Genomic DNA, 70921 nt, shown 5'->3' with positions numbered 1-70921 from the left:
TCCTACAGATGAGAGGGGGGTTTAGAGGGGGAAGGAGAACAAAGCAAATACGTTACACATACACTGGGGCACAAACTGGCATCACACTGATTCTCACCGGATAACAAACATCTTGGCTTCCAGAGTGCAGTCCTCCAGAAAACCCTGGCTTCTGTTGGGTGGAACTTCCTTGGAAAAGGAGATTGATGTGATTGGGTCCAGGTTGAATTCACTGTACCAGCTGATGAGCTTGAAGTTCTCATCATAGAATTTCACATGGCCCAGAGTGTCACCAGTCACAATGAAGCTACGGAATCAAAGACCATGGGGATATGCAAGGAGAGCAACAGTTAGAGAACAACAGCTACACATACCAGGCTGCAATACAAATAACAATACTTCAATAGTGGTAAGGGAGTTGAACTCCGAGCAGAAAGATAAAGCTCCTGTTTCAGCATTGTTTGAAACCTTGAATGTTGCATGTTCACCTGTCAGTCAGAGTGAGCACGGTAATGCCGTCCTTCTGGAGGGGGATGAGCTTGATGGCTCTCCTAACAAGGGGTCTTGAGGTAGAGGAGGCCCTAACCATGTCCCACAGCACCAAGTTGCCTACGGAGGTGGCCGAGAGGGCCTGAAGCCCCCTCCAGTGGAACACAGACTGGCTCAGCATGCCCACAACCTTGTTGAAAGTCTTTGAAAAGATGGTAAAACCACCAGAGTGAAAGGTGAGATTATTACACGATTATTACAATGACATGATTACAGGTTCTATAAACAACTAAACAGGTCCTTACCTTGTCCAAGAGCTCTGGGGCAATATAATCAAGGTGCTGTTTGTCCTGAAATATATAACTGACAATCATATACTGTAACGCTAGCTAATAACTGTAGCAGTGTTAAACCCAGAGCAAAATAAAACTGTGGTACTTGCCCTGGTGTAAAATAAGACTTGGCTCTCACTGTTGCTGAGCAGCTGAGTAATGTCGTTGGGATTAAAAATGATATGATTCTGAAAATAAATTTAAATCAGAACATGTTGTAAAGTCATACATTATTGCAGATATTATCATATGAATGTATTCAATTATATACACTATCTTAAATATAGTGAGACCATAAAAGCTTACCTGAAAACCATACTCCGGGTTGAGGTCAGTTACACACAATGGATCCTCTGTCTCATTTGTCCAGTCCCATATACAAACTCGCTGTGAACAGATCAGAAAGTCCTGTCCACTGTTTGTGTGTTTAAGTTCAATTAACAACATACACCTAAACTAGAGGTCGACCGATTATGATTTTTCAATGCTGATACCGATTATTGGTGGACCAAAAAAAGCTGATACCGATTAAATCGGACAAGTTTTATATATATATTTGTAATAATTACAATTACAACAATACTGAATGAACACTTTTATTTTAACTTAATATAATACATAAATAAAATCAATTTAGTTTCAAATAAATTATGAAAAATGTTCAATTTGGTTGAAATAATGCAAAAACACAGTGTTGGAGAAGAAAGTAAAAGTGAAATATGTGCCATGTAAAAAAGCTAACGTTTAAGTTCTTTGCTCAGAACATGAGAACGTATGAAAGCTGGTGGTTCCTTTTAACATGAATCTTCAATATTCCCAGTTAAGAAGGTTTAGGTTGTAGTTATTATAATAATTATAGGACTATTTCTCTATATACCATTTGTATTTCATATACCTTTGACTATTGGATGTTCTTATAGGCACTATAGTATTGCCAGCCTAATCTCGGGAGTTGATAGGCTTGAAGTCATAAACAGCGCTGTGCTTCAAGTATTGCGATGAGCTGCTGGAAAACGCAGGAAAGGGCTGTTTGAATGAATGCTTACGAGCCTGCTGCTGCCCACCACCGCTCAGTCAGACTGCTCTATCAAATATCAAATCATTGACTTAATTATAATATAATAAACACACAGAAATACGAGCATTAGGTCATTAATATAGTCAAATCCATAAACTATAATTTCGAAAAACAAAACATTAATTTGTTAAATATGGAACCGTTACCTATTTTATCAAACGGGTGGCAACCCTAAGTCTAAATATTGCTGTTACATTGCACAACCTTCAATGTTAAGTCATAATTATGTAAAATTCTGGCAAATTAATTAGGTCTTTGTTAGGAAGAAATGGTCTTCACACAGTTCGCAATGAGCCAGGTGACACAAACTGCTGCATATACCCTGACTCTGCTTGCACTGAACGCAAGAGAAGTGACACAATTTCCCCAGTTAATATTGCCTGCTAACATAAATTAATTTTAATTCGCAACGAGCCAGGCGGCACAAGCTGCTGCATATACCCTGACTCTGCTTGCACTGAACGCAAGAGAAGTGACACCATTTCCCTAGTTAATATTGCCTGCTAACACATTTCTTTTAACTAAATATGCAGGTTTAAAAAAATATATACTTGTGTATTGATTTTAAGAAAGGCATTGATGTTTATGGTTAGGTACATTGGTGCAACGATTGTGCTTTTTTTCGCAAATGCGCTTTTGTTAAATCATCACCCGTTTGGCAAAGTAGGCTGTGATTCGATGATAAATTACAGTGCCTTGCGAAAGTATTCGGCCCCCTTGAACTTTGCGACCTTTTGCCACATTTCAGGCTTCAAACATAAAGATATAAACCTTATTTTTTTGTGAAGAATCAACAACAAGTGGGACACAATCATGAAGTGGAACGACATTTATTGGATATTTCAAACTTTTTTAACAAATCAAAAACTGAAAAATTGGGCGTGCAAAATTATTCAGCCCCTTTACTTTCAGTGCAGCAAACTCTCTCCAGAAGTTCAGTGAGGATCTCTGAATGATCCAATGTTGACCTAAATGACTAATGATGATAAATACAATCCACCTGTGTGTAATCAAGTCTCCGTATAAATGCACCTGCACTGTGATAGTCTCAGAGGTCCGTTAAAAGCGCAGAGAGCATCATGAAGAACAAGGAACACACCAGGCAGGTCCGAGATACTGTTGTGAAGAAGTTTAAAGCCGGATTTGGATACAAAAAGATTTCCCAAGCTTTAAACATCCCAAGGAGCACTGTGCAAGCGATAATATTGAAATGGAAGGAGTATCAGACCACTGCAAATCTACCAAGACCTGGCCGTCCCAATGGAATGGTTCAAAAATAAACATATCCAGGTGTTAGAATGGCCAAGTCAAAGTCCAGACCTGAATCCAATCGAGAATCTGTGGAAAGAACTGAAAACTGCTGTTCACAAATGCTCTCCATCCCAACCTCACTGAGCTCGAGCTGTTTTGCAAGGAGGAATGGGAAAAAATTTCAGTCTCTCGATGTGCAAAACTGATAGAGACATACCCCAAGCGACTTACAGCTGTAATCGCAGCAAAAGGTGGCGCTACAAAGTATTAACTTAAGGGGGCTGAATAATTTTGCACGCCCAATTTTTCAGTTTTTGATTTGTTAAAAAAGTTTGAAATATCCAATAAATGTCGTTCCACTTCATGATTGTGTCCCACTTGTTGTTGATTCTTCACAAAAAAATACAGTTTTATATCTTTATGTTTGAAGCCTGAAATGTGGCAAAAGGTCGCAAAGTTCAAGGGGGCCGAATACTTCGCAGGGCACTGTATAAAGGCACAGCATTGATGTGCTGTGATTCGTTGATAAAGGCACTGCATTGATTATATGCAATGCTGGAAAAGCTAGTTAAATTAGTAATATCATCAACCATGTGTAGTTAACTAGTGATTATGTAAAGTTTGATTGCAATGTAATCGGCCATAATCGTCATCCAAAAATGCAGATTACCGATTGTTATGAAAACTTGAAATCGGGCCCTAATTAATCGGCCATGCCGATGAATCGGTCGGCCTCTAACCTAAACATTACAAACTGGAAGACACACTCATCCAAACATTCAAAAAACCACTGGTATATTTCACAATTTATGTTTCCCCTCAACTTTAACATGGGCCTTAAAAAAAAAGAGCAGCTCGGCTGGTTCAGCTGAATTACACATTATTCGATCTAACTACACCCCCACATGCCATGTCTGGAAATATGCAGACAGATGGATTAAAAGTAAGTTTACATTGTAATACTTCTGACAGCCCAATTTCTAGCTCCGCCTACAACTTCTGGACTTTATAGCATTCCCAAAAAGCATGGATTATTGAGTCATTATTAGTTTTACACTTGAGACATGACTGCCCTTGTGCTGTAGAATTTGTGAATTTTGTCTCTTATATAATACATTCTATATATTAGTTTGTAGTGGATTATGCATACATTTTTGTTAACTGTAATTTTGTTAGTTATGCTCCAACTTTCCCTCCATCCTGTGTCAACATCATCTCTTTTTATAACTTGGTTCCAGTAGTTTTGTAACGGTTTTCTTCCTCTTCTGACGAGGAGTATGACGGATCGGACCAATGCGCAGCGTGGTAAGTGTTCATGTTATTTTATTTAAACTGAACACAAAACAAAATAACAAAGAGAATGAACGAAAACAAAACAGTCCTGTCAGGTGCAGAAACACAAAACAGAAAACAACTACCCACACCCCATAGTGGGAAAACAGGCTGCCTAAGTATGGTTCTCAATCAGAGACAACGATTGACAGCTGCCTCTGATTGGGAACCATACCAGGTCAAACACCTAGACATATAACACACAGAACAAAACATAGAATGCCCACCCCAAACTAAAATAGAGACATAGAAAAGGAACTAAGGTCAGGACGTGACAAGTTTATATTGTTTTCTAAGAGATTGTTAGTTGGATATGCAATCTGCAAAGGTCTGGTATATATTCCCTATCACATGAACATCCTTTTCTGACTCAAATAAGATTCCCTGAAGGTTGTTCTGATGTCCAAAATATTTCAAATCGACATTTCGTGATATGTAACTTTTAAGTTGTGTGTATCTAATACTATCTACATTGGTCAGTCCAAAATGTATTTTTAATTCTGTCATGGAAATACATGTATTTCCTGTTACCAAGTCATTGACAGTTTCTATGACTTTAGTTTTCCATGTAGCCCAATTCATCGATTAATTCTGAAAAGCTATCCATAAAGGTGTGTTTTAGGGTGGGATATTGTATTTTGTAGAATCCATTTTGTTTTCTTCCATACTTTTATAGTGTTGTGAAGTTATGAAGTTATGAAGTTGTTAATGTTTTTAGCTTTATCCTTTGAAAATAGACATGTAAAAAGATTCTGGGGATGAGCATGTGCATCTTCAATATGTACCCATTGTTGCTCTTTAGTACATTTAACTATATGTCACAAGTAAAAGCCTTGGGTAGTGAGTTGATACAATTCCAAGTCTGGAAGGTTAAAACCACTCTCAGATTTAGGAAAATGTAAAACCTAACTTTTTATTCTATGAAATGTATTTGCCCATATAAAGTCTGTTATGACTGAGTATACGTTGTTAAGGAATGTCTTCGGTGAGGTAATTGGTATTACTAAAAAGAAATACTAACTTTGGCAGGCATGCTATTTTAAAGAGGTTTTAGATTTAGATATGATACTTTTTCACAGAGTAGTTTGGATGTAGTGAACTACTTTTTAAAAGTAATGTTAGTTAAGTAAACTATATTTTTCTTTAGGGTAGCGTTTGTGTAGCTCAACTTCTTCCAGTGTGAAGTAATTGGTAGTTTGGTAAACTATATTTCCATTGTAGCTTCCCCAACACTGAGCTTACCTGAACATCTCCAGCTCCAACTGTTACCAGGTATTTTGAGTCCTTTGACAGTGCCAAAGCTGCAACACCGCCCTCAGGGTGACTGTCAAATAATGTCCGCACAGGAATCCTGAAACATAAGCCAAACAACCACTGTTTCAGAATAACAAATTGAAACAGATACATCAAAAATATAAATGTACTGTTAGAATATAGTTCTACCCTGAAAAGGAGTCCCAAATGATCACCAGACTTTCCTGTCCTCGGTCTGCTGTCACCAGCCAGCGCCTGTCCTCACTCACACACAAACACGAAATGGGGCTGCTGTGACCCTGTGGAAGGTGACCTTCAAGTTTATGTCATTACTATTTGCCTTGAACAGTTATTATTGGCTTTACCTTTGCCATTGAACACTGGCATTCCTAACAGCATAGACATAGCACTCACTCCCTATACCCACAGGCTTTTGCCTACTTCTGACCTTTGTGAGTACATTTAGGCAACTGCTGGGCCTTACCTGAAGGACATGTTGTGAATTTGATGTTTGGTCGTACATGACGGCTACATTGGTGCCACCATACAGGATCACCAGTTGATCCTGGTCCTGAAGGCTGAAGACAGGAAGAGCCCTGTTCATCCCAAAGGCCCACTCCAGTGTCTGTCAACAAACACATTACATTTTTCAGATATTGTGCTTTTTTTCTTAGATATATATAGTTGAATAAAAAATGGTATGATAAAAAGCTAATTTAATTTACCAGTGCATGGGTTTTTACATGAGGGGACTTGGGTAACAGTGTCATTTTAGTGGCTGTGCAGACTTGAGAGACAGTTGGACTCTGATCATCTGTCTTGGGTTCCCCATTCTGTCCACTGACACAGTCACTCATTTCACCCTCCCCTTTACTATCCTTCTCTTTTCTCTGATGCAGATCCTCTTCACCCTTGTCGAGGCCCGTTGTGGCCTGCTGCTCCTCTGGAGGGCTAGGCAAGGGGTCATTGCTCTCGGTTCCAACACCTGACATGACTCAACTCATCACAGGCCTGGTGTATTTTCAGAGAATAGACAAATGCAATTTGAAATGAATGGGTACCATGAGGGCAGTAGCTAGCAACAAAAAAAACGATTGGAGCACAATGTGCTTAGTTGTCAGTTTGTTGATGAAAAATATCTAAATGTAATACGCCCACAATCTAGCTATGTTTAATAGCTATTTTCTGTAAGTCTAATTTGAAACCTACTTAGGTTCCTACTTCTACTAACGTTAGCATGGTATGACAGTGTTCAATAATAAATTGGCTAGCTAGCTAGCGTAAACTAACTAGCAGGCTATTAGCAAGTGGACTGTTTCTTTAAAGGGGTTCAGCAAGTTGTTTCACGACGAAGAAATAAGACGAATAAACAATGTAAACTATAAATGCCCTGTTTTAGCTAAATATTTAATCGACAGTTGTAGTTGATCAGCAAAATACTCACTTCAGAAACGCATGAACCTACAGCACTGTCTTGTATGAAAGCATCTTGTTGCCTGGATACGCTTGCTGTACAGAGAATGGAGTGGCCAGAGCAAACACGTGCCAAACAGATGTCTGGGCTTCTCACTTTTTTCATATTTTGGCAATTAATTTGTTGTAACATGTTTCTTCAGGTGAAGAGTTTGGCAAAGGGGAATGTCATCTGAAGAAAACCATTTTCACAATGAAAGCAAATGTAAACTCACACAGAAAATAACCTTAAACAATACTTTTATTAGAACATGAAATTAACATTAAATCAGTTGAAAATGGCAGTCTTCTAATCTATGGGCTCAAACATGTAATTAACTCACAGCCACCCAGTGGCATACCAAAGCAGAGCTAGTGGTAAGGTTGACCCGAAGATCTTTATGATCCTGATCCTGCTGGTCACATTGTTCTTATAATTTTTGGATGGGCACAATGTTGCATCTGTTGGGGAAAAAAATAATAAGCCGTCAATAGTCAATCTCTCTTAGATATATATGCATCTTGGCATGGCATGTATTTTAACATCCATGCTATCAAATGTGAACTACAGTAAAATTAGATAAAATAGAAATCAGTCTAACATCCAGCTCAATAGGTAGGAAACTCACCCCAGTAAACCTCTCCCTGACCACTGCTGTGGGGTAAGGCACATTTGGGTTTTCTGGCCATTTCGAATCACTGTAACGCTTAATGGTTTCTACGGAGAAAATGGAAAGACAACATGTCATGCCTGGTAAGTTATCACTGTTACAGACTGCATTTCATTGCTTTCATCATGATACGTGAAATGATCATGATAATGATGAGGTCATTTGGCATATGAACAATAAAATAAAAGTGGTTATAACAACATTATTCTGATCAGACTAACATACCCCTTCACTATGCTGAACCACCAAGGCAATATTCTGCAGGTTCTGGAAGGTCCTTGTGTTGACGGATCCAAACGCTATGATTTCATCATTAACTCTCAGGCCCTATGGGGAAGAAACATACATTTCTCACAACTGAAAACAAAACCACCCTTAAATACCCCAAACAAACACTAAGTAAATACCCATGCCAGTGTTGTAAAAAAAATCTATTTATGTTTTAGGTCAATCTAGGAACTGTAAACACTCACAGCCTGACAGGCAGGGGAGCCTTGTGAGACAGCATCCACACGGGCGAAGGGAGAGGGCAGGGTGACCTCCTGCTCCATGGACTCTGCCTGGTCCTGGTCCCGCTTTGCCTTCTCTCGAGCATGCAGCCTGTGCAGGGCCTCCTCAATTTCCACCATGATGGCTTTGTGATCATTCTGTAGACCTGCCACGTTGACAAGGTTGTCATAGTAAGCAGAGAAAATCCAGTAGGCAGTAGCATGTGAGCAAGGGAACCCTTTACACATGGCAGAAGCAACGTACTGCATCACTGTAAATTGGTTGTCTAACTGTTGTCAAGTAATGTGTCAGTCAAAACATTTTATATTGAACAGCAGTGCTCCAAGCTCTCTTACAAGAAATACTGTGCCTTGCTGTTCTGATCTGGTACACATTAACATCTGCGCGAGGGAAGCCCTCTGCATCAACTAGAGGACCTTCCATTCCAACGCCTTGCTAAAAGGGAACACACAAATTATAAATGAAGGGAAAACATATTTCTTGCAGAATAGATGTTTTTTAACCTTGACTTAATTTGGCACGTCAGTTAAGAACACATTTCTATTTACAATAACAGCCTACCAAAAGGCCTCCTACGGGGACAGGGGCTGGGATTAAAATTAAAATCTAAATATAGGACAAAACACACATCACGACAAGACACCACAACACTACATAAAGAGAGACCTAAGACAACAACATAGCAGCAAAAATATTATAACCCCACAACACGCATGCACGCTGTTTCTAACGTTAGATAAGCAGTGATGTAAAGTAACTAAGCAAAAATACTTTGATGTACTACTTAAGTCATGTTTTCGGTATACAGTGGGGCAAAAAAGTATTTAGTCAGCCACCAATTGTGCAAGTTCTCCCACTTAAAAAGATGAGGCCTGTAATTTTCATCATTGGTACGCTTCAACTATGACAGACAAAATGATGGGAAAAAAATCCAGAAAACCACACTGTAGGATTTTTAATGAATTTATTTGCAAATTATGGTGGAAAATAAGTATTTGGTCAATAACAAAAGTTTATCTCAATACTTTGTTACGTTTTCTGTAAGTCTTCACAAGGTTTTCACACACTGTTGCTGGTATTTTGGCCCATTCCTCCATGCAGATCTCCTCTAGAGCAGTGATGTTTTGGGACTGTTGCTGGGCAACACAGACTTTCAACTCCCTCCAAAGATTTTCTATGGGGTTGAGATCTGGAGACTGGCTAGGCCACTCCAGGACCTTGAAATGCTTCTTACGAAGCTACTCATTCGTTGCCTGGGGTGTGTGTTTGGGATCAATGTCATGCTGAAAGACCCAGCCACGTTTCATCTTCAATGCCCTTGCTGATGGAAGGAGGTTTTCACTCAAAATCTCACGATACATGGCCCCATTCATTCTTTCCTTTACACGGATCAGTCGTCCTGGTCCCTTTGCAGAAAAACAGCCCCAAAGCATGATGTTTCCACCCCCATGCTTCACAGTAGGTATGGTGTTCTTTGGATGCAACTCAGCATTCTTTGTCCTCCAAACACGACGAGTTGAGTTTTTACCAAAAAGTTATATTTTGGTTTCATCTGACATTCTCCCAATCTTCTTCTGGATCATCCAAATGCTCTCTAGCAAACTTCAGACGGGCCTGGACATGTACTGGCTTAAGCAGGGGGACACGTCTGGCACTGCAGGATTTGAGTCCCTGGCGGCGTAGTGTGTTACTGATGGTAGGCTTTGTTACTTTGGTCCCAGCTCTCTGCAGGTCATTCACTTAGGTCCCCCCGTGTGGTTCTGGGATTTTTGCTCACCGTTCTTGTGATCATTTTGACCTCATGGGGTGAGATCTTGCGTGGAGCCCCAGATCGAGGGAGATTATCAGTGGTCTTGTATGTCTTCCATTTCCTAATAATTGCTCCCACAGTTGATTTCTTCAAACCAAGCTGCTTACCTATTGCAGATTCAGTCTTCCCAGCCTGGTGCAGGTATACAATTTTCTTTCTGGTGTCCTTTGACAGCTCTTTGGTCTTGGCCATAGTGGAGTTTGGATTGTGACTGTTTGAGGTTGTGGACAGGTGTCTTCTAGAAATACTATCTATACTGATAACAAGTTCAAACAGGTGCCATTAATACAGGTAACGAGTGGAGTACAGAGGAGCCACTTAAAGAAGTTACAGGTCTGTGAGAGCCAGAAATCTTGCTTGTTTGTAGGTGACCAAATACTTATTTTCCACCATAATTTGCAAATAAATTCATTAAAAATCCTACAATGTGATTTTCTGGATTTTTTCTCTCATTTTGTCTGTCATAGTTGAAGTGTACCTATGATGAAAATTACAGGCCTCTCATCTTTTTAAGTGGGAGAACTTGCACAATTGGTGGCTGACTAAATACTTTTTTGCCCCACTGTATGTATTTCACAAATTATATTTTTGACAACTTTTACTCCACTACCTTTCTAAAGAAAATATGTACCATTTATTCCCATACATTTTCACTGACACCAAAAAGTACTCGTTAAATTTGTTTAATGCCCAGGCAGGAGAGCAATATGGTTCAATTCACACACCTACCAATATCATCCTACTGGCTCTGATCTGGCGGACTCATTAAGCAAAAATACTGTGTTTGGAAATGATGTCCGAACGTTGGAGTGTGCTCCTAGCTGACCGTACATTTTAAAAACAATACCATGTGGTCTGGTTTGCTTAATATAAGTAATTACTTTACTTTGTCAAGTATGACAATTGAGTCATTTTTCCACCGCTGTACCTACATTTAAAACCAGATACTTTTACTCTAGTATTTTACTGCGTGACTTTCACTTGAGCCATTTTCTCATAAAGTATCTTTACTTGAGTATGACAACTTAGTACTTTTCCCCACTACTGCTGACAGTGGTGTAAAGTACTTAAGTAGTTTTTTGTGGTATCTGTACTTTACCATTTATATTTTTGACAACTTTTACTTCACTACATTCCTCAAGAAAATGATGTACTTCTTACTCCATAAATTTTACCAGACACCCAATAGTACTTGTTACATTCTGAATCCTTAGCAGGACAGGAAAATGGTCCAATTCACACACTTACCAAGATAACACATGGTCATCCCTTTTGCCTCTGATCACAAATATATATTTTATCAATTATGTCTGGGCGTTGGAGTGTGCCCCTGGCTATCCATACATTATAAAAACAATTCAATGGTGCTGCCTGCTTTGCTTAATATAACGAATTTGAAATAATTTATACTTTTGATACTGAAGTATATTTTGCCAATTACATTTACTTTTGATACTTAAGTATATTTCAAACGAAATACTTTGACTTTTACTCAAGTAGTATTTCACTGGGTGACGTTTACTTGAGTAATTTTCCATTAGGGTATCTATACTTTTACTCAAGTACGACAATTTGGTACTTTTTTCCACCACTGACTGTTGATAAGACAGACTGAATAAAAGCAGACTGACATACAACATATTGGAAAAAATAACCTAGTTTGAGCTCGCTAACGATAGCTGGTCCACAATGTAAACGTACCAACTTACATCTTCCAAAACGTCGTAGTAAGCTTTAATTTGTTCTTCCATGTTGTCTTTTTTTTTTTATAAGACTTTGGACCGCTTCCATTGTCGAATTTCCATTGTTTTCCTCAGTCATCTTTATGATCCTCTGGTCCGGAAAGAACTACAACTACGAGTCGGCGAACAGCAAATACGTCCCAGAAAGCGCGAAGTAAAACTTAGGTGCAGTCACTATTTCCGGTTTCTATGTGTTGCAAACCGTCGTAAAAAAAAAAAAGTAATACTGTTTTCAATGCGAGACAGTGTGCAGAGCTAAATTGCCTATAAAACATCAAAACGTACTTACAAGAAAATCTGCTTCTTGGTTAAAGCAAAATATTTCAATGGATACAGAACAAAAATAAAGTCGACTTTCCTTATGTTTTTTTCTTTAATTAGAGGTTCTGCTGTACATTCACTAACAGTATTTCTTCATGATCTTCAGAAACTTTATTTAAAACATGTAAACAAGGTTCTTCACAAAAGTTAGTGCTATTAATGAGTAGAATGATTACATGGAATAGAATCAGCTTTTAAAACAAGAACAGGTATATGCAAGGGATTGTAACTGTACCTTCAACAGTCTAATATTGGAAAGTAAGACGTAATCCATAATCACAAACATTCAAATAAAGTATTCTACTTTGACTGAGCCACCTCTACTTTACAGGGTTCTACAATAACAGGTTTCACATTTTATTCACAATCTTCATTACTAGTTTTTGCAAAGGCACTTGGGTTTATCTTAATTGAGTAATCTAAGAAATATGATAGCAGCAATCAATAGTAAGTCTGCTCACTACCCAAGTAAGTGCTAAATTACAAAAATAATTGTCCAACTGTCCTGATATTTAAACTTCAGGGTGCAAGACATAGCTTTTCTCTGACAGCATATAAGAGCACATTTCTTGTAGATAAGAGAGTAACGTACAAACAAATAAGAGAACCTTAGAAACGTTAAACAAGGTCAAGAATGTAAACAGATGACAGCACTTTGTGACCCGTTAAACCAAATAGCAAAAATAATTGCTTGTGTTAACAATGGTTTCAAGATCGGCATTTGTCATCAGGTTGTGCTTTTGGTGTGCAAAGTTGGCATCAAGGAATGTTGAGGTCTGTTTCTCTTTGAGGATCCCACCGAACCAAAAAAGTATGCCCTTATTTGGTACCTCCTGTTATCAATTAAGCTACTTCCTATAGTCCTACATATACTTATTTTAGCCGATCACCTGCAACTCACTAATATTTACCCCACAAAGCTCACACAAGCATGAAGAACCAGGGTAAAAAGGTTTCCCACTGTACCCCAGTCTTAATTTCGCTAACACTCTGTTAGACAAGTGTTGTTGTTGGACTCTTGACCATCTAGCAACAACACTGACTGGTCTTTGACATCATCTGCCTGTGTTAGAGTAGAGACAGAATGGCTTTGCAAAAACCCTGACTGGGCTTTAATTTCTTCTTGTGTCAGAGCAGACTGGGATGTTACCTCATCTATCTGTGCCTTGACAGACTGTACCCAATGCTGTAGCTGCTCTTTGAGGGCATTTATTCCTTGGTCCACCTTCTCTTGTCGACCCTTCAGGTCCTCTAGTTGGTCTTGCGTCTCCCTGGCCATCTTTTGCCTCTCACTGCCCCTCTTTGAGGGAGCACGGCGACCCTGCATGTAGCCCTCAAACTCCACTGGGCTTAGGTTGAGTGCTGGCCCATCCAGCTTCTCAATGAAGGCCACTGCACAACACTACATTAAAACAAAACGATAACATTACCAAAAACAGACTGTAGTAATCTCAGCACAAGTCATTCAAGACTATTTACAATCAACTAATGTTAGCTCACCAAATTGGTGAAGTAGTAGCCACTCTCTCCTGCCATCAGGCTGTGAGGGAGGCCGAAGCGGATCACATACTGCATGTTGGAGTGAAGCCGGGGTGGGTTGGCCTTTAGTACTACGTAAATCAGGCCAGACAGGTAGTCGTCAGCATTTGCTGGCTCACTATTGGAAGTGGAGAGAGCCTGGAAGACATTCTGACTGCACTTACATACGCATGTAAGCTTGTCCTGTGGCGCGCGCTTGGCATCCATCTCGATTATGGCTGGGGATTGTGAGTGTAACAGTTAGTACACAGGTGGAATTTGAAAAGGTCTGGAAATGTTTTAGTCAAACTAATTTAGTCATTTGGCTTTCTTCATAATGAGATTTCAGTGCTGCTGGTGTCATCTTTTAGCCAAATAAAGGAACACGGTCTTCCTTTAAAATAAGTCACCTGTTATAGCAGGCAGAAAGGGATCACTGACAACCTCAGCACTCTCGTCAGGGAAAGGCACCATCAGCATGTGGGGGGTGACCCAGTTTAAGGACCTGTCGAAGTTCAATTCAAATTAAAAACTATGTTGAACTAAGTTTAATCACAATACTAGTCATTAACATTGCTAATATAGTCTATCTAGCATCACCGAGACCTATGGTACGGGGAATGGGTTTGGTAATGTTAGAAAAGGTTATGCATGGCAGTCTGACCGTATCCTCCTCTGGAGTGCCAAGTCTTTCACTTCATCGTCACAGCTGTCATGGCAGAACACCCACTTGTGCAGACGCGTCATGATCAGCTTCTCCATGTGCTCCATCATCTGAGAGACCTGAATCTCTGAAAGACCTATCAATACAGCAGACACAGTGAACAAGTATGTGAAGGCGGGGAATAGGATAGAGTGAAGTGTTCAGTGCAATATGTTGTGTAATGAGACTGATATTCAAGGATGAACAAAATTCTTGTCTATATGTTAAGTGAACAAACATAGGCCCACAATAATTAACATCAAATGGGAACCCACACAGCAGCTCAGAAACATCAAAATGGCCTCATTACTCACTACTGAAATGCACAGCGATGTTCTGGTAAAAGTCTTGAACAAGGTCAGATTGCTTCTGTACTGGCAGGCCCTGCAGCAGGAAAAAAAATATAATAAATACATGAAATAAGAGGCATTATTCAAACTTCAAATATCAAGGTAAAAGAAAAGCAGCACAAGAAGCAGGCAATGGAAAGGAACCTGAACTTGACAATTAGAAAAGGCAGTTGAGAGGGCTGTAAAAACAGAAGTTGGAAGAGAAAAGTAATTGCAGAGATAAGAGTGGTGGATAAAGAGGAAGGAAGCACATTACGTGGTAAGCCTCCATGGTGTTGAGGAAAGCAGTGCAACGGGACTGCAGACGTTGAGAGGATGGGTTCCTCAGCAGCTTCAGGAAGCTTGTAAAATCCCCTGGCTCAATGCTCTGATAGGCTTTTAATGTAGCCACTGAAGCCAATGAAGACTCTGAAAGAGCATAAGGGTTCTCATAAGACCGCTATTACGGTGTTAGCTAAACATGTTTTTGCTTTGTATCACTTCAGATTATAGACCCCAAAAAATGCACATTAAAATACTCATACAGTTGTGGAAATGACATTATAACCGTTTTCAATGACTGAACAGAGGAAGTGCAGAGGGAATCACCTGGGCGTTTAGGAGGGGACGGTCCACCCCAGAAGAGCCTCCTCATCGTATTCACTTTGCGACCCTTCTCCATATTCTTCTTCTCCTCAAATTTAGAAAAGGTGAGGGGAGAACCTGCATCATTGTGGGGCCTGACAGCAGGGAACAACAAAGGAAACATTTTAATATTTCCCAGATCAAAAGACCTGATAAGTCTCTGGTGGACTTGTCTTGTCAATATTTATGAACGACAACAAAACCATTACCCAGTCTCCTGCCTGTCCGCCTCTGCTTTACGGGTTCGTTCTCGCCAGCACTTGGAGCAAAAGCCCTGCCATGCAGGGTTGCCATAATAACCGCATGCATCCTTGCAGAGAAGCTCTGCTTGAGTGACTCGGATCCCTCTTTGCTGCTCCGCCGCCATACTTCAGCACTCTTTTACTCCCACCTGGTGACATAGCAAAGACAATTGTTTAACTGTTTTGAACAACTCATAGACACACATACATAAAGAAAGAATGTAAATACAAAGGCAGTAGTGGAAATAAATGGATTTGTTACATAGTATAGTTGCAGTTGGAGTCAACCCCCCCCCTTAAAAATGTGGTCCTCCAATTAACTGTCCAGTTGTAATTCTGTTTGTGGAACATCAAAATTGTTGTAACGTTAGTTATATCCAATCGAAACCCTGAGTAATATAACGAGGATCAAGTAGCTAGATCAACCTTTTTCACAATAAAGATTACCAGTAAGTGATAGATAAAATATCTAACATGATGCCATTTAATCGAGCACAGCCACTGGTTCTTAGCTACTTTTAGCAACGCAGGTGTACTTACATACATTAGCGTTACTTTCAATTGTATTGTTTTTCACAAAAACAGACCGCAGGAATCCAGAAGTTAAATACAATTGCATTTCAACTTCCAGTGTCGATATTTTTTCTCAAATTCCCTTCGTCAAAATGACCAACCGTCCTGTCCACAGGCACAGTAACGTTACGTTGAAATTGAATTGCATTTAACTTCTGGCTTCCCGAAGACTGTTTTTGTTCAACCTAATACAGTTGAAATATGTAAAAACACGCGTTTTTAAAACCAACTAACTGATTCAGACGTCTTTTCTGACAGTAAAATAAAACATATTCCTTACTTACTTACAAATTATTGTTCAGCAAAGTAGTCATATTCCTGGTAAGATACAATAATGTGTCGCACTTCAGCAGTTGTCCTAACGTTACCACTACTCCAGCTATAAAGTTTAAGATTAACATAGCCCAAATTCAAAACCTAGTCATATAATATATTAAATACAGACTGAGAGAAAGCTAACCAAGAAATTACATGGTGAGCTCACAGCTGGTAGCTAATTTGTTGTGCTAACGTTAACTAGCTAGTACGAGAAGGCTCCAAAAGACTAGAGAAATTAGCTACTTATATATCATGCAAACATTTTAATGACGCATAACCAAAACCCAAATTGTTGATATTCTTCGATTTTAGTAACTATAGCTAACACCTTTTGATAGCTAGCAAGAAAAATACTTACCTTGGCAGGTTCACTTGGTTGACCGACGTGACGTGATGACGTGTCATCAGCTGCCTGTCTGATGACCCCATAGAATTAGAATAGTAGAATGTACATGAACCTTCTTATGATGGGATAAAGGTCAGCCATGTTGGTCAACCATGGTTGGCCAGTGCTGTGATATTGGGCGCTTTCCAGCGGATCACTTTGGTCAAGAGTTGACCAACGTCTTTCAAACATTGTCTGACTTGCGACTAAATGTCTACTGCATTAACTTTACACAAATCATGTGATCAGGTCATGCAGTTTTTGATGAGATCGCCTTCAAGTTGCTTCTCACCAACTGCACCATGCAGCCATCAACTGCATTGTGGGAAGCACTATTTGTCAAACAATCATTAGGGTGTTTTTGTTTGACCCACGCGAACATGGTCAAAGAAATGACTGAAACAGGTACCAACTTTTCTGCAATTCTAAAGCTACAAGGGATACAAGTAAAATGTATATTTGAGACCTCATTTCCAACCAATTCATTGTACACACAAGTTATGTTTTCAGTTCGTGAGTGTGTGATATGGGGGTATAGAAAAGTTTATTTCGACATTTATACAGAAATACTTTTATAAACAGTAACAGCTGTGTTGACACTGCCATGTTGATCTGAACCTTGCTGTTGGAAAACCACTACTGTCTGACTTTTGGCTGTCGCAGTTGCACCTACCTCAACTTCACTCTCCACCTTTTGTCTACAGTTGGCATTTTTAGGCTTACCGCTGGAAGACACCCCATTTTCTTAAAGGTGCACTATGCAGAAATCGCACCCCCATTTCCTGGTCTAATAGTTTGCCTTATTTCAGTTTGTGTGTCAAACAAGCAAGTATAGTGTAGACTGTAGAGAATCATTGTACCATCTAAACCGCTGTGAAATATTTTTTACATAACCAAAAATATAGTATTTTCAGCTGGTATAGAAAACTGAAAGTAAAATACAAAAACGAAACTTAATGGGAAGCATAGAAATAGTGTACATAGAATAACTCTACCGATTCATTGACATGCTTTCAATAAGAATGACAGATCTATAACTCAGCTACATATTGCAGCTTTAAGTAGTTGAACATGTTATTACTCCAACCTCTCGTGAAAGTGACAAACCGACACGTTTTCATTTGTCAAAAACAACTTTATATATCAAAGGGAGTGCCTTTAATTTGACGCCCAGCAGTTCGGCACGATTAAATGTTTCTGCGTATGAGCTTAGCTAGCCAACCTCGCCATGACATCGCCTACAAGTGTAATATGGGATTTCGATTGGGAAATGCAGTTTCTGCCTATCTTCCACAGGAGGCTGCTGAGGGGAGGAAGTCTCATAATAATGGCTGGAATGGAGTAAATGGTATCAAACGCATGGAAACCATGGAACCCCCCCGGGTAGCATCTGGTTTATATGGCCCAACATCACATGGCACTAGCACTCGGTGTTGCCAACTATTTTTCAAAGAAAGTAGCTGTTGGTTGCTCCATTTGTCGCTAGATGACGCGCATGCGCAATACATTACAAAAAACCTCAATACAAAAAAATAAACACCATCTGCTGAAGAAGACATTTCAGGCCCATTTATCACTCTCGCTTCGCCTCTTCCTCTCTGTTATTAGAGCAGAGAGAGGCGGGGGAGAAGAGCGAAGAGAGGTGGGGCTAGGGGTGCAATTGATGGGTGCACACCAACAATGTATACAGTGCCTTCGGAAAGTATTCAGACCCCTTGACTTTTTCCACATTTTGTTATGTTACAGCCTTATTATAAAATCGATTAAAATGGTCCCCCCCTCAATCTACACACAATACCCCATAATGATTAGCAAAAAAACTGGTTTAGAAATGTACATAAGTATTCAGACCCTTAGTCCTTTGTTGATAAACCTTTGGCAGCGATTTCAGCATTGAGTCTTCTTGGGTATGGTGCTACAAGCTTGGCACACCTGTATTTGGGGAGATTCTCCCATTCTTCTCTGCAGATCCTCTCAAGCTCTGTCAGGTTGGATGGGGACCGTCACTGCACAGCTATAAAATCGCTACTGGGCAATTTACATAGACACCCCCCACTCCCTTTTGTACACTGCTGCTACTCGCTGTTATTATTATCTATGCATAGTCACTTCACCCCCACCTACATGTACAAATTACCTCAACTAACCTGTATCATCGCACACTGACACGATTGCCCCCTGTATATAGCCTTATTGTGTTACTTTTTTTTTGTCTACTTGGTAAATATTTTCTTAACTATTATTGAACTGCACTGTTGGTTAAGGGCTTGTAAGTAAGCGTTTCACGGTAAAGTCTATACGTGTTGTATTCGACACGTGACAAATAAAGTTGGATTTGATTGCAAGACGCGCTGTGCTAATACTCTAGATCACTGGTACTCTAAACCACGATGCATACAAAGCCCTCCCTTCGGTAAATCCGACCAAGACGTCATCTTGCTCGTTCCGTTTTATAGGCAGAAACTCAAACAGGATGTACCAGTGACAATAACTATTAAATGCTGGTCTGACCAATCGAAAGCCACGCTTCAAGATTGTTTTGATTACTCGGACTGAAATATGTTCCGGTCAGTCTCAGAGAACAACATTGACCTACCTATACGCTGACTCTGTGAGTGCGTTTATAAAGAAGTACATTGGAGATGTTGTACCCACTGTGACTATTAAAACCTACCCTAACCAGAAACTGTGGGTGGATGGCACAATTGGCGCAAAACTGAAAGCCCGATCCACCGCATTTAACCATGCAAAGAGGTCTGGAATTATGGCTGAATATTAACAGTGTCGTTAATCCCACCGCAAAGGCAATCAAACAAGCGAAATGCCGGTACAGGGACCAGGTGGAGTCACAATTCAACACAAGACATACAGTGGGGGAAAAAAGTATTTAGTCAGCCACCAATTGTGCAAGTTCTCCCACTTAAAAAGATGAGAGGCCTGTAATTTTCATCATAGGTACACTTCAACTATGACAGACAAAATTAAAAAAAAAGGCCAGAAAATCACATTGTAGGATTTTTAATGAATTTATTTGCAAATGATGGTGGAAAATAAGTATTTGGTCAATAACAAAAGTTTATCTCAACACTTTGTTACGTTTTCTGTAAGTCTTCACAAGGTTTTCACACACTGTTGCTGGTATTTTGGCCCATTCCTCCATGCAGATCTCCTCTAGAGCAGTGATGTTTTGGGACTGTTGCTGGGCAACACGGACTTTCTTTTTTTCAAATCAAATCAAATTTTATTTGTCACATACACATGGTTAGCAGATGTTAATGCGAGTGTAGCGAAATGCTTGTGCTTCTAGTTCCGACAATGCAGTAATAACAAGTAATCTAACTAACAATTCCAAAACTACTGTCTTGTACACAGTGTAAGGGGATAAAGAATATGTACATAAGGATATATGAATGAGTGATGGTACAGAGCAGCATAGGCAAGATACAGTAGATGGTATTGAGTACAGTATGTACAAATGAGATGAGTATGTAAACAAAGTGGCATAGTTTAAAGTGGCTAGTGATACATGTATTACATAACGATACAGTCGATGATATAGAGTACAGTATATACGTATGCATATGAGATGAATAATGTAGGGTAAGTAACATTATATAAGGTAGCATTGTTTAAAGTGGCTAGTGATATATTTACATCATTTCCCATCAATTCCCATTATTAAAGTGGCTGGAGTTGAGTCAGTGTCAGTGTGTTGGCAGCAGCCACTCAGTGTTAGTGGTGGCTGTTTAACAGTCTGATGGCCTTGAGATAGAAGCTGTTTTTCAGTCTCTCGGTCCCAGCTTTGATGCACCTGTACTGACCTCGCCTTCTGGATGATAGCGGGGTGAACAGGCAGTGGCTCGGGTGGTTGATGTCCTTGATGATCTTTATGGCCTTCCTGTGACATCGGGTGGTGTAGGTGTCCTGGAGGGCAGGTAGTTTGCCCCCGGTGATGCGTTGTGCAGATCTCACTACCCTCTGGAGAGCCTTACGGTTGAGGGCGGTGCAGTTGCCATACCAGGCGGTGATACAGCCCGCCAGGATTCTCTCGATTGTGCATCTGTAGAAGTTTGTGAGTGCTTTTGGTGACAAGCCGAATTTCTTCAGCCTCCTGAGGTTGAAGAGGCGCTGCTGCGCCTTCTTCACGATGCTGTCTGTGTGAGTGGACCAATTCAGTTTGTCTGTGATGTGTATGCCGAGGAACTTAAAACTTGCTACCCTCTCCACTACTGTTCCATCGATGTGGATAGGGGGGTGTTCCCTCTGCTGTTTCCTGAAGTCCACAATCATCTCCTTAGTTTTGTTGACGTTGAGTGTGAGGTTATTTTCCTGACACCACACTCCGAGGGCCCTCACCTCCTCCCTGTAGGCCGTCTCGTCGTTGTTGGTAATCAAGCCTACCACTGTTGTGTCGTCCGCAAACTTGATGATTGACTTTCAACTCTTGGTCACCTACAAACAAGCAAGATTTCTGGCTCTGACAGACCTGTAACTTCTTCTTTAAGAGGCTCCTCTGTCCTCCACTCGTTACCTGTATTAATGGCACCTGTTTGAACTTGTTATCAGTATAAAAGACACCTGTCCACAACCTCAAACAGTCACACTCCAAACTCCACTATGGCCAAGACCAAAGAGCTGTCAAAGGACACCAGAAAGAAAATTGTAGACCCGCACCAGGCTGGGAAGACTGAATCTGCAATAGGTAAGCAGCTTGGTTTGAAGAAATCAACTGTGGTAGCAATTATTAGGAAATGGAAGACATACAAGACCACTGATAATCTCCCTCGATCTGGGGCTCCACGCAAGATCTCACCCCGTGGGGTCAAAATGATCACAAGAACGGTGAGCAAAAATCCCAGAATCACACGGGGGGACCTAGTGAATGACCTGCAGAGAGCTGGGACCAAAGTAACAAAGCCTACCATCAGCAAGGGCATTGAAGATGAAACGTGGCTGGGTCTTTCAGCATGACAATGATCCCAAACACACTGCCCGGGCAACGAAGGAGTGGCTTCGTAAGAAGCATTTCAAGGTCCTGGAGTGGCCTAGCCAGTCTTCAGATCTCAACCCCATAGAAAATATTTGGAGGGAGTTGAAAGTCCGTGTTGCCCAGCAACAGTCCCAAAACATCACTGCTCTAGAGGAGATCTGCATGGAGGAATGGGCCAAAATACCAGAAACAGTGTGTGAAAACCTTGTGAAGACTTACAGAAAATGTAACAAAGTATTGAGATAAACTTTTGTTATTGACCAAATACTTATTTTCCACCATCATTTGCAAATAAATTCATTAAAAATCCTACAATGTGATTTTCTGGATTTTTTCTCTAATTTTGTCTGTCATAGTTGAAGTGTACCTATGATGAAAATTACAGGCCTCTCATCGTTTTAAGTGGGAGAACTTGCACAATTGGTGGCTGACTAAATACTTTTTTGCCCCACTGTATGTGACAGGAAATCACGGACTGCAAAAACAGCCACGTCACAGACACCGACATCATGCTTCCAGACAAACTAAACACCTTTGCCCGCTTGAGGATAATACAGTGCCACCGTCCCAGCTCGCTAACAAAGACTGCGTCCCCTCCTCTCCTCTGTGTCTGACTTGAGTAAAACATTTCAACTTGTTAACCTTCGCAAGGCTGCTGGCCCAGACGGCATCCCTAGCCGCGTCCTCAGAGCATACGCAGACCAGCTGGCTGGTGTGTTTACGGACATATTCAAACGCTCCCTATCCCAGTCTGTTGTCCCCACATGCATTAAGATGGATACCATTGTTCCTGTACCCAAGAAGGCAAAGGTAACTGAACTACATGACTACCGCCTCGTAATACTCACTTCTGTCATCATTAAGTGATTTGAGAGGCTAGTCAAAGATCTTATCACCGCCACCTTACCGGCCACCCTTGACCCACTTCAGTTTGCATACCGTCCCAACAGGTCCACAGATGATGCAATCGCCATCACACTGCACACTGGCCTATCCCATCTGGACAAAAATAATACCTATGTAAAAATGCTGTTCATTGACTACAGCTCAGCATTCAACACCATAGTACCCTCCAAGCTCATCATCAAGCTGGAGGCCCTGGGTCTCAATCCCGCCCTGCACAACTGGGTCCTGGACTTTCTGAGGGGCCGCCCCGAAGTGGTGAAGGTAGGAAACAACATCTCCACTTCGCTGACCCTCAACATTGGGGCCCCACAAGGGTGTGTGCTCAGCCCTCTCCTGTACTCCCTGTTCACCCACAACTGCGTGGCCATGCACTCCTCCAACTCTATCATTAAGTTTGCAGTAGTGGGCCTGATCATCAACAATGACGAGACAGCCTACAGGGAGGAGGTGAGGGCACTTGGAGTGTGGTGCCAGGAAAACAACCTCACTCAACGTCAACAAAACAAAAGGAGATGACTTCAGGAAACAGCAGAGGGAGCACCCTCCTATCCACATCGAAGGGACAGCAGTGACGAAGGTGGAAAGTTCCTGGGCGTACACATCACAGACAAACTGAAATGGTCCACCCATACAGACAGTGTGGTGAAGAAGGTGCAACAGTGCCTCTTCAACCTCAGGCTTGTCACCTAAAACCCTCACAAACGTTTACAGATGCACAATCGAGAGCATCCTGTCGGGCTGTATAACAGCCTGGTACGGCAACTGCATCTCCCTCAACCGCAAGGCTCTCCAGAGGATGGTGCTGTCTGCACAACATATCACCGGGGCAAACTTCCTGCCCTCCATAACACCTACAGCACCCAATGTCACAGGAAGGACGACAACCACCCGAGCCACTGCCTGTTCACACCGCTATCATCCAGAAGGCGAGGTCAGTACAGGTGCATCAAAGCTGGGACCGAGAGATTGAAAAACAGCATCTATCGCAAGGCCATCAGACTGCTAAACAGCAATCACTAACTCAGAGAGGCTGCTGCCTACATTGAGACCCAATCACTGGACACTTTAATAAATAGATCACCAGTCACTTTAAACAATGCCACTTTAAATAATGCCACTAACAATGTTTACATATCTTACATTACTCATATCACATGTACAGTATATCACAAAAGTGAGTACACCCCTCACATTTTTGTAAATATTTGAGTATATCTTTTCATGTGGCAACACTGAAGAAATGACACTTTGCTACAATGTAAAGTAGGGAGTGTACAGCTTGTATAACAGTGTAAATTTGCTGTCCCCTCAAAATAACTCAACACACAGCCATTAATGTCTAAACCGCTGGCAACAAAAGTGAGTACACCCCTAAGTGAAAATGTCCAAATTGGGCCCAAAGTGTCAACATGAATGCCAACATGTACTGTGACATACTGAAGCAGAGCATGATCCCCTCCCTTCGGAGACTGGGCCGCAAGGCAGTTTTGCATCATGATAACGACCCCAAACACACCTCCAAGACGACCACTGCCTTGCTAAAGAAGCTGAGGGTAAAGGTGATGGACTGGTCAAGCATGTCTCCAGACCTAAACCCTATTGAGCATCTGTGGGGCATCCTCAAAGGGAAGGTGGAGGAGTGCAAGGTCTCTAACATCCACCGTGATGTCGTCATGGAGGAGTGGAAGAGGACTCCAGTGGCAACCTGTGAAGCTCTGGTGAACTCCATGCCCAAGAGGGTTAAGGCAGTGCTGGAAAATGATGGTGGCCACAAAATATTGACACTTTGGGCCCAATTTGGACATTTTCACTTAGGGGTGTACTCACTTTTGTTGCCAGCGGTTTAGACATTAATGGCTGTGTGTTGAGTTATTTTGAGGGTACAGCAAATTTACACTGTTATACAAGCTGTACACTCACTACTTTACATTGTAGCAAAGTGTCATTTCTCCAGTGTTGTCACATGAAAAGATATACTCAAATATTTACAAAAATGTGAGGGGTGTACTCACTTTTGTGATATACTGTATATACTGATTTTATCGCTCATCCATATACCTTTAGATTTGTGTGTATTAGGTAGTTGTTGAGGAATTGTTAGATATTATTGCACTGTCGGAACTAGAAGCACAAGCATTTCACTACATTCGCATTAACATTAAATCTTGATTTGAGTGTCTTTCCAAATCATGTCCAATCAATTGAATTTACCACAGGTGGACTCCAATCAAGTTGTAGAAACATCTCAAGGATGATCAATGGAAACCGGATGCATCTGAGTTAAATATGGAGTCTCATAGCAAAGGATGTGAATACTTATGTAAATACGTTTTTCTTTCTCTCCTTAATCTAGGGCAGGCGGAACCCCTCGACAACATTCCGCTGAAAAGACGAAATTCAAAAATATTTTTTTGAAATATGTAACTTTCACACATTAACAAGTCCAATACAGCAAATGAAAGATAAACATCTTGTTAATCTACCCATCGTGTCCGATTTCAAAAATGCTTTACAGCTAAAGCACAACATATGATTATGTTAGGTCAGAGTCAAGTCACAAAAACACACACAGCATTTTCCAGCCAAAGATAGGAGTCACAAAAAGCAGAAATATAGATAAAATTAATCACTAATCTTTGATGATCTTCATTAGATGACACTCATGACATCATGTTATACAATACATGTAGGTTTTGTTTGATAATGTGCATATTTATATCCAAAAATCTCAGTTTACATTGGAGCGTTACATGCAGTAATGTTTTGATTCCAAAACATCCGGCGATTTTGCAGAAATACTCATAATAAACATTGATAAAAGATGCAATTTTTATTCACAGAATTAAAGATAGACTTATCCTCTATTCAACCGCTGTGTCAGATTTCAAAAAAACTTTACGAAAAAAGCACAATCTGAGAACGGTGCTCAGAACCCAAAACAGCCAGAGGAATATCCGCCATTTTAGCGTCAACAGAACCTAGAAAAAACACTATAAATATTCCTTTACCTTTGATGATCTTCATCAGAAGGCACTCCCAGGAGTCCCAGTTCGACAATAAATGACTGATTTGTTCCATAAAGTTCCATCATTTAGCCACTTGTTAGCGTGTTCAGCCCAGTAATCCATCTTCATGAGGCGCAAGCACTTCCTCCAGACAAAAACTCGAAAAGTTCCGTTACAGTCCGTAGAAACAAGTAAAATGATGTATGCAATCAATCTTTAGGATGTTTTTAACATAAATCATCAATAAGGTTCCAACCGGAGAATGTCATTCATTGTCTGAAGAAAAGCATTGGAACGAGAGCAAACTCTGTCGGGAGACCGAGGCTCTCTGCCAGACCACTCACTCAAAGAGCTATTATGAGTCCCTCCTTTATAGTAGAATCCTCAAACCAGTTTCTAAAGACGGTGACATCTAGTGGAAGCGCTAGGAAGTGCATCCTCATTCATATCTTACTGGGATTTCAATAGGCACTGTTTTGAAAATCGATTTCTCACTTCCTGTTTGGATTTCTTCTCAGGTTTTTGCCTGCCATATGAATTATGTTATACTCACAGACAACATTCAAACAGTTTTAGAAACTTCAGAGTGTTTTATATCCAATACTAATAATAATGTGCATATATTAGCATCTGGGAAAGAGTAGGAGGCAGTTCAGTCTGGGCACGCTATTCATCCAAAAGTGAAAATGTTGCCCCCTATCCCAAAAAGGTTAAATTTGCAAAAAGGTTTTAAAAAACTGTTTTCACTTTGTCATTATGGGGTATTGTGTGTAGATTTCTGAGGATTTGTATTTATTTAATCAATTTTTGAATAAGGCTGAGACAAAATGTGAAAAAAGTCAAGGGGTCTGAATACTTTCCGAAGGCACTGTATCGTTGGTGCACACCGGCAGCAGCTGCGGGGAGGGAGCAGACTGCAGAGCAGGCACGCACACAAACAAACAGGGAAGTTGCGAAATCAACGAAAAGTTGCTGGAGCAACCTAAGCAAGTCGCCAAATTTGTCGCTATACTCTTCTAACAATTCAATTGTTAGGGTTGCGTCAATTCGAATCTGGTATCAGAACAAGTTATAACACTGAGTCACTGATTGTACTCTATGTACTTTTATTAGCTAAGCAATAAATGGCAAATGCAACTTTCGTATATACGGGCTCACTGTAATACCACGCAGGGCAGAACAGAGAACTGACAGGATGTAAGAAAACAGCTGTTCATATACTGTGATAGACAGTTCCAACCCGTCTGTTAGCCTATCACAGTAGATGCTGAGCGTGGTTTAGAATTGCTCAGCCTATCGCAGGCGCTCAGGCTGGTCCCCTCCTCTTGGCGCTTCTTTGAGTCCACCCTCTGTCGATGTATAGATTCTCACTGTTCTGGTATCACCCCCTAGTTATAACAGTTGCTCAGTTCCTGCTATTGTGTTGTTCAGTATTTTTCCATCTCAGTTAAACCTCGTGATGACCACCCCTCCCTATACCTGATTAACCACAACTTTGTAAGATATAGCAAGTCACACCATGTGCTCAATATTGTCACATACAAACACAAGGACAAAGCATCTGCTGGGCTGTTATCTACAGTTTTGCAACATGCAGGCCACACCATGTTACTCAGTTCTTGTCACACACACAAACAGGCAAGTAGATGTACCTAGCAGTTGTTTAATCTCATGATGATGCTCAAGTGCACAAATGCAGATACTTCACACAGCCAACATCAGATAATATTTAATCATATACATGGTAATGGCTATAATGTAAAACACAGAATCCCACACTGGTGCTACTGTTCTTGCCGGTAACAGCAGTGACATGACGATAACGCCAGTGACAATCAATAACACCAAACTTTTTTCTCAACAAAATATTTTAGAAACCCTCAACAATTATATTTTAAAAAGACTCATTAGCATTTTATTACTGTTTCAATACTGTAATCACATAATATGGCTTTCCTTTTGATAGATATGGCGAAATGAGGTGCTGCTGAAAAGCAAAGACTCTACAGACTCTATCTACACTTACAAGTATGCTTCAGAGAACCAGTCAGTTCTGGGGGGGGGGGGGGGGGTCACACAAGCAAGTAACGTTCCACACTGGTGTCCTCGGTGTGGCAGAGGAGCCCCCCATCTCCTTCTCCACCATCTCACCCAGCAGAAGGCATGATCCAGCAGCCATATGGGCTCACATGGACCCCATCCTGGACATAAATTACAGATTACTAACCATTTAGAATCCCACCATACCTTCTCCGCTATGCAATCTGGTTTCAGAGCTGGGTGCACCTTAGCCACGCTCAAGGTTCTAAACGACATCATAACCGCCATCGATAAGAGACATTACTGTGCAGCCGTATTAATCGACCTGGTCAAGGCTTTCGACTCTGTCAATCAGAACATTCTTATTGGCAGACTCGACAGCCTTGGTTTCTCAAATGATTGCCTCGCCTGGTTTACCAACTACTTATCTGATAGAGTTCAGTGTGTCAAATCAGAGGGCCTGTTGTCTGGACCTCTGACAGTCTCTATGGGTGTGCCACAGGGTTCAATTCTCGGGCAGTCTCTCTTTTCTGAATACATCAATGATGTTGCTCTTGCTGCTGGTGATTCTCTGATCCACCTCTACGCAGACAACACCATTCTGTATATTTCTGGCCCCTCCTTGGACACTGTGTTAACTAACCTCCAGACGAGCTTCAATGCCATACAACTCTCCTTCCGTGGCCTCCAACTTCTCTTAAATGCAAGTAAAACTAAATGCATGCTTTTCAGTCGATCGCTGCCCGCACCTGCTCGCCCGTCCAGCATCACTACTCTGGACGGCTCTGACTTAGAATACGTGGACAACTACAAATACCTGGGTGTCTGGTTAGACTGTAAACTCTCCTTCCAGACTCACATTAAGCTTCTCCAATCCAAAATGAAATCTAGAATCGGCTTCCTATATCGCAACAAAGCATCCTTCACCCATGCTGCCAAACATACCCTTGTAAAACTAACCATCCTACCGATCCTCGACTTCGGTGATGTCATCTATAAAATAGCCTCCAACACTCTACTCAACAAACTGGATGCAGTCTATCACAGTGCCATCCGTTTTGTCACCAAAGCCCCATACACTACCCACCATTGCGACCTGTACGCTCTCGTTGGTTGGCCATCGCTTCATACTCGTCGCCAAACCCACTGGCTACAGATTATCTACAAGTTCTGCTAGGTAAAGCCCCGCCTTATCTCAGCTCACTGGTCACCATAGCAGCACCCACTCGTAGTACGCGCTCCAGCAGGTATATCTCACTGGTCACCCACAAAGCCAATTCCTCCTTTGGTCGTCTTTCCTTCCAGTTCTCTGCTGCCCATGACTGGAACAAATTGCAAAAATCTCTGAAGCTGGAGACTCACATCTCCCTCACTAGCTTTAAGCACCAGCTGTCAGAGCAGTTTACAGATCACTGCACCTGTACTTAGCCTATCTGTAAACAGCCCATCTATCTACCTACCTCATCCCCATACTGGTATTTATTTATTTATTTTGCTCCTTTGCACCCCAGTATCTCTACCTGCACATTCACCTTCTGCCATCTACCATTCCAGTGTTTAGTTGCTATATTGTAATTAATTCGCCACCATGGCCTATTTATTTCCTTAACTTACCTCATTTGCACTCACTGTATATAGACTTTTTGTTTTCTTTTGTTCTACTGTATTATTGACTGTATGTTTTGTTTATTCCATGTGTAACTCTGTGTTGTTGTGTGTCGAATTGCTACGCTTTATCTTGGCCAGGTCGCAGTTGCAAATGAGAACTTGTTCTCAACTAGCCTACCTGGTTAAATAAAGGTGAAATAAAATAAATAAAACACCAGTACCCTGCCGTGCAACATCTTCATTTCTTCAGTAATGGCCCTGCAGCTGATGTACAAACCATACAGACAACCAGTAGAGTATGTTTAAATGCAATTTTATTCAACATTCAGGCCTGTAAGGAACATTTACATGATTTTGAAGCCATTAGTGTCTGGCTGTATATACCAATTCATTGTTTATTACAGCCTGATTAATCAAACTAAGGAAGATTATGCTGCACTTACTTCTTAACATTCTCTTATCATTCTCTGTGCAAATATCTACAGAGCTAGCCTCCACTTCAAAGAGCCAGTTAGACTGAAATTTGCTTGATTGTCTTTCTCCTTCCCTTAGTGCACCCTGTCCAAGTGTCTGGATGCTGTCATGGTGATGAGTAATGCCCTTGGCAACTGACAAGAGCTCATACTTGCCATCCCCATTTGTTGATGCATTGACGTCCCCATTACCATCTCCAGACTTCTAAAGCTTACAGGGATACAGAAAATGACTGCAGCATATGACGAGGAAGAGATATTTGTTATTAGATTGGAACATACTATCACTGGATGGAAACCATAATTTAGACATTTTCTGTGTATTTACTAACAAGTGACAAGGTTGATTATCTTTCCTGACAATGGCTGGCAATTATAGCCAGCTTGTTGGTCCTAGTCATGACTAGAAGGGCATTACTCATCACCATGACAGCATCCAGACACTTGGACAGGGTGCACTAAGGGAAGGAGAAAGACAATCAAGCAAATTTCAGTCTAACTGGCTCTTTGAAGTGGAGGCTAGCTCTGTAGATATTTGCAGAGAATGATTACTAGTTAAATATCTGGGGTTCTCTATTAGCTTGCTGGCCCCACCATATGAGATTTGTATCCACAACAATGACCAGAAGACTGACTTCATCCTCTGCAGAAAACCACAGAAGTTAGCTTAACAGACAAAACAGGTGGCTATTGTTGTTATGACAATAATTAACTGTTATGCCTATTCATCATGCATTCATGTGATATCAGTGATAAACTGTAGTAGACCAACGTTACTGATTGCTAGGTAACGTTAGTTAGCTAAATTATAGTTAGCCAGCTATAGTAGCCATTTAATTCCTTCATAAAACTCATTCAATGCAAGATTGTAAGCAATTGTTTTCACTAGATAAATGGTACACTCCCAATGTTTAAACATCTGAATTATTGTTTGAAATGATGCCTTATTAAATTTAATCTCTCCACATTCCCGAAGCCACCCCTAACACAAACAGCTAGCTAGTTAAATTACATTCTAGCGTGCCAAAATTAAAGCTCTGCACAAAAAATAACAATACAATGTTGCATGGCCAGGTGCACCTGGTGAATGGATTTATCTTAATCACCAATGGAATGGTCTAAAATGACAACACTCCGGGCCATGTGAAACGAATTTGACCAACGATAACTGAGTTATACGTCATCAAATTGCGACATTAGCTACACCATGCCAAACATTTGCAAACGTTTACCTAAAAATATGTAGCTGTAAGAGTGACAGAATTAGCGAATACAAATATTTAATTTTACACAAATCAAGGACTGTCTGTTCTCAGTCCAAAACATAAGAAGAAACTCTTGAAATAGCGTCATCCGCGTCAGGAGGAAAAACGTGCTGTTTCATCAGCTCGAGCAAGGTAACGTCACATGGTAGTTAGCTAGCGTAGCTACGTTATTTGTCAACAATAATCCTTCTGGTATTTACTAGGTTAGCTGCCTAGAAAGTTTAAACTGTTCAAAGGTGTCATCTGGCCTGCTTCCTGCTTTTGTTGAGGTGTCGACTTGTTTGACAGAATGGACAAAGATGGTGAGTTGAAGTCTCATTGATGAACTTGATGAGTAGACATGCTAGTCCCATATGGCCATATTTCTGCATGATCTTATAGTTGCTTTCATGGGGGTTGTTTCCATACATGCACAACACTATCCATACAACGCTAAATAAAGGATAATGTTTTTAGTGAGAGTGTAATCAAGTATAATGTGTTTCCATTTGACTTTGACTTGCCCATGGCCATTTCCTTTCAGAGCTGGTGGAGTACTTCAGGACACAAGTGAGACAGGACCCTGAGGTTCCCTCTGCTGTGGCAGCTATCCGCACTCTCCTGGAGTTCCTCAAAAGAGACCAAAGTCAGATTATTATTATTATTATTATTTTTTTTACTTTTCTACTCTCCACTTGTTATACTGATATATAGTGAATCAGAAGGCTTTTTGTCTTATTATTACTGAAATCAAAATATTTTCATCACTGCTGAAAAAGTTGGCACTCGATTTACAAATTATTAGCAAACAGACAAGTTGTGGTATTGATTGGCTTATGCTTTATGTCCCTGAGCAGGTGAGACCATCCTGGGCTTGAGAGAGAACCTGACTCAGACCATCAGGCGTCTGGAGGAGGCGGACTCCTCTGTGGCTGTCTCGTCTGGTGGCGAACTGTTCCTCCGTTTCATCAGCCTCACATCGCTGGAGCACCCTGTGAGTAGAGAGAGGGCCCTCACCTATCCTCCTCACTGTAATGCTTAAACACTCCGAGCCCACTTTAAAGTGATATAACATGTATTCAATACGTGAGAGTAGCTTGAGTTGTCCAGCATACATCATGATTTAAGATGCCATTTTCAAAAATATTAAGTGTTTTCTTTGTCCCCCAAACAGGATCTCTCTCAATGCAAGAAAGTGATGGTAGAGAGAGGAGAGCTCTTTCTTAAGAAAATCTCCCTTTCCAGGAGTAAAGTAGCAAAACTCTGCCATACCTTTATCAAGGATGGTGCTGTAAGTATTTCTGTTGATTTTTTTTATTTTAATGATTATTCCAAAACCCGCTCCACTGGGACACTCATGGTGATTCTGCCTCTAACAAACACTGTTCTCTATTGTCATTCACAGAAAATACTGACACACTCCTCCTCCCGGGTGGTTCTTAAGGTACTGGAGAGTGCAGCAGCTGACAAGAAACGCTTCACTGTCTATGTCACTGAGTCACAACCAGACTCTGCAGGGTGTGTGGTCAACACAAACGCATGCATATGTCTGTCAAACTAAGTAAGCAAGCCCTAAAGAGGAACTTGAAAGACTATTCACAAGACTATTTTCTCTTTCCAGACGACAAATGGCTGACAAATTACAGAATCTAAACATTCCGGTCACAGTGGTTCTTGATGCTGCAGTGGGGTAAATATCTAAACCATTTCAGTTGATACATGAAATGAAAGCCCAGCTCAATCACACCATGTTTCTAAGAAAAACCATACAGTGCCTTCAGAAAGAAGTCATACCCCTTGACTTATTCCACATTTTGTTGTTACAGCCTGAATTCAAAATTAATTACATTGAAATAGTTTCTCGCCCATCTACAAAATACCCGATAATGATAGTGAAAACATGTTTTTAGAAATGTTTGCTAAATTGATTGAAAATGTAAATACAGATATCTAATTTACATAAATATTCACACTCCAAATTGAGCTTGGGTGTATCCAATTGCCTTTGATCATCCTTGTAATGTCACTACAACTTGATTGGAATACACCTGTGGCCAATTAAATTATTTGGATATGTTTTAGAGAGAAACACATCTGTCTATATAATATCCCACAGTTGACAGTGCATGTCAAAGCAGAAACTAGACCATGAAGTCCAAGGAACTGTCCGTAGATCTCCCAGATATATGCCTCATCACAATTCTATCTGGGGAAGGGTATTAAAATGTATATAGTGTTAAAGGTTTCCAAGAGCACAGTGGTCTCCATAATTTGGAAATTTAAAAAAAATATGGAACTACCCAGAGCTGGCCGTCCGACCAAACCGGGTAAGAAGGACCTTGGTCAGGGAGGTGACCAAGAACCCAATGACTACTCTGACAGAACTACAGAGTCCTTGGCTGAGATCAGAGAACCTGCCAGAAGGACAAGTCTCTACAGTACTTTACCAATCTGGGCTTTATTGGAGAGTGGCCAGGCGGAAGCCACTCCTGAGAAAAAGGCACGTGATAGCATGCCTGGAGTTTACAAAAAGGCATGTGAAAGACTGAGATCATAAGGCAAGTGATTCTGTGGTGTGATGAGACAAAAAATATTATTTTTTTGGCCTGAATGCAGAAGCGCTACGTCTGGAGAAAGATTGGTGATAAGCTGTGCCTGGTTAACAGCATCCCTACCGTGAAGCATTGTGGCGGCAGCAACATGCTATGTGGATGCTTTTCAGCGGCAGAGACTGGTAAGGATAGAGGGAAAAATTAATGGAGCCAAATACTTCCTTGATGAGAACCTGCATCAGCATACAAATGACCTCTGACAGAACAATGATCCCATGCTTACAGCCAAAGCAACGCTGGAATGGCTTCAGAACAAGAATGTGAAAGTTCTTGAGTGGCCCAGCCAAAGCGCAGACTTGAATCCCATTGACAATGTGTAAAAAGACTTGTCAATGGGACCACTCCCTATATAACTTAACAGAGCTTGAGAAAATGCCCAAATCCAGATGTGCGAAGCTGATAGACATACCCAAGATGACGCAAAGCTGTAATCGCTGCAAAAGATGCATCTACAAAGTATTGACTCAGGTGTGAATATTTATGTACCATCTAACGCAGTAGACACCAAGACTGCTGCACAGCTCCACCCTGGGACAGCCCTGCAGAAGAAATATCAGCCCATGGAGAGAAGCACGAGATTGAACTTAACTTTTTACCTTGTTAGTTAACTCTCAACGTTTCCCTTTACTGTGGCAATTGGGATCGAATCGACACAATTAGCCACTTTCAATGCAACATACTGAAACAAAACTAACTATGCAAGAGATTTTGTTGTAGGCAGAATGCATCGGAATAGGATTCTATTGCATTGACATGCACGACTCAGCCCGTACTATATACACAGACCGGTGCGGCATAACCAATCAGAGCTGCACTAGGCCTATATGCAAAAATACCATTGCCATGTATGGATCTGTGCCATTTACTTTGAACTGGACTGTTTACAGCATGAGCGGTTGTAGATGCACTTGTTTTGAATGTAGCCACGTGTGCACCTTTTGTTCATATCCTTTGCTAGTGAGGGAGTTATTAGCCCAGTTCTAGATCATTTGTAGTCAGCAATAGGGTAGTGATTGCTTCCTACAAGAGCACAAAACATGTACATCTCTAGACATCTTTGAAAAGCTAGTCAGGTAAAAAATAAAGTCAAATGGGCAGTTTTGTGTTTTTGAGACATGCTTGAATAAGCTAAGTAGCCAATAGGCAGAGGGTAGCATAATTTGTCTGATTCTCTAATGGTAGGGGAATAATAATGTATTTTATTTTGTAAAATGGTTTCTTGCATCAACTTTTCAGTCACCTCCTTGTCTGAAAGACAAGTGGTTAAACATATGCATGTTTTTTTTTTATCATGGAATGTAGGCCAACATTGGCTGCTACTGTAAGCTGAATGATGGAACAGCTATTTCCATGTTAAATTGTTATGGAATACATTTTCTCCATTGTGTTTGATGGTAGGCCTACATTATGATCAAATAGCCACAGTAGCCTACTTGGCGACTTAACTGTAACTTAAAGCAGGTTCAGCCTCAGTGTTCACAGTAAACGCGTGCTGGAAGTTGCAACGCATTTTCAAAGTTAAAGTTTGCGCTCAGCAGACCTGAAATTTGCTCAGTGCTGAAAAAAAGTGAGGGAACATTGCTTATGTACACTGAACAAAAGCGCTGGGGCTTTATTACCGACAGAAATACTCCTTTTTGTGGGGGGGGAAACTAATTGGCTGGGCCTGGCTCCCCAGTGGGTGGGCCCACGCCCACCCATGGCTGCACCACTGCCCAGCATATCTGAAATCCATAGATTAAGGCCTAATTTATTTCAAATGACTGATTTCCTTCTATGAATTGTAAATCAGTATAATCTTTGAAATTGTTGCATTAATATTTTTCAGTATATGAAATATTTCTGTTTCATATTCAATACATTTGCAGACATTTCTAAAAACATGTTTTGACTTTGTCATTGTGTGAGGGAATGGGTGAGAATCTATTTTGAATTCAGGCTGTAACACAATGTGGAATAAATCAAGGGTTATGAATCCTTTCTGAAGGTACTGTAAATACCCTGTTTTACCTATACCCACCTTTTGGATTTGTACAGGTAGCCTAAATTAACAAAGCAGTCAGTGAAATCTGTATTTTATTACAGTACTGTTTTTTGTTAAAAGGTATATCATGGAAAAGGTGGACCTGGTGATTGTGGGTGCAGAGGGAGTGGTGGAAAGTGGTGGTATTATCAACAAGGTATATTATGATTTGGGTAACACACCATTCAGACAGTCTTATGTTGATGTCCTTGGATGACATTACCCTTTATTCTGCATGCAATTCACATGACAGATTGGCACCTATCAACTGGCTGTGTGCTCCAAGGCTCACAACAAGCCTTTCTACGTTGTGGCAGAAAGCTTCAAATTCGTCCGACTCTACCCTCTAAATCAGCAAGATGTCCCAGAACGATTTAAGGTAATAGCACCAAGATATGATCAATTGGCCAGCGATATTTCTGTAGTTATTTGATGTCCTAACTAGTGGTCTCACTTTGCTCTCTCAGTATAAAGCAGACACACTAAAGGCAGTGGAAGACCTAGCAGAAGAACACCCCATGATTGACTACACACCACCATCGCTGATTACACTTCTTTTCACAGACCTGGGGGTCCTCACTCCTTCAGCAGTCAGTGATGAACTTATTAAGCTGTACTTGTAAACCACCACTAGAATACTGACACAACCCCGTCAAGTGCATCCATTTCAACAAGTCACCGTTCAATACGCATTTCATTAAATATGTCAATCCCCCAGGGAATCTGCCTTACACTTCTGTTGTGACTATTTACCCCCTACTTGTTTTACTGGAGTTTGAAAGGTTCTTCTGACCCATACCAGACTTTAAAAACCAGCAATCATAGCGGTGTACTGTGTGAGTAACTTATTGCAAATTAGAAGTAATCAATCTCAAAAGGAAAAGGATACTTTTTTTATTATGAACAGGACTTGGGTCATCCATAGTTTGTCTGAGCTCTCTCAGGTGTGTTGGCTCAGATGAGTTATTCACCCTCTGTACCCAAAATAAAACATCCCTTGAACAAATACCAATAAACTAAGTCTGTAGGAAATTGTCCTCATTTGATAAATAGAAATGCTCAAGTGACTACTTAAAACTGGCAACAGCTCAGATCCCATACCAAGGCTTTTGGTACTGCCCTTGCCCCAAAAGGTAGAATCATTACTACAAAGTATATGCCATTACTTTGTATTTTTACCATTAAAATGTGCATACTGTGACTGATTGGCACAGGAAGTGTTAAAAAAAAAAGCTGAACAGTTGTCTAACGAACACATTTAGAAAGAATAACAGATCAAATACAACACTGGGCTTGGAATGTGTCCAGTGTGGCTCAGTTGGTAGAGCATGGCGCTTGCAACAGCAGGGTTGCGGGTTTGATTCCCATGGCGGACCAGTATAAAAAATGTATGCACTCACTGTCGCTCTGGATGATGGTACAACTATGTAAAAGAAAAAATATTTCCACCACCTACTCATTCTATCCATAACTATAAGATGAGAAAATGACATCCAGCATTTTGGGGCAGTGGCTTTGAATGTGCAAATACTCAAACCTTCCTTGATCAAAAATTAATAATACCCTCTTCAGTGCTATTGATGTCAAAGTCTGAGGAGTCAATGCGAAGACAGTTTTCCGCAAGTGGAAAAACATGCATATGTACCATGGCCTGAAGTACACAAACAGAAAAACAGGAGATTGGACAAAGTATTTTCAGATGTTTGATTTCCAATTTTGAAGTATGGTGTGGCTAATAGCTCAAGTGAATGGTAAATACTTTTGGGGAAAAATAAAATGTTTTACACAACTCTCCGCACTTCGAAAAATCTCTTCAGGTAGTAGATCTGTCCAAGGGTCATGGCTACCAGCACAAGAGCTTCAAAGAAGGACCAAAGCACCACTCGGCTGTTTGTGTTGTCATTAACTGGGAGGGGAGGAAAACACAGGACAGTACATTAAACCACTAATGCCACTGAAGTGTTTTCACTAAGCTGTCAAAATTGGGTGTTCTTGACAAATGCTATGCAGTTTGAGATAAGAGGTTAGGTCCGTATGTTATTCATTTTCTATGGAAATAGCACATTATACATGGTTGTTATTGAAGTAGCAGCACAGAAGTGGTCTTACTCGCTCTGTGTATCCTCTCTCGGACCTCCATGTATTCCTGCTCGTGTTTTACTGCGGTCATGGCAACTGCTAGCTCATTAATCATCTCTTCCAGCTTGTTCTGGTGGGCTGTGAACAATAATGGAAAATTAACTAGTACAGTATACAACATTTTGCAGAGTTAAAGAAACCCCAACAAGTACAGGCACATCCAAGTAAATCAGGTACAACTCACATCAAGGTTAGGTTTATTGTAGATGCTGTTCAAAGTGATGTAATGACGTACACAAAAGGTTGTGCAGGAAATGTTTGTCCAGTAAACTGGTCTCCATATCTCTACCAAAGCTTGGGTGTACCCATTGTGCAAAAACGTAATATATTTACATGAACCTTACAAATACGTTGTCAGATACATTGAAGTCATTCAAGCTGTTTTTAGTGGGTCTAACATTAAATAACATCTGCTGTAACACAGCAAACTTGGATTAACATAAAACTAAAGGCACCATTTGAGCTGGTAGTGCTGTGCAAACTGCTGCATTGACTGGACACAAGTGTACTGATTTGATACAAGATGTATAATTGAAACTGACCAACCAACACTTTTGAAAAACTGAGGGCAAAAGTAATTGACCCAATTTGTTTCCTGAATGCCCATATGGCAGAAGCTGAGGGGGGCATAAATTCCTAAATCCATCTCAAGTCATTGCCAGGCAGCAAGTGAGTGTCCATAAAGCAAAATAAAACAGCACAACCCAGGCAATTAATAACACCAACTATGAAAATGGTACTATTTAAATTCACTCTTAATTTTGTAATTCAGTACTTGGGGTAAGCAACACCACAGAGAAGTCAATTTTCTCCAAGGGCATTGAAGAACGACCATCTCTGACCTCATGCAATAGTGTTAACCTACCGTCCCAGGTGTCTCCACCACCTGATGGAGGGTGGAGAGCAGAATGAGAAAAGGATGAATATGAAGGAAGAAGGAATATGAAGGAAAGAGTCTTCCAGAGAACCTACAAATATATGGTGAGATTATATTCGCAACATCAGTCAGTGTGACCAGAGCTCTACAGTGCAACCATTTTACTTGAATGTGTGCCTAAATATTTTGCTGTGCAATCTGGAATTTTAATTTAGGAGCACCAGTGTGCCTAGAAAAAATAAACATTCTTGCTTTATTACCTGAAATATTTTTATTAGGTGCACACTTGCTCCTTGTAAAAAAGTTCAGCATTGAACCCTGATGCCCATTGCTGCCTCTTCACCCCAGTTTACCTTCTGTCTCCATGCCGTCTCCCTTGGGGGCCTCTCCAATGTCAATGGTGAACATGACGATCTTGGGTGTCATGGTGGACATCTTATTGCTGAAGCAAAACTTGTATGTGCCATCCATATGGGCAGCCACCGAGTACTTCCCACTGGATTCTCGGTCTCCTTTGTAAATCTGCTTCCCATCTGGACCTGTGATCTGCAAATGAAAAATACCTACATAGTCATTGACAATCTATTAAACATTAGGCATAAGGTGGCTAGTTACCCATGTTTTGACTAAACAGCATTAGATATACAATGAATGCTCCACAACACCACCATCAGTACAAACTCAGATATGATCAATAGCCCTAACATGAAATCATCCCTTGGCTCCTGATATTTTTTCTTAGATGATAATCTCGCACTGTCAGTCAACCAAGAGAGTTGAGCTAACGAACGTAGCTAGGTATAAAGCTTGCTCGCTAGCCATATGGCACAATGAGAGGGACGTTTGGAAGCATAGCTATCTAGGAGAACGATGTTAGCTAGCTACTTACCTACATTGTTAATGTTTAGCTAGTTAGGCCCATGATTTGCCAAAGCTAGCTAACGTGGGGGGGCTTTCCCCACAATAAGATTAAGAAAGAGGGCACCTTTCACAACTCAGACTTTACCTCCACATCGATGTCTAGGAAACCTCCTTCGGCCACCTCAAACATGAGGCCCATCTTGGTACCAGAGTTGACTCGTTCAAAGAAACACTCTTCTGCATGAGCGTCGATGCTTACGAAGTAACCTGACGCTGTGGCGGATAACATAGATAAAATGACCATACACTCCGAGAGAGTAAACATGATTACTGTTGTTTTTCGCTACTGTCTAGCTATGTGAAAAATAGATTAGCGAACAAAACGCTCAGCCGCCGACTTGCGGAGGAGGAGCCAGTAGGAGAAGGGGCACGCAACTTCCTCGCAAATGCTGCCACGTAAAGACGGGAAAACGAGCCGCGTCGAGGTTCAAAAAGGCAATCGATTGTGCCCACTCAAATTGACCTCAGGCCCCTGGTCCAAGACCTGGGTGTATTCATTAGGGTGATTCGGTTGCAAAACGTTTCTTAAACGGAAGCAAACAGAACGAAATGGGGAGGGACCTACCTGAATTTGGCCAATAGAAACTCGTTTTAGTAATGCAACTGTTTTGGACTAATGAGTCAGTGGCGACCCGTCATTCAGTGCAGGTGGGGCTCTTATTATATATTTTTTGTATTTTTTGGGGGGACTTGCCTGTTTTGCATGTTATTTTGGCATTAATACGTGTCACATATCAGTTTGTAAACAAAAGTAAGTATATATCATTGAGTTAATAAAACCGTATACAAACATGGTCTCATTTTTGTTTTCTTGAGTAAGGCAGCTCCAAAATGCAGGTGTTTCAGCCTAGCTCAGTGCTTTCTCTGGTAGTGGGGCAAGCCAGCAGAAAATACAGAGCGTTGCGCCGTGATTGGCTCAGTGTTCTGTCACTCATGGGGACACTACGTCACCGCCAAGTCTAAGGATAGAGCTTGACAATTCAAGCCCCTTGAGTGCTGCTATAGATAAAATGCCCATCTGCCTCACACTAATAATTTGGTCCATTCACCTGCCCTGAATGACGGGTCTCCACTGCCAGGGAGATATGTATACTGTAGCTAATACTAAGTGTATGTTGTGTAGTAAGCTTTTTGTAGCCCATGTGCCTCACCCTAATCATTTGGTATATTTTCACCTCTTAATTTTGCCTACTGTCCTGACTTGGTGGTGCACATGTAGCCTATAACTTTTTTGAGAAATGTAATCATCGAATAATGTAAGAGCTTTCATTGTCTGCTTATAAGTCCCCTTTATTAATCCTATGGTTCTGACTCGGTGTACAGGGAGAAACACTGTAAGAACGGCCCATGTTCTGAATTCTGTCATAGTCTGGGTAGCAATTTGATTAGCTGTTCAGGAGTCTTATGGCTTGGGGGTAGAAGCTATTTAGGAGCCTCTTGGACATAGACTTGGAGCTCCGGTACCGCTTGCCGTGCGGTAGCAGAGATAACAATGAGTCTTTGACTATTCTTAGGCCCTTCCTCTGACAGTGCCTAGTAAAGAGGTCCCGGATGGCAGGAAGCTTGGCTCTGGTGATGTACTGGACCGTACGCACTACCCTCTGTAGTGCCTTGCGGTAGGAGGCCGAGCAGTTGCCATACCAGGCAGTGATGCAACCCGTCAGGAGGCTCTCGATGGTGCAGCTGTAAAACCTTTTGAGGATCTGAGGACCCATGCCAAATCTTTTCAGTCTCCTGAGGGGGAAAAGGTTTTGTCATGCCCTCTTCACGACTGTCTTGGTGTGTTTGGACCATGATAGTCATTTGTGATGTGGACACCAAGGAACTTGAAGCTCTCGACCAGCTTCACTACAGACCGTCGATGAGAATGGGGGCCTGTTAGGCCCACCTATTCCTGTAGTCCACAATAATCTCCTTTGTCTTGATCACATTGAGGGAGAGGATGTTGTCCTGGCACCACACTGACAGTTCTCTAACCTCCTCCCTATAGGCTGTCTCATCGTTGTCGGTGATCAGGCCTACCACTGTTATGTCGTCAGCAAACTTAATGATGGTGTTGGAGACATGTTTGACCACACAGTCGTGGGTGAACAGAGAGTATAGAAGGGGACTAAGTACACACCCCTGAGGGGCCCCAGGATTGAGGATCAGCATGGCAGATGTGTTGTTGCCTACCCTTACCACCTGGGGGCGGCCCGTCAGGAAGTCCAGGATCCAGTTGCAGAGGGAGGTGTTTAGACCCAGGGTCCTTAGCTCAGTGATGAGCTTCGTGGGCACTATGGTGATGAACACTGAGCTGTAGTCAATGAACAGCATTCTCACATAGGTGATCATTTTGTCCAGGTGGGAAAGGGCAGTGTGGAGTGCGATTGAGAATGCGCCATCTGTGGATCTGTTGGGGCGGTATACGAATTGGAGTGTGTCTAGGGTATCTAGGAGGATGCTGTTGTGAGCTATGACCAGCCTTTCAAAGCACTTCATGACTTCCGACATGAGTGCTACGGGGTGGTAATCATTTAGGCAGGTTACCTTCGCTTCCTTTAAATGAGGCTGAATGAACTGTTTCGATGCCATACAAGGCTCTGCTGATAGCCAGGTGTAACAGTGGTATAGTGCAATTAATGTATTGTTTAGTGTTGTGTAGTGGCTTTGCTGGCATGCATCAGACATTTTTTTGTTTGTTGCCCCACCAAGATTTACATACTAAAATCACCACTGTTGTCACGTGTGCTCCCTCTCCGGCCTCTAGGTCACCAGGCTGCTCGTTATGGCGCACACCTGTCACCATCGTTACGAACATCTGCGCATCATCAGACTCACCTGGACACCTGGATCACTTCCCTGATTACCTTCCCTATATTTGTCATTCCCTTTGGTTCCTTCCCCAGGGGTCATTGTTTCTGTTTCAGTTTCATGTCTGTGTGCTGTTAGAACATTCATCCAACTACAAGCACCCTGATGTGGGTCTGTGGCTGCGCTGCATGAAGCCCACCATGGCATTCTTTTGGTATTGTTCTTAATCCCATTCCCATTCCCCTTTCCCTAAACTTTAAAATTGTATGTTTATAGACCCAATTCCAGCAAAGGTGGTGTAGTTCATGGGTGGGCAATTTATGTCCCAAGCCCATTCAATCCAGCCCGGGGGAGATTTAAGTAAAAATAAACAAACACTCCAGGCCACTCTTGAACTTCTAAAACTAGATTCAAGTATGCATGTAGAAATTTATAATGGACCTATATGTTTTCAAATAACCTAATTGCCCTTTTTCTGGGCCATAAATGGCTTTATACAGACTTATTTCCCAGTCACTACATAGGCCTAATTTGTAGTCCTTTGGGTCAGGATTCAGGGACATTTGTGGCCCCGCATCTGATTCACTTGGAGAGCACTTTGCAAATGACTTCCATCCATAGATACGATTCCAACACTGTGCATCTATTTAGAATGTTTAATGTTGAGTACTTTGAATTTGCACATAAATCCATCCTCTTAGAAACATGGCCAAGAAATAAGCTTACAACATGATCATGACCAAAGCTAAAAAGGACCAGTGCAATGATTAACTGTGATGGGGACTTTCTTCATTCTACAGGGGAAACTAAAATAACAGAAAAATAATAGATAAACAACTATTCTACACAATATCACACAACATACGTTCTGCTACAATCTGGGAACATGCCGTTATAGCTTTATTATTTGGTAACATATTTGTCCCAGGTCATGTTGGACACATTCACTGTACAGTGTGGCTATTTCAACAACAAAAGTACACACATTATTTTATAATAGCCATTCTATAGCCTAATAAAGCAACTCATAAAGTTCCCCTTTTTATTTTGCAACCATGAAATATGTTGTCCAGCCTGCTAAGAGCAAAGCACCTAACAGAACTGTGTAACTGAAGAGAACAAATTTCAGAAGTTCTTTGAAGGTCCGAAGAAATCGGATAGACAAGGGCTCCATCTCGTAACGGTATTCCATCTCCCAATGAGTGATGTCGTTTGCAGGATCTGTCTGCTCTGCAATCACAGGCCCTGAAAAGATGAAGGATTTTAATTTGTCCCCCCCAATTGAGTATATATACAGTAGAGCCTACAGTGCATTCGGAAAGTATTCAGACCCCTTGACTTAATCCACATATTGATACGTTACAGCCTTATTATAAAATGTATTAAATTGTTTCCCCCTCCTCATCAATCTACACACAATACCCCATTCTGACAAAGCAAAAACAGGTTTTTAGATTTTGTTTAGCGGTATACAAAAAAAAATGAAATAACACATTTACATAAGTATTCAGACCCTTTACTCAGTACTTTGTTGAAGCACCTTTGGCAGCGATTACAGCCTTGAGTCTTCTTGGTTATGACGCTACAAGCTTGGCACACCTATATTTGGGGAGTTTATCCTATTCTTCTCTCTAGATCCTCTCAAGCTCTGTCAGGTTGGATGGGGAGTGTTGCTGCACAGCTATTTTCAGGTCTCTCCAGAGATGTTCGGTCCGGGCTCTGGCTGGGCCACTCAAGGACATTCAGAGACTTGTCCCGAAGCCACTTCTGTGTTGTCTTGGCTGTGTGCTTCGGGTCGTTGTTCTGTTGAAAGGTGAACCTTCGCCCCAGTCTGAGGTCCTGAGCGCTCTGGAGCAGGTTTTCATCAAAGATCTCTCTGTACTTTGCTCCGTTCATCTTTCCCTCGATCCTGACTAGTCTCCCAGTCCCTGTTGCTGAAAAACATACCCACAGCATGATGCTGCCACCACCATGTTTCACCGTAGGGATGGTGCCAGGTTTCCTCCATACTTGACGCTTGGCATTCAGGCCAAAGAGTTCCATTTTGGTTTCATCAGACCAGAGAATGAGAGAATGAGACCATCAGACCATCCTTTAGATTGATGATGATTTTTATTTAATTTAATCCATTTTAGAATACGGCTGTAACATAACAAAATGTGGAAAAAGCCCAGGGGTCTGAATACTTTCCGAATGCACTGTATATCAGCAACATATATTTACAGCTGAAGAGTGCATTAGTTAAAGGCATTGCGACCTATAATTGTAGTTTATGAATAATTAATGTCAATTGCTCCAAATGCTTTTGGCATTGATCTCGCGCTAAGCAAATGGTCAAACATTTACTTCTGACACAATTACAAGCATATCTAGGCTAGTCTGTAAATCGTATTTGGTAATTAAACTATTGAAATATACCTATTGATATTTGAAGACATAAGAATTAGAAATGCCTAATATAGCTGTCACTTTCTTATCAAAAGCCCTAATAATTATTTGTAGAGATAAGAAATATTTTTATATTTAGCTTCAACACCCGAGAACTAGAACCAATAACGAGATTAGGAAGAAGCTGTTGTTTGTAAACATTGAAGTGCTGGTCCACACACTCAGACAGGTAAGCAACTTTATCGACAGAAATTATGTTCAAATGTATTTATTTTAAAGTATGTAAAGGAAGTAAATTCCCTTACATATATCTATCATATACATGTTGACATGTACCTTGTGTACCTTCAAGCTAAATAATGTAATAGCCTATAACAAAATAGTATCAATAAAATATATTTTTCCAGACGAGATATTTCACATTAGTTGCACAAAAACAGCCATGCCCCACTTTCGCAACTCCAAAGATATCTTTCGCTTTGATAACCTGCAGTAAAAATTATTAAAATGGTTTAACTATAGCCTACTGTTACTGTTGATGTTATATGATTTCATGCTATTTTTCGAGTATCTGAAAGCTCTTAAAATGTAAGCGCATGGTGGATACGTAACCTACTCACTGGGCATAGGGCCTATAACGTTACAACGTTTCAATATTTATAAACTGCTTAAATTGGTTACTTACCTTGTCGGTTTATATGAAGGATTTTCAATCTCTTTTAAAATTATTTTGTTGAATATACTCTCTGTACACGGGTTTCAATGTGCTGCCAGGAATACAAGGTGATGTCCGTTGCCACAAGTCCTAATGGCAAAGGAGGGGCCAGCAACAATTACATTGATTACAAGAGTCCTGAGACCCATGGGGTTTTCCTAATGGAAAATTAAGCCACGTCCTACACCCGCTTCTCCGAAGCGAGACCTTGCCAAATAGACAATAATAGGCTCTGAAATCCTCTGGTGCTTGCAAGAACCGCTCATTTAATTTCCCACTCTTTATAAAACATTGTATTATTACATGTGTAATTGTTAGCATTTAATATACCAAAAGGAATGCAATGTCACATTAATATATCTTCATGAGATGTGATATAGTGAGTTCCTCACTGTTGGTTCACTAAAATCTCCGACTGCTGTCAATACCCGTCCCCCACTGAGTACAAGACCCAGCTGTCCACAGCGCAGGGCACGGACAAGCCATCGATCAAACCGGAGATCAAACCAAACTCCAACGCGCGTATCCTCTACCGGAACATGGAGCAAATAGCCTCCTAATTCAATCAGCGTCCAGCGCTGTCAAATCAGGGGCCCTTGGGGTAAGATCTCCAGACAGCAGAGGGCCATTATCGGCTGATAGGTAGGCCTGTTACTGGGCTAATTGCTTCTCGAGATAGCAGGACTGCTGACGGCTGACTGGGCTCTCAACCTTTCCTCTCCACGCCACTCCTCCCTGCCTGCATCCTTTGGTACCATCTTTATTTTCTTCTACAGGATAAACAACTCATTAAGTAACAATGCATGTGGCCTAATTCACTGTTATCAAGGCTTTTAGAGCCTACATGTGGAAGGTGGAATAGGGAGTGTAATGGAGGTGCAGTACAACTTTACATCAGACTTTTTAGTTTTGTTTTCTAAACCAGAAAAACATTTAGCCACATTGTAGAGTATAAGGCCAAATGTTAAAATGGACAGTTTTTTTTAGAGACCTGACATTGACTCTGGTTATAAAAGCAGTAATCAGCAGTCAATTACACATTTTATTTACAGGACTACTTTTCCCACAAATAATGGCAAGCAGAGAGAAAACCCCTATACTGTACAACACAAAATTTAGGTTGAAATCACAAAAATACTACAAGCATCTACCTTTCAGCCTGTGTTAATACAGTATATATATATTTTTTACAATGATCTTAAAACCTTCCATCATGCCACAAGTAAGATGATATCTTCTCAGCTCCATACAATGACCAAAGCAGGTGGCAATGGAGATGTGCATTTAGCAAGCTGTTAGAGTTGCAGGCAAAGGACAGGGAGAATCGAGGAGCTGACTCCTGGTCACCTCACACTGACAGTTGCTGAGATCAATCAGACACACCTGCAGGGCGCTGGAATATGGACATTAAAAAGAAGCGGCAAGGTCTTTTGTTCTGACTGTTTGATGTGTCTGTTGTGCATCTGTTCCCCGAGGGAGCGGGCAGCGGGCTCAGGGGGCCTCCGGGCGGTCCATCAGAGACTTGATCCAGCTGGTACCATTGATGAGCTTGGTAGTGGCAATGATGTACTCTGTGCCACCATCCTCCATCTGAGACAGGAAGCGCAGGGCAGCAACTTCTGCGTAAGTCACCCCTCCCAGAAAGAACACCAGGGTGGTCCTGTTCTCCCCCTGCTGGCCTGTGGGACAGAGTGGGGAGAGAAAACAGTCAAACAGGGTGAAGTTCACAGGGTGCACCACTCTCCAAGGGGGACTCAAGGGGAGTTGGGATATGCACTTTAAAAAAAAATTCACACACACAAATATAAGCACCCACCAAATTATTAATATTATTACTTAGCCGATTGTTTGTTTTGAAGTTAGGTTACTTTAACCTCAAACTGATATTAAACATGTAAACACACAAAGAAAGTAAGAGACAGCGCCTCGAGTCAACCCCCATCCACCCATGTCCCCACCCACACACTATTCTATCAAACAAACTCCGCACTCTTCCTGCTACAACAGGCTCGTCTATTGTCAGTCTTCCATTATCACCTTTCTAGAACAAAGATATGGCAGACATGTAAAAACAAGTCAACTGTCTAATACCCAAACTCACAGTTCTAATTAACACATTGCATGGTGTAAATAAAAGGCATCTCATCAAATTAATTATCCTCTTGTCTATGAGATGTCCAAACTGACCCTGTAGTCAGCAACGCACAGTTATAACGCTTAAGATGAGGATATTCAACTCCCTGGTCTCTGAAAGGTCAACGGTGCCTTTGCCTCTCCTCTTTCCTACACAAATACATGTACACAAACAATCACCCAAACAGACCCACACTTAACGGTAATGTACAGTTTTGTTCACTGTCTACAATAAATCAACTGCTGCTCGAAGACATTTGGCACGGCAGGGACAAAGCCAGCTCTTATCTACAGCCAGCAGATTACCACACAGGTCATCATTCACCCAGCCTTTCAATAGCTCAGCTTGTTGTGCAAGAGAGAAACCTGCTGCCTTGGTCTCCTGCTGTCCTTACGTTTCTTATGGAGACCAGCAGGCAGCTGTTGTCTCTCCTCAAAGTGTGGACCAGGGAGCATCTTCAGAACTTCCTCGATGCTGCGCCAGCCGGGCCTGGCCAACACCTGGGTCAGACGGATGCTGAGAGGAGCATAACCACTGTACACATAGGAGATGTCATTGGGGTTCTGGAGGAAGATGACACATACACAAGCTGGGTATCAGTACAGACAATACTACATACAAATCCCACTCTCACAGTTGGAGAAAAAAAGTATGCACGTGAGTTTTGGTAAGGTTGTTACATTTGGTTAATGCTTTGAGTGTTTTTTCTCAACTTGCTTAACAAAAACAACCCAACTCCATTATTGTGCAAATACAAAGCAATGACCAAATTGTCACCTCAATAATAACAGTGTTATTACACAGTTGTAAGTGTTACCCTCCCCCTCCCAGACTACATGAGATTCATTCACCTGTTCGTTGGCATCCTCCATCCAAAGTTTGAGTGTCTTCCTGATGGTGGGGTAGTTATTCCTGGTGCTTGTCTGGGGCTTCAGAAGACCTGTCTTCTCCAGGTTGTTGAGGGTAAGCATGTGTTCATATCCATAGGTCTAGAGAAAACAGCACAGGTCAATCATGTTGCCACAGTAGCTCTCATCACATCTTCAAATGACCATCACTAGTATTAAAACACTGACTTATTGTAATGTAATCAGCAAAAAATGCACCTGCAGGATCTCTCTCTTGTAGTAGTCCAATATCTTCTGCTTGAGGCCATTGTTGCAGACTGACTGCATACAGACCAGCCGCAAGATTTTGATCAGAGGATCCTTCTGGGCAATACAGTCCTCAATATATGTGTTAACCTGGACAATGGGAACAAGGGGTCAGCAAGCCTAGACATGAGCACACACATACACACAGGGACCAAGCAAAACATTCTGTTTATAGTGAGGGAAGCTTCAAATATTATCAGAGCCAACCTCATCCACACTACAATCTACAAAGCATTGAAAACCTTGTGTACCTTGTCTGTGTCAACTCCAGTCATAAACTCCTGCTCCACTGTCAGGTTATCAAAGAAGGCCTCTGAGGCTGAATCAGAGTGAGAGAGAAAGAGAGAATATCCATTTACCTCTGTCAACAAGTATCAACAGTAGTCTTTCTCTAAACGATATGCCACACATTTGACCAAGTCAACTACATTAAATGTCACCAAGATCAGATTGTATCAGTTTTTTAGGGTGGAGGGCAGGAAGAAAGACAGATTAAGACAGAAGGAAGGGATGAGGAATGGAGAGTTGTTAGTTGGACATGAAAGGAGAAGGAGTAAAGGCTGTTCTTCTCACTGGTGATGTCCTTAATGAGTTCAGCTATGGAGGTGTGATTGGCCAGCGAGCTCCGTGCTGCCTGCATGTGGGGCAGCTGGGACACAAACTGCTTTATCTCGCCAACTGTTTTGGCATTATGTCGCTCCTGCGAGACAAAAATCAACAAACTAACATTAACACTGGAAAAAAAGAGACTGTGTAGTGTTATGTACAGATGTGAAATGTGAGAGCCGGTTGAGGGATTACTAAAATCCCCTAGGAAATTACAAAAAATCTACTTCTCAATTACACATTAAACAGACACTAAACTCAATGTAAATATGTGGAAATGATTTCAGATTAAACATACAGTATGGAATGCTGCCATGTAGGCATAACAGTAGTAAGAAATGGTTTGTTGCCTAGAGAACAGCGGATGCTCTCACTGATATGCTCATTCATCAAACTAGAGAAAATGAACTTTGATTGGGAACAGGTCTGGGCAATACAGAAATTTAAAAATACATAAACTGAAACACCCACAGGTGTGGGACTTCAGTCTAATTATCACATGCAAAGCATCCAGTGACAGTTATGATGCCAAAAGTGTATGTCTGTAGGGAAAGAATAACAAATCATCAGTGGGAGATTACACATGAACTAAACACAGTTGCTTTGATCTGCCACTCCTTTATCGTAAAAAGTGTGTTTAATGTCTTGATCGATAATACTAATTGTCAGTTGGCTTTACTTTTTGCCATTGGAAAACCACCTCCTGAAAAGTCTACCTGGCACATAGAAGGTAATCAATAAGAACACAATTGATATGATTGATATGATAAGAGAAAACGGTAGCTAATGTAATTGAGCGGTCTGACATTAGGATTGATCTGAGATTGTAATCCCCAGTTTGTGAAGTGACATTTATAACATTAACAAAGTGATTTGGATCAAATTAGACAGGAGTGGTAACAAGGAGTGTCTGTCTGTGTGCTTGGATGAAGCCAACCTCAAAGGCAGCAGAGATGATCTTGGCCTTCTTGCTCAGTGCAGCCCCTATGGCGTTGAAGTTTTTGTCCCGTATCTCAGCATACAGCTCCTCCGCTGAGTTGAGTTGCATCTTCTTGGGCTCCGTGGGCAGGTCTTTACCCACCTCACCCTGCTTCTTTTGGGCAGCAAACTTCTCCGGAGGCAACTTCGCATAACCTGTTTGCAGACGCATGCGCACAGAATAGATAAACAAGCACACAAAGGTCCAAAACCCCATACACAAATCAACAGAGATCCCTCAAGATGTCTTTACGTCAATCAATGTGATTAAATATGTCTGTATTTAGCTTGCATTGTGTTTTCGTGCATTAACAGAGGCCCATCCTCACCGTTGGTGATTCCATAAACTTCGTCAATGAGGCCCTCATAGGTGAGTTGTGTGGCCAGAGGGGTAAGCAGGTCTATGTTACGGTCCAGCAGCAGCAGTGAGTCAAACACAGGCAGGATCTGAGTCTGACTGCCAGCAAACTCCCTCTTCATCCTAAGCATCATATTAGCTACATGCTGCACATGGAGAAGAAATCAGGGTTTAATTTCTAACACAATTAAAGCATTAATTTACACTCTTCATAATCAGATTACTTTTATGAGTAACAGAGTAAAGTAGCATGTTACTTTTTCAAATTGGGTAATATTATTACAGTTACTTTGTCAAACAACACGTGCGCTACTTTCAGAATCATATCTCTACCGGGCACGTGCTTTCATGATCCGATCTCGACTTGTTTCCTCATTTAGTTCTCGAGCAAGTCGAGAAAGGCTGCTTGGAGAAATGTCATCACAGCTGCTGGCCATAGAAACATAGAGGGCACATCTCTGATATTTGCCATCAATTGCTTCTGTGATAGCAAAGCCCATAGTGGGCTTTCCCATATAGTGACAAGTGTATACCCTCTATACATCTCTATGGGTCCATGTATGTGTGGTCTATAACCAGAACCTGTGGCTTAAGAGAAAGATTTTGAATGAAAAGATAGGAAATCTGTACAGATTTGCAAAAAGTGCAAATCAGTCCCAGAACAACAGCAAAGGACCTTGTGAAGATGCTGGAGAAAATAGGTACAAAAGTATCTATATCCACAGTAAAACGAGTCCTATATCGACATAACCTGAAAGGCCGCTCAGCAAGGAAGAAGCCACTCCTCCAAAACCGCCATAAAAAGCCAGACTACGGTTTGCAACTGCAGATGGGGACAAAGATTGTAATTTTTGGAGAAATGTCCTCTGGTATGATGAAACAAAAATAGAACTGTTTGGCCGTAATGATCATCGTTATGTTTGAAGGAAAATGGGGGAGGTTTGCAAGTCTAAGAACACCATCCCAACAGTGAAGCACGGGGGTGGCAGCATCATGTTGTGGGGGTACTTTAGTGCAGGAGGGACTGGTGCACTTCACAAAATAGATGGCATCATGAGGACAGAAAATTATGTGGATATATTGAAGAAACATCTCAAGACATCACTCAGGAAGTCAAAGCTTGGTCACAAATGGGTCTTCCAAATGGACAATGACCCCAAGCATATTTCCAAAGTTGTGGCAAAATGGCTTAAGGACAACAAAGTCAAGGTATTGGAGTGGCCATCACAAAGCCCTAACCTCAACCCTATAGAACATTTGTGGGCAGAACTGAAAAAGCGTGTGCAAGCAAGGAGGCCTACAAACCTGACTCCGTTACACCAGCTCTGTCAGGAGGAATGGGCCAAAATTCACCCAACTTATTGTTGAAGCTTGTGGAAGGCTACCCGAAACGTTTGACCCAAGTTAAACAATTTAAAGTCAATGCTACCAAATACTAATTGAGTGTATGTAAACTTCTGACCCACTGGGAATGTGATGAAAGAAATAAAAGCTGAAATAAATAATTCTCCCTACTATTATTCTGACATTTCACATTCTTTCACACACTTTTACTAGGATTAAATGTCAGGAATTGTGAAAAACTGAGTTTAAATGTATTTGGCTAAGGTGTATATGAACTGTACTGTACATTCAGGCAGCATATTAAACTGGGATAACATTGTAGGTTACATCGGCAAGCACAAACATTTGCCAGGGCATATTATTTATTTATAAATCTGATTAGCTTCCCACATCACCATGTGAAATAATCAACTTCAAAATCACTTTACTATCTTGGTTTAGCTTGGCATTAAATAAGCAGCCTATTTTGCATTGAAAATCAAATATCAGTGACTGTTCAAACAGTAAACCAACAACATTGTAGCCTTAATAGAATCCCTCAAAAATGTTTTTGTTTAGAAGTCATTATTCTAGGATATTTTGAAACGCAAAAACAGATAGCTTGTTTTTCTCCATGACTAAAAGTCATGACATTCTATTTTTAGCTGATATGAGAGTTAATACATTGAAGCAGCATATCAAATTAGGATAATGTTGTAGGTACCGGCAAGTATAAGAATATTTGTCAGGGTATATTTAATTATACATCTGATTATTTCACATGGCGATGTGGGAAGCTAATCAACTTCAAAATCCCTTCAACTTCAAGATTGCGGTCTTAGTTTAGCTTGGCATTAAATAAGTGGTCTATTTTGCATTGATAACCAAATATAATCTCAGTGACTCTTCAAACAATAAACCAATCAACATTGTAGCCTTATTAGAATCCCCCACAAATGTATTTGGTTAAGAAGTAATAACTACCTGATTGACTACCTAAAAACAGCCCCAAGCCCTGTCCTTCATTTTTCTCCATGAGCAGAAATGATGGCATTCTATTTTTAGCTGATATGGGAAGTAATATATTCAAGCAGCATATTAAACTGGGATAATGTAGGTTACACTAGCAGGTATAAGAATACTTGACAGGGCATATTATTTCATTATAAATCAGATTATTTCACATGGTGGAGATATAGGAAGCTAAAAGGCTAGCTTGCTGTCTTTTTAGCTAGCTAGCAAGCTGCTATTGGAGTAGCTTATAGCCAACTGGTAGTCACAAAATGAGGTAATTTATAACAAACCTAAACTTTCATTACATGTAGCTCACAAATACGCAGTTGGTTTTCATTGAAATTAGTTAACTGTGGTGATGAAGTTTCACACGGGAATCGTCTTTGCTTTAATGACAAATGGAAGACAACAAGAAAATCTATGCTATCACACCCTTGTGTATGTTACTGTTAGGGAGTCTAAAAACACATGGACCAGCGAGGGTATCATGTTACAGAAGGTGCGCGTTGCTCTGACTCCACCCATGAGCATGCACACGTGTAGATTATCTTTGGTAGAGTGTCTGGAAACCTTTACTAAGTAGCCTATCTTTGGTAGAGCGCGTGCGGCTCGCCTTGCTCCCTCCGATAGTCAAACAGAGTTTTCATGAAAGTAATGCAAAGTAATATATCACATTACTTTCCACACAAATGAATATTGTAGAGTAACGCTTTACTTTTGTTAAATGTAACGAGTAAAATATAATATATTACTTTCCCAAATAACTAATACCAACACTGGCGCCAATATGGAATTCTAAACCTAATGAAGTCCCAAGTCGTTCCCAATACTCACCCGTGCACACTCCCCTTTCCCAAATATCTGGGGGATGGTCCCATACAGAGCCTGGAGGGTCATAATGCCCTTGGCGGTGTGGTAAAGACTTGTCTGGTCACTTTCTAGATAGCATTCCTAAAAGAGCCAGGGCACACGGGTTATTACCCCATTACAATACAAATGATAGCTTTGTACCTGAGCCTTACTGGGCCTATACATACACTGGGACATGTGTAGTGTCTTTGTGCATGTCCCTGTCCTAACCTACCCTGAAGGCCCCCTCAGACTCCATGGAGAGCAAGTCTCCATCATAAGGGATGAGGTCTAGGATGTACTCATCTATGTTGATGAACGAGCCCAGGACCCCCTGCTCCTTCAGCCGCTGCTCACAGAGCATGCTCCGCCGGGGCACAAACAGGATGTGGAAGTCACGTGGGGAATGCATCTTATCCTCACTGCAAGAAAACACATTGAATACAAGAGATGCACTATAAGGGGGAAAGCAAAACCCATCCACACCCACATGCAATACTGGCTGCAGCATTACTCCAAAAACAAGGACAGTGTTTAACATAGGCATGTGACAAATGTAAAAATGTTCTTAAGGTTTAAATAAATAAATAAAATTACATCAGAAAATGACGCCACGTTGGAACGCTAGGGGGCAATGCAGTTCAATGTACTGCAGTCCTGGCGACCTACCAGCTAGACCACATTCACCTTACCGCTATCCCCCACTTACCCAAATCAAAGATGGCATTAAATTATGATTTATTTTTTTTACAACCAAATCTCTATTTTTGATGTAAAATTTCATGTTTTTGAGAAACTTAGCCCAAACAGAAAATCACTTCCTCATCCTCGTTGTGTAGTATGCGGGCCCGAATAAACATGAACAAAGACTTCAAAAATACCCAAATACGTCTATTAGAAAGAGTGAGATAATGTGATGTTGACCTTTTTCTTCTTGTCCTTCTTTGGGATTGGTTTGGCGGATCACATCCAACACCGCCACCTACTGTACTGGAGTGTGAGGCCAGTTACGGCTTATCTACATTAAATCCTCTTCATTAGTCCTGTTCCTTCAAGAAAGTGAAATAGCGCCCTAGACACCACTTCCCTCCCCCCAATACACCACCCATTCCCCAACCCGGTCTAGCCTCCCTAACCCTTTCACACAATCTATCCCTATCTACAGTACCAGTCAAAACACATCAACATCAACTATTCAGAGGAGACTGCGTGAATCAGGCCTTCATAGTCGAATTGCTGCAAATAAACCACTACTAAAGGACACAAATAAGAAGAAGAGATTTGCTTTGGCCAAGGAACATGAGCAATGGTCATTAGACCGGTGGAAATCTGACCTTTGGTCTGATGAGTCCAAACGGGAGATTTTTGGTTCCAACCGCCATGTCTTTGTGAGACGCAGAGTAGGTGAACGGATGATCTCTGCATGTGTGGTTACCACCGTGAAGTATGGAGGAGGTGGTGTGATGTGTGGGAGTGCTTTGCTGGTTACACTGTCTGTGATTTATTTAGAATTCAAGGCACACTTAACCAGCATGGCTACCACAGCATTCTGCAGTGAAATATACCATCCCATCTGGTTTGTGCTTAGTGGGACTATCATTTGTTTTTCAACTGGACAATGACCTAACACACCTCCAGGCTGTGTAAGGGCTATTTGACCAAGAAGCAGTGATGGAGTGCTGCATCAGATGACCTGGCTTCCACAATCATCCACACTCAACCCAATTGAGATGGTTTGGGTTGAGTTGGACCACAGAGTGAAGGAAAAGCAGCCAACAAGTGCTCAGCATATGTGGGAACTCATTCAAGACTGTTGGAAAAGTATTCCAGGTGACGTTGGTTGAGAGAATGCCAAGAGTGTGCAATGCTGTCATCAAGGCAAATGGTGGCTACTTTGAAGAATCTAAAATCTAAAATATATTTTTATTTGTTTAACACTTTTTTGGTTGCTACATGATTCCATATGTGTTATTTCATAGTTTTGATGTCTTCACTAGTATTCTAAAAAAAAAATAAAAAAAAAAAAAACATAGAATGAGTAGGTGTCCAAACTTTTGATTGGTACTGTATACAACAGTGTTTGTCCATCCAACCCCCAAACACATCCTGCCACTGCCCTCATGAGGTTCAGCACCTTCCTACACTTAATTTCAATATGCCCAATATGTCTCTTCTAAGTAAGCCTCTCACTAAACCACATAACTAAATAATTAAACTCTGACACCCTACTTATATCTGTATATTTGCAGCCTAACATCTTTAACCTTCTTCCTAGAAAACACCATAAAGCAGGACTTGGCCACAGACATCCTAAACCCCCATGTTAAGAGACCAATCTTCCACACCTTCTTGCATCTTCCTCATCACAAATTTTACATTCCCACCTCTGTTCCCCCATCATCAGCATACCAGGCCATGCACTCACTCCCTGTCCCACATCTAAATGCATGCTCTTCAACTGATCACTGCCTGTACCTGCCCGCCCGTCCAGCATCACTACTCTGTACGGCTCCGACTTAGAATATGTGGATAACTACAAAAACCTAGGTGTCTGGTTAGACTGTAAACTCTCCTTCCAGACTCACATTAAGCATCTCCAATCAAAAATTAAATCTAGAATGGGCTTCCTATTTCACAACAAAGCATCCTTCACTCATGCTGCCAAACATACCCTTGTTAAACTGACCATCCTACCGATCCTCGATGATGTCATTTATAAAATAGCCTCCAACACTCTACTCAACAAATTGGATGCAGTCTATCACAGTGCCATCCGTTTTGTCACCAAAGCCCCATATACTACCCACAACTGCGACCTGTACGCCCTCTTTGGCTGGCCCTCGCTTCATACTCGTCGCCAAACCCACTGGCTCCAGGTCATCTACAAGTCTCTGCTAGGTAAAGCCCCGTCTTATCTCAGCTCACTGGTCACCATAGCAGCACCCATTCGTAGCTCGCGCTCCAGCAGGTATATCTCACTGGTCACCCCCAAAGCCAATTCCTGCTTTGGCTGCCTTTTATTCCAGTTCTCTGCTGCCAATGACTGGTACGAACTGCAAAAATCACTGAAGCTGGAGAGTCATATCTCCCTCACTAGCTTTAAGCACCAGCTGTCAGAGCAGCTCACAGATCACTGCACCTGTACATAGCACATCTGTAAACAGCCCATCCAACTACCTCATCCCCATACTGTATTTATTTATTTATTTATCTTGCTGCTTTGCACCCCAGTATCTCTACTTGCACATTCATCTTCTGCACATCTACCATTCCAGTGTTTTGTCATCTATCATCAGGGTGAACAACACCAGACTAACCACACTTCCCTGAGGAGTACCATTGTCCACTTCAAACCACATTGACAATTCTGACCCCAACCTCACCCGTATAACTCGATCGAACAGGAAGTCCATGATCCAGTTATACAGACGTCCCCCAATGCACTCAACTTGATCAACAACCCTTCCCTCCACATGGTATCGTAAGCTTTCTCAATGTCAAAATACACAACACTCATCACCTCTTATTGTCAGGGCCTTAGCTATCTCTGTACTAAATGTCACCAGGGCATCCATGGCAGACCTCCCTCTCCTGAACCTCTACTCTGTGCTACACTCATCAAACCCCTAACTTCCAAGAAATACATCATCCTACTCACCATCATCTTTTCCCATCAACTTACATATGTTGGATGTCAGCACGATAGGCCTATAACTGCCGGGATCTTTACATAGTTTTACGAACGGCAACAACACCGCACGTCTCCACCCAGCAGGTATCACTGCAGTCCTACACATCTTATTAAACAACCCTAACACTGCTTCCAACACACTGTCCGGTGCATGCTGAAACATCACATAACACATCCTATCTTCTCCAGGAGCAGTCCGCCCGCAGCCCTCCAACGCCATTGTCATCCCAAACATAGAAAACTCTGCATCCATAGCTTCTCCTGACTCGCCTTTTTTCTTTAAAACATCTCTATGCTCCTTTAGCTTCCCTCCCTCTTATGCTCATCACACAGGTGCTCACATCTATGAACCACTGCAAATGCAAAACCTATGACATTTGCCTTTTCTTTCCTTGACACAGCTGTGACGTTTCCTTCTACCAACACTGGAATTGCAGCATTTTTACCCTTCCCCATCATATTTTTTGGGGTCACTCTACCAATAGTGGAGCAAAATTCCCGCCATGCCTCCCTTTTCGCTGTCTTAAATTGTTCTTCTGGCCGTCGCACTCTTCCTTTGATTCTCCATGAGATTCCTTCCTGTCAATCCATTCCTTCCGTAGAGCTATATCCGTTTCCTGCACCACCTTTGAGCCCTCATCTGCCCACCATGGCACCACCCTCCGTCTTCCTCCCCTGAACGGTCTCATTTGCAGCTGATATAATTACAGACGTTACTGCCTCATCGCACTCATCCATTGCACTCATCCACAGACCCCTTCATTGATAACTTTTGTCCTGCCCGCTCACACAGGTATTTGAACATCTTCCAGTTAGCTTTCTCAAAGCACCACCTCATGTTATTGCCTCTACTCCGCACACACACACCCATATTGACCTTAAGTCGAACTGGAAAATGATCACTCACTGTGGTTTCTCTCATCACTTACCATTTACACCTCCCTGCCACACATACCAATGTCTAGTCTAAGGATGACTCTGTACTCCTCGCCACATTGATTCTCATTCCCCTTCCATCATTAACACACACTAATCATAAATTCTTCGACTATACTCCCATTGTTATCTTAATGTGTACTTCCCCATATTTCTTTATGGGCATTAAAAATACCACACCATATTACCTTCCTATCCCTACACGTCCTATCAATCCCTTCTACACTTGAAGTCGGGAGTTTACATACTCCTTAGCCAAATACATTTAAAAACTCAGTTTTTCACAATTACTAATATTTAATTATAGTAAAAATTCCCTGTCTTTAGGTCAGTTAGGATCACCACTTTATTTTAAGAATGTGAAATGTCAGAATAATAGTAGAGAGAATTATTTATTTCAGCTTTTATTTCTTTCATCACATTCCCAGTGGGTCAGAAGTTTACATACCAAATACTAATTGAGTGTAGCATTGCCTTTAAATTGTTTAACTTGGGTCAAACATGTCGGGTAGCCTTCCACAATAAGTTGGGTGAATTTTGGCCCATTCCTCCTGACAGAGCTGGTGTAACAGTCAGGTTTGTAGGTATCCTCGCACATGCTTAGGATTGAGGTCAAGGCTTTGTGATGGCCACTCCAATACCTTGAATTTGTTGTCCTTAAGCCATTTTGCCACAACTTTGGAACTATGCTTGGGGTTATTGTCCATTTGGAAGACCCATTTGTGACCAAGCTTTAACTTCCTGAGTGATGTCCTGAGATATTGCTTCAATATATCCACATAATTTTTCCCCCTCATGATGCCATCTATTTTGTGAAGTGCACCAGTCCCTCCTGCAGCAAAGCACCCACACAACATGATGCTGCCACCCCCGTGCTTCACTGTTGGGATGGTGTACTTTGGCTTGCAAGCCTCCCCCATTTTCCTCCAAACATAACGATGGTCATTATGGCCAAACAGTTCAATTTTTTTTCATCAGACCAGAGGACATTTCTCCAGAAAGTACAATCTTTGTCCCCATGTGCAGTTTCAAACCATAGTCTAGCTTTTTTTATGGCGGTTTTGGAGAAGTGGCTTCTTTCCTGCTGAGCAGCCTTTCAGGTTATGTCGATATAGGACTCGTTTTACTGTGGCTATACATACTTTTGTACCTGTTTCCTCCAGCATCTTCACAAGGTCCTTAGCTGTTGTTTTGGGATTGATTTGCACTTTTCGCACCAAAGTACGTTCATCTCTAGGAGACAGAACGCGTCTCCTTCCTTAGCGGTATGAAGGCTGGGTGGTCCCATGGTGTTTATACTTGTGTACTATTGTTTGTACAGATGAACGTGGTACCTTCAGGCGTTTGGAAATTGCTCCCAAGGATGAACCAGACTTGTGGAGGTCTACCATTTTTTTCTGAGATCTTGGCTGATTTCTTTAGATTTTCCCATGATGTCAAGCAAAGAGGCACCGAGTTTGAAGGTAGGCCTTGAAATACATCCACAGGTACACCTCCAATTGACTCAAATGATGTCAATTAGCCTATGACATAATCTTCTGGAATTTTCCAATCTGTATAAAGGCACAGTCAACTCAGTGTATGTAGACTTCTGACCCACTGGAATTGTGATACAGTAAATTATAAGTGAAATAATCTGTCTGTAAACAATTGTTGGAAAAATTACTTGTGTCATCCACAAAGTAGATGTCCTAACCGACTTGCCAAAACTATAGTCTGTTAACAAGAAATTTGTGGAGGGTTTGAAAAACGAGTTTAATGACTCCAACCTAAGTGTATATAAACTTCCGACTTCAACTGTGCTAGCATAAGAGCTTTGCAGGGGTTATAGAAATTAGCTATTACAATTGTTACTTATTTTCCTACATATTTTTATTTACATATCTCCAATACTCTGTATGTCATCCCCTCTTTAACAAACATAGCACAACCCCTCCCTGACACCTCCACTCTATCACACTATACCAAACTGAGTCCCGGATTCACAAACTCCAGTTGAGGTTTGAGCCATGCCTCTTGTATACACACTACATCTGGTACTACCTCCATGTCATCTACAAACGTTTTAAACCCCTGCCCATTAGCGATTAAGCTTCTAGCGGTAAATTGATGGATTGCAAAAACCATACTAAATAGTTTGCTTCTGTAATTCCCAGGAAATCTTTGGCTGCACGTACCACCACGTCTATGCGTGCAGACTTTTTCTTAACCTGATCACTCATATTCATCACAATACACATGAACGCCAAGAAGTCAACCCTGTTAACCACCAACGACCGCATACTGATGGACACATTCTGTAGAGACCCCAGTTTGTGCTACTCCCTCACCTCCCCCTCGGATGCTGACCTGATGACATTCTCAGCTATAATATCCATCAGTTCCAGTCTGGGACGAACAAAGAAGATTATATTTTTCACATCAGCAGCAGGAAGACGCCCCCCTTTGAGGGTGAACATCTTCTCCACCTCATGTTCCTGGAAGATATAAAGAAGACAGATCTGTCAACAACCAGCTTGACATATTGCTATTGCTGTAATGTGCGCCTTTGAAAACACAACGATTCATTGTAGCCATTCTGTCAGACTCGCTTATAAAAAAGTCTACACACTGAAGTACACATTTGAGTCAGTTTTACCTTCAGCAAGGAATATTGTGCTATCAATCCAAAGGGTCCAGTCAGGTATTCATCCCACACAATAGCCTAAGGACAGTCAACAACAATACATTTTAGACACATAAATACTACGAGTTCTAAAGTTTAAACTTAAATCAACTGCATCTATTTAGCTACTATGTGGATGATTATGTACCACAACAACCCAATTATTGTTTATGTGGATGATAGCCTAGAATGCTAGCTAGCGTTGAACAGACATTTCGGATTAAAACAAGATAAAAGGGTTTGTAATTTTCAAACGCTTTAATCCAGGCGTTTTACCTTGCTTCCTGCACATTTGTCCAAAAACTCACGGAGCTCCTTCCGCGCTGCTTCCCTCAAAATGTTTAAATTTACTCTTCCATAGGATAAGTGCGCAGACATTTTTGCTCTGACAGTAGGGAGTGTCAGGTGACTGCCAGCGGGTGTGCATCATGTGACCCAACAGCGAACTTCTTTGAGCTATAATAAATATTCTGTCCAAAAGATGGCGCTATATCTCCACAATGAACACCCCAGTTATCCCGGAACTGTGAAGTCAGATGCCGAGAAAGGCATTTAGAGATGGGAGGTCCATTTAAAATGAATAAATAAATTAAAGACAAAAAATCGAGGACAACGTGTGGCAATAGTATTAACGATATGCCTCTGGCAACACGTTTTGTAGATGACCAGGGCAAGTTTGATGAAGCCTAAAAAACACAGACATAGAATGTGACCTTTTCATGGGGGGCAGAAACTTCATAATGCTACCCCGACCAGGAGGCGGATTGAGCATCCAATCCAATCAAATCCATTCAAATAAGGTTCAATGTTAAAAGTCTAGGCTATTGGAAAGTTTTTACTGAAAGTGTTTTGTCTACTTTCATGCAGCTAGTGTAGCCATTCAATTAAATTGTAAGTTGCAAGAAAAATGTAGAACCAAGAAACCAAGACAAATCTAAAGTAGAACCAGGCAAGAGTCCACTTGAGCATCAATGGAGGCTACTTGGATGCAGGGGTCTTCTTCCCAGAGTACCAAGAGCTTGCCACAGAGGAGAGAGCCCACGCAGGGCGCATTGTGTGGAGATCAGCCCCTAGCGACGGTGTTATAAGGAATTGAAAACGAAGCACCCCTCTTCGCAAAAATATTGCTCGTGACAGGCGTTGCATGCGCAATGAACGGTTTTGCTGTTGATTCCAAGTAGCCTACAGTATAAAATGGGTCCGCGTCATACCCTGACATCTTCCTTCGAGAGAGGGCTGGAATCTCAGGTAGGCTTGCTACGGTTTTCTAACGGTCTGCATCTATTGTGAGCATTAGGCTGTATTTCACGTATTGCACTTCAGTGTGCTTTTATTCAATATTTTTTCCACAACTGCAGTTGCATGAATAAAGGAACATAGTGCACACATATGGGAACTAGCTGATTCTGTCATGAAACATTGATGGAGCGCTCGCTGCGCTTCAGTTTATCTGAATGATCTCAATGAACATTTATTTGAATTCGAAAATTATATAATTATTACATAGACCTATGGTATGCAATATGATGCTATTTCTGTAAAAGGACCCAATGGAACATAGTTTTTATCTACCTTATGAACGTGTTGAAGATGAAACCAAGTAAATAGATAGCATATTGTTTTCAGCTCTAACAAAAGCTTTGAATGAGTGAAATTACTTAAATACCAATAGTATGTATACTGTGCCATACAGCCGACTAAACAGTAAGGTACAAGCTTTACTGACGTCATTTTATGTTTAGCATAAACCAATGCTTCTATAAAACTGATATTAGGCTACAGTCTGTCTGTTGTAAAATACAGCGTCATATGTATGCTGATTAATTGGTATAGGCTCATGATTCTTTGACATACTTGAATTTATTATCCATTTAATTCATGAATAATGTGGTCCATTAATAACCACTGATTATGGCAAAGCTTCATGCAGTCTCCATTACTCCACCAACGTCTCTACACACCCATGTGCCTATGTGCCTCTTTACAATGAGATTGGTGGCAGACTTCAATTCATTCTCTCAGGTCTGGATGATTCCTTGTTGCAGTTGTGATGTGGGACAAGAGCCCTGGTAAGTCATTTGGGAGATGCTGTGGTTGCAGTAAGCTTCCTCTCATCTCATCCCTGGGCGTTGCTGCAGGATTTGAGAGAAACACATCCGTGCTTGATGTGCCTCCACTCCAGACCTGACTCAGGCAGATTGATTCTAAATGATTGCTTCAAGTCTATGACAAGAGTTGGGGGTGGTGGTATTGGGAGTACTATCATCATTTCAGGTTCTCTCGGTATAGTCAGTGTTTCGCCTCGATTATCCCCTAGATTTGATTTGCCTGAATAATGGACCACAGGACCAGTCTATGGTTGGTTTTGGTTTTAACCTCAACATGGCTGTGGTTCAGATACCCCTGGCCCCCCACCCCTGTTCTCAATATGCCCTGAAGAGGAGATTGAGACATCACATACCAAACATCCCCTGACCAATAGAACAATGTCACAACCATAAGGCTTATGTTTTCCTGATGGTTGTGCCATTGTTTTATTGTTGAGGTTAAAACCAAGCATGGACTGGTCCTGTGGTCCATTTACTCAGGGAAGCCTAATCTAGTGAAAATCTAGGCGAAACACTGACTATACTGAGAAACCCTGAAATGACCATCTCAAACTCTCGCCATAGTCCTGAAGCATGGCGATTACATGTGGGAGGGGAGATAAGACTGAATGAACGGCTTCCGATATCTGCAGTTGCCTCCTCTCCCATGAGCAACTACTGTAGCGATTGGTCAACACCCTTGCACCCTCTCGTTCTCTTTCTCTCTCTCTGCTTCTCTCTCTACCATGCTCTCTATGTACATCAGCTGCTGTAGAGAAAGAGAATGGAATGGCGAGAGAGGAGGAAAAATGTGACCATGTGTGTCAAGAGACAGGGGGAGTGAGAGGGGGAGGAAAAGATGAGCTTCACACCATATACAGTATACACTGAGTGTACAAAACAGTAGGAACACCTGCTCTTTCCATGACAGACTGACCATGTGAATATAGGTGATCCCTTATTGATGTCACCTGTTAAATCCACTTCAATCAGTGTAAATGAAGGGGAGGAGACAAGTTAAAGAAATATTTTTTAAGCCTTGAGACAATTGAGACATGGAGGTGTATGTGTGCCATTCAGAGCATGAATGGGCAAGACAAAATATTTAAGTGCCTTTGAACGGGGTATGGTAGTAGGTGCCAGGCGCACGGGTTTGTGTCAAGAACTGCAACGCTGCTGGGTTTTTCAAGCTCAACAGTTTCCTGTGTGTCAAGAATGGTCACCACCCAAATTACATTCGGCAAACTTAACACAATTGATGGAAGCATTGGAGTCAACATGGGCCCTGTGTAATGCTTTCGACACCTTGTAGAGTACATACCCCAACGAATTGAGGCTGTTCTGAGGGCAACGGGGTAGCACTCCATATTAGGAAGGTGTTCCTAATGTTTGGTATATACAGTATATATACAGTTGAACACACTAATCATAAATTCTTCGACTATACTACTATTGTTATCTGAATGCGTACTTCTCCAGATTTCTTTATGGGCATTAAAAACACCACACCATATTACCGTCCTATCCCTACACGTCCCATCAATCCCTTCTACAGTTGAAGTCGGAAGTTTACATACACCTTAGTCAAATACATTTAAACTCAGTTTTTCACAAATCCTGTCATTTAATCCTTTTAAAAATGCCCTGTCTTTAGGTCAGTTAGGATCACCACTTTATTTTAAGAATGTGAAATGTCAGAATAATAGTAGGGAGAATGATTTATTTCAGCTTTTATTTCTTTCATCACATTCCCAGTGGGTCAGAAGTTTACATACACTCAATTAGTATTTGGTAGCATTGACTTTAAATAGTTTCTCTTGGGTCAAATGTTTCAGGTAGCTTTCCACAAGCTTCCCACAATAAGTTGGGTGAATTTTGGCCCATTCCTCCTGACAGAGCTGGTGTAACCGAGTCAGGTTTGTAGGCCTTTTTGCTCACACACACTTTTTCAGTTCTGCCCACAGATTTTCTATGGGATTGAGGTCAGGGCTTTGTGATGGCCACTCCAATACCCTGACTTTGTTGTACTTAAGCCATTTTGCCACACCTTTTGTTTCATCAGACTAGAGGACATTTCTCCAAAAAGTACAATCTTTGTCCCCATGTGCAGTTGCAAACTGTAGTCTGGCTTTTTTATGGTGGTTTTGGAGCAGTGGCTTCTTCTCTCAGAGAGAGAGAGAGAGAGAGAGAGAGACAGAGAGAGAGAGGTGGTCATGAAAGAGGTAGAAAAAAAGATTGGAAAGAGACAGATAAGTGCTCTGCAAGCGAACTACATAATTTAAGGCTGGAAGGCAGATGTACCCATATTCCAGTATCTTTGGGTTTGTTTCCTTAGACCATGCTTTCTTAAGGGACTGGTTCTTGTTCGATTCTACTTCTAGGACTGAAGGAAGGCCATCAGGCTGGAGGCATTATTAAGGGTTGAAATTCAGGCTCAGAGTTTTTCCAAGCACACTAGTCATTAGTAATTAGCCATGTGTTTTGTACCCTTATTTATTTTTCCTCTGAATTTAGATTTAACGTGATGCACGCACACGTACACTCATGCACACACGTACCCCCCCCCCCCCCCCCCCACACACACACACACACACACACACACACACACACACACACACACACACACACACACACACACACACACACACACACACACACACACACACACACACACACACACAGTATTTTATCAATCCGACTTTCTTCTTCTGATCTCCCTGTTACCATGGTCACAGATGGTAAAGGTAGTTCTGTTCCTCTTCTTCATGTTCCTCGGAAATCCATATTTGGGGAAAGATAAAAGCCTGAACTGTATAATATTGTATTTGATTTCTGAGCATGAATTTGTGTATTTTTTTTACGTACATGACTGCTGTACACAGTTTGTTGATTGGATAGCTATATGACTGGTTATGTGTGTGTTGTGTCTCCATGTCCAAAGGGAGTGAGATGTTTTTCTTTGTACTCCTCTAAGGATCATCAAGGCGTGGGATCAGGATCGATTGACAGAGTGGGTTCCCCTGGACACTTGTTATCACAGCTCTCCGAAAGCTACTGTGGTGATGAAGAGAAGGGCCATTGATGAAACAATAACTCCACAGTCCACCCAAAAGAGAGGTTTAGAATCAGAACTGGCCATATCTATAGCCTGGCTTTGATGAGGGTTGAATCTTTGACAAGTGGCTCACACCCCAATAGAGAGAATCAACTGCAGACTCAGTCCAATAGATACGATTGTTCTAAAATTAACGGAGGATAACAGGCCCTCTTATGTTGCCACTGGCAACCCTTTAGCAGAATAGACAGACCAACCTAAGCTGTGGCGATGGAGAGGACCACTGCTGATCCCACTACATCACCAAGTGACAGGTCATTAAGACAGTTGGCTCATCAAAAGCCTTTCCTAATGGGGTAATTGTAGAGAGGGAGTGAGTGTTGAGTGGTACTGCCTAAGCTTATCATCAAATCTGTCACCAAGGGGTTTCCCTTGTAATCAAACTGCTGAAACTACCTTTTTTAATCAAAGCGTGTCCTATCACAGGTCATTAAATGTTCAAGAAAAGCTGACTGACAACCTCACCCAAAATGTCAAAATCCATATAAATAAATAATCAATCTTTGCATGTGGAATCTGTTTTTTGAATTGATAATTGAAGCAGATTGCAATCCCTACCAGTTTGTCAATACACTCTGCTTCAGTGCACAATTGATGTATTCATCATCCTGCTGTACGGTTGAGGCTGTTTGATGGGAGGAAGCTGAGGAGTGAGTACATGCAACACAGTCAGATCGTAACATATCTCCCTGTCTTGTCACATCACTGCAACTTAAGCTGTACTTAAACAGGTTGAACATGAATGTCAGGAGTCAGGACCCAACATGTCACATCAAGAGGAATGCCTCAGGGTCAGAATTGAGGCCAACTGAGCAACTTTCATTACAAACAAGCCACTTAAACTTTAACCTATACACCTGTCCCTCCTATCTGAATAGCTAAATTCTAGATCGTCTTTCGGTGTATGTTTTTAAAATATATTTAAACTTTATTTGTTGATTAAGGTTAAACTGACTTGGCTAGTTAAATAAAGGTTAAATAAAATCAAATAAACATTTAACTAGGTTAGTCTCCTTGAGATGAAAATCTTTTTTTCAAGAGAGACCTGTGGGTGCGAGGGGGCTCTTTGTTTGCAAACAGGGATCTGTTGAAAAACACTCAGGGACATGGTACCTGCTAGTTTTCTGGCGGGGCCAGAGGGAGTGTCAGATAGCCAGCAGCTGAAGTGTGCCAGCTCCTCATGGCTGATTTCCAGCAGAACAGCCGGGGGCCCACCAGAGGCATCGCCATTATCCTCAGAGAGACAATAAAGACAGAAAGGGATGCGATTCTATTTCCCTCCTCCACTTAGGCCACGTACAAACATGTCTAGTTTAATAGCCATATTTCAAGGCTTGTGAGTAACAATATAAGCCACGAGATTTTGACATTGGAAGATGCGTGGTTTAATGTAATGCCCCATGCACATCTGATTATGCTTGTCTTCCTGAGATGGAGAGAGGTAGTGAGGAAATGAGTGGAAAATGACTCGCAACTCTAGTTTAATCTCCACGTCCCTCTTCTCACTTCTGGTATACGGCAAGGATGAGTCACCAGACTATGAGCTGAGACCACATGAGGGACGAGGAGCCCATCCTGAAATATAATCAGGTGGATGCTGCCTTTATGATGAATGGTGTCTGCATAATGTTAGCATTTTCAGGTTACCAAAGTCAAGATTGCAATTGTTCAATGACTCAATTTAAATTGGCCTACACATGCAACATATAATGTTGGAATTGAATAGATTTTTGCTGAAGATGCCTGTAGATTTGTATTTGTTTTCATCATGCTAAGATACCATAGGTACAATTGCATCCTATTTATGTGTGAAGTGTTGTTTGTACAGTATGTGTGTGAGTGTGTACTTTTCATTTGTATGTGTTTGTGTGCCAACCCTCTCCAATCCCCTCTCTCATTGGCTTTATTTGGATGAAATTGCCATGTCTGCAGGGTAGCGACAGCGCAAGTGCTTGTTGGTCACAGGAGGGTCTTTCCTGTTTGTTACCCAAAGGGGCTGAATTTGGAAATATGCCTCCCTAGTGGAAGTGGTGGTGGCTGTGAGACCTAGGGAGGGCCATCCTCTCTCATCCGAAGAGAGGTGAAGCTGCCTCTTTGTTCCTCACAGATGGCCACACAGATGGTCCCTGCTGACCCGTTCATATGACTGAAAACAGGGCTAATACTGTATGGCACATTTCCATATACAGGATTTACCCCAGTGCTTTACCCAAAAGGCTCAAACTTTCCATCTACGCAGGTCGGCAGCCGTGTCTCACTGGGCCATGGCTCCGGCGGATATGCTCTCACTTGGAGCCAAAGCCAGGCCTCTTGTATTTTTCTGATGACATTTACATAAAAATGGCTAACTGTGAACTTTAACAGCTTCTCACAAAGCAACTGTTTTGATTATGCAGAGGTTGTTGATTCTGCTCCTTTTATTTTCATTTATTTAATTGAATCTTTATTTAACTAGGCAAGTCAGTTCAGAACAAATTATTTACAATGACTCTCTTCACAAGTCTCAGTGTCAGCCCTAACTATGGAAACACTATTTCCCTATTATAACATTTGGGTGTATACAGTACACTAGTGTAACACTGGTGGTACGGTCGAAGAGCACCATATGTGACATGTACTGTATGTCCTAGACCTGGAAGAGCCCCTCCCCTCCGCTAAACCACAGCCACATCTCTCATCAACTGGCATACCAACAGGCTCCCAAAAGAAGCCCCTTTCCTGTCCTCCCCCATCCCTCCTTCCTGCCAAGCTCTCCTTTATCGCATCATTTTTTCTCCTTCTTCCTTTCCCCCCAGAGCCCACTGTACGTGTTCAGACACACAATGTCTTGCAGATAGAGTAATGAATAACTAAAGTGCACACTAAGGCCTTAAAAAGGAGAAAGAGAACCCACTTCACTGGAGTGAGGAGCAGTGGAGGATGGGGTGGGAGTTGTAAATAATTAAGAAATGCTGAGCGAAGTTTTCGTCCTGCAGTAGAGGGTTACTTGGTGCAGTGCTTTACAGTTCTGTCCATATGTAGGCCTCAGGGTTGCTATCTCCCCATCTCACCCCCCTCTCCTGCTGGGCTGACGGAGAATGGGCCTTTCATTCAAACCAATGGTCTCCCCAGTCCCCTGCCCATTTCCCCAGAACACATTAACGCCAGAAGCACTCTTTGATCCCAATGACAAAGATACAATTTTGGAATGCGGCGTTTCATGGGTTATAATGAGAAAGTTGATTAGATTTAAGGATAACGTAGGGAGTGGAAGTTAGATGATGAATGAGACAAAGTGAGTATGAGCATGGGAGAGTGACTCTGACCATGTAAATCATTCATCAAACCTCATAAAAATATTCAAAATGTAATTTCAGCATCAAGTAATGGATGTAGGTATAACCACATTCAGTTGCCAAACACTGAAGATAAAAATTCCACAAATAGAGTTGTTCTACATGTCGGAGAGGCATGTTCGTTCCACATGTTGTTATATGAAATTGTTTCATTGATAATCTGATAGTTAAGAAAGCCCAAAGAAAAGCTTCCCAAACAGAAACCACTGCTTTGTTGAAGAGTAGGAAAAAGGTTATTTCAGAGTACCTTTCAAGGAAATACCATGACTGATATACAAACACTTCTGTAAAGAAAGCTTTTTAAAGATTGGCTGCATCAAGCCCATTGCCCGTTGGATGCTTCAGTGCTTCTTATCACTGAAATATAATTATGTTTTTCGCCAGAAACTTTCATATTCTGAAATGGAAATGTTCATTTCCATGAACGGAGCATTTGTGTGTGAGGGCATAGGAGAAGGGGGTAAAGGGGGGTAAAATTGTGTGAGGGCAAACAAGACAAGGACTCTCTGGGCTTCTTCCACTCTCTTTTTTTAATATATATATATATTTTAAAATTTGACCCCCTTTTCATGGTATCCAATTGTTAGTAAAATTGTCTCATCGCTACAACTCCCGTACGGGCTCGGGAGAGACGAAGGTCGAAAGCCATGCGTCCTCCGGAACACAACCCAACCAAGCTGCACTGCTTCTTAACACAGCGCGCATCCAACCCGGAAGCCAGCCGCACCAATGTGTCGGAGGAAATACCATGCACCTGGCGGCCTTGGTTAGCGTGCATGGCACCCAGCCCACTACAGGAGTCGCTGGTGCGCGATGAGACAAACCCTCCCTAATCCGGACGACGCTAGGCCAATTGTGCGTCTCCCCACGGACCTCCCGGTCACGGCCGGCTGCGACAGAGCCTGGGCGCGAACCCAGAGTCTCTGGTGGCACAGCTAGCGCTGCGATGCAGTGCCTTAGACCACTGCGCCACCCTGGAGGCCCATCGGTGCACACCCCAGGAGTCCT

At 41.6% G+C, this 70921-nt stretch overlaps 5 protein-coding genes and 1 pseudogene across 10 annotated transcripts in view; 1 reads left to right on the top strand and 5 right to left on the bottom strand.

Moving 5' to 3' along the window:
- The window catches only part of LOC139389765 (cilia and flagella associated protein 251), an 11211-nt gene extending 4013 nt beyond the window's left edge, over positions 1-7198 (bottom strand). The window contains exons 1-11 of the mRNA XM_071136705.1: positions 7160-7198; positions 6441-6726; positions 6200-6340; positions 5905-6014; positions 5704-5812; positions 1107-1187; positions 911-988; positions 774-818; positions 468-670; positions 98-286; positions 1-2 (exon numbers count right to left, since the gene is read on the bottom strand). The exon at positions 1-2 is cut by the window's left edge and continues 249 nt beyond it. Of these exons, the coding sequence (XP_070992806.1) occupies positions 1-2; positions 98-286; positions 468-670; positions 774-818; positions 911-988; positions 1107-1187; positions 5704-5812; positions 5905-6014; positions 6200-6340; positions 6441-6707 (1225 nt within the window). The 5' untranslated portion in view covers positions 6708-6726; positions 7160-7198. The remainder of the gene's footprint in view (positions 3-97; positions 287-467; positions 671-773; positions 819-910; positions 989-1106; positions 1188-5703; positions 5813-5904; positions 6015-6199; positions 6341-6440; positions 6727-7159) is intronic.
- Positions 7199-7413: 215 nt separating this feature from the next.
- On the bottom strand, positions 7414-11979 carry LOC139389738 (26S proteasome non-ATPase regulatory subunit 9-like; annotated as a pseudogene).
- A 338-nt stretch (positions 11980-12317) lies between these two features.
- LOC139389762 (rab5 GDP/GTP exchange factor-like) lies at positions 12318-17829 on the bottom strand. 4 transcript variants are annotated; one of them, XM_071136701.1, is made up of 10 exons: positions 16908-17365; positions 15626-15807; positions 15381-15511; positions 15049-15200; positions 14757-14826; positions 14404-14539; positions 14150-14244; positions 13925-13978; positions 13722-13831; positions 12318-13623 (listed from the first exon to the last, which is right to left on the bottom strand). In XM_071136701.1, the coding sequence occupies exons 2-10, from the start codon at positions 15781-15783 to the stop codon at positions 13204-13206; spliced, it is 1326 nt and encodes a 441-aa protein (XP_070992802.1). In that variant the 5' UTR covers positions 15784-15807; positions 16908-17365; the 3' UTR covers positions 12318-13203. The 4 variants fall into 4 exon arrangements, with proteins under 4 accessions (XP_070992802.1, XP_070992799.1, XP_070992800.1 ...); XM_071136698.1 differs by having other exon boundaries at positions 13722-13978; positions 16908-17829; XM_071136699.1 differs by having other exon boundaries at positions 13722-13978; positions 16516-16910.
- Positions 17830-31138: 13309 nt separating this feature from the next.
- Positions 31139-36523, top strand: LOC139389385 (translation initiation factor eIF2B subunit alpha-like). Its single transcript, XM_071136106.1, has 10 exons — positions 31139-31353; positions 31458-31523; positions 31745-31846; positions 32058-32194; positions 32375-32491; positions 32606-32718; positions 32822-32890; positions 35917-35992; positions 36089-36214; positions 36303-36523. Exons 2-10 carry the CDS (start codon positions 31511-31513, stop codon positions 36456-36458), a joined length of 909 nt encoding a protein of 302 aa, XP_070992207.1. The 5' UTR covers positions 31139-31353; positions 31458-31510; the 3' UTR covers positions 36459-36523.
- A 183-nt stretch (positions 36524-36706) lies between these two features.
- On the bottom strand, positions 36707-40287 carry LOC139389386 (transmembrane emp24 domain-containing protein 2-like). Of its 2 annotated transcripts, XM_071136107.1 has the most exons (5): positions 39858-40143; positions 39205-39397; positions 38840-38860; positions 37945-38052; positions 36707-37741 (listed from the first exon to the last, which is right to left on the bottom strand). In XM_071136107.1, the coding sequence occupies exons 1-5, from the start codon at positions 40035-40037 to the stop codon at positions 37617-37619; spliced, it is 627 nt and encodes a 208-aa protein (XP_070992208.1). In that variant the 5' UTR covers positions 40038-40143; the 3' UTR covers positions 36707-37616. The 2 variants fall into 2 exon arrangements, with proteins under 2 accessions (XP_070992208.1, XP_070992209.1); XM_071136108.1 differs by lacking the exon at positions 38840-38860 and having other exon boundaries at positions 39858-40287.
- Positions 40288-46697: 6410 nt separating this feature from the next.
- Positions 46698-61802, bottom strand: LOC139389721 (vacuolar protein sorting-associated protein 33A). Of its 2 annotated transcripts, none has more exons than XM_071136628.1 (13): positions 61653-61802; positions 61350-61415; positions 61061-61188; positions 54320-54506; positions 54070-54186; positions 50870-51044; positions 50500-50696; positions 49530-49656; positions 49208-49275; positions 48909-49046; positions 48654-48791; positions 48197-48365; positions 46698-47347 (listed from the first exon to the last, which is right to left on the bottom strand). In XM_071136628.1, the coding sequence occupies exons 1-13, from the start codon at positions 61752-61754 to the stop codon at positions 47160-47162; spliced, it is 1800 nt and encodes a 599-aa protein (XP_070992729.1). In that variant the 5' UTR covers positions 61755-61802; the 3' UTR covers positions 46698-47159. The 2 variants fall into 2 exon arrangements, with proteins under 2 accessions (XP_070992729.1, XP_070992730.1); XM_071136629.1 differs by having other exon boundaries at positions 61042-61188; positions 61653-61790.
- Between the last annotated feature and the right edge of the window lie 9119 nt (positions 61803-70921).

This window comes from Oncorhynchus clarkii, chromosome 30 (assembly GCF_045791955.1).
Source record: "Oncorhynchus clarkii lewisi isolate Uvic-CL-2024 chromosome 30, UVic_Ocla_1.0, whole genome shotgun sequence".
Lineage (NCBI taxonomy): Eukaryota > Metazoa > Chordata > Actinopteri > Salmoniformes > Salmonidae > Oncorhynchus > Oncorhynchus clarkii.
This window is presented reverse-complemented; position numbering and strand designations above follow the sequence as displayed.

What these genes read in the sequence shown, in the direction of transcription:
- LOC139389721 (XM_071136628.1), bottom strand. Translation starts at nt 61,754, where the DNA reads ATGTCTGCGCACTTATCCTATGGAAGAGTAAATTTAAACATTTTGAGG. An exon ending in ATAGCTGAGAATGTCATCAG is followed by an intron (nt 54,507 to 61,060) that starts GTCAGCATCCGA and finishes GTTTTCTTGCAG; the next exon opens with TGAGGATAAGATGCATTCCC. An exon ending in TCATCTCTGCTGCCTTTGAG is followed by an intron (nt 49,657 to 50,499) that starts GTTGGCTTCATC and finishes TTTGTCTCGCAG; the next exon opens with GAGCGACATAATGCCAAAAC.
- LOC139389386 (XM_071136107.1), bottom strand. Translation starts at nt 40,037, where the DNA reads ATGTTTACTCTCTCGGAGTGTATGGTCATTTTATCTATGTTATCCGCC. An exon ending in TCCTAGACATCGATGTGGAG is followed by an intron (nt 39,398 to 39,857) that starts GTAAAGTCTGAG and finishes TTTCATTTGCAG; the next exon opens with ATCACAGGTCCAGATGGGAA. An exon ending in AGAGAGGATACACAGAGCGA is followed by an intron (nt 37,742 to 37,944) that starts GTAAGACCACTT and finishes CTCCCCTCCCAG; the next exon opens with TTAATGACAACACAAACAGC.
- LOC139389762 (XM_071136698.1), bottom strand. Translation starts at nt 15,783, where the DNA reads ATGGCGGCGGAGCAGCAAAGAGGGATCCGAGTCACTCAAGCAGAGCTT. An exon ending in GTCCCCTCCTAAACGCCCAG is followed by an intron (nt 15,201 to 15,380) that starts GTGATTCCCTCT and finishes ATGCTCTTTCAG; the next exon opens with AGTCTTCATTGGCTTCAGTG. An exon ending in GCACTCCAGAGGAGGATACG is followed by an intron (nt 14,245 to 14,403) that starts GTCAGACTGCCA and finishes GAACTTCGACAG; the next exon opens with GTCCTTAAACTGGGTCACCC.
- LOC139389385 (XM_071136106.1), top strand. An exon ending in GTTCCTCAAAAGAGACCAAA is followed by an intron (nt 31,847 to 32,057) that starts GTCAGATTATTA and finishes GTCCCTGAGCAG; the next exon opens with GTGAGACCATCCTGGGCTTG. An exon ending in GTGGTGGTATTATCAACAAG is followed by an intron (nt 35,993 to 36,088) that starts GTATATTATGAT and finishes TTCACATGACAG; the next exon opens with ATTGGCACCTATCAACTGGC.